Genomic DNA, 58,056 nt, shown 5'->3' with positions numbered 1-58,056 from the left:
ATTACTGTCAGTGTAACTGCTGAAGAGTGGATGTATATCTACTTTATGTATCAAATCAGCATTTGTATTACCACTATATTAATGTTTCAGTGTTATATCAGACTTGGTATTTTTCTTATTGTTCCAGAACTGCTAGTCCAGTTCTCCTGTTCTATTGCAAACATTTGAAATACATTTTTATATTTTCAAAATGTATCCTGTGTGATGTTTTTATAGTTTTGTCATGAGTATTGCCTTAAAATTCACAAATGTTTACATGTGGACATATTTTTAATATTTCTGGCAACATATTAAGCATGCATTACTGTACATTAGAATATTTTTAATTTCTGATCTTTTAAACTGAAGAAAATCTAAAAATATCCCATAAATCAGAATTTGTATTGAAAAATGTTTAAACCCATGTGCAAAAGTTTTTTTTAGTGCAATGATTACAGCCTCTGAGTGTTTTAGGTGATTCTGATGATTCAGCTTTCACATTTCTTTAGTGAAAGCTGACCAAAGAAAAGGGCTAACATTAACTCTTATTTTTGTTGCAAAATGTTTAGTTTGCAAAATAATTGGTCATCTCATTTGAGTCTAATATCAGTGTGTGACGCATGCTGAGGCCCAGTTCTCTGCAGAGAGGCCATACTCCCCCACAGTCTTCCAGAAATGCTGCCTCCCAGGATTGCCTCTCCATCTGGATTACATTTGCTTATATCAAAACTATTGAGCAAGTGCTCAACAGCTCTGACATACTGTACTAGGTTTATGATTAAGGCATGGGTGAGAATAAACGTATTAGTGGTTTAATCAATCCATATTTATCCCTGGGTTTAAGTATGGAATGGAACAGTTCTGACTGAATTGCTAAATGTATAGTTGATGTAAATGGCCATTTGGTCTGCTGTGGTCACAGAGAAGATCCTATGGGCTTGTGGAAGCCAGCTTGTATCATGCTGGTTGCTCTAGCAGGTCCTGCTGGACTCAGCACCATGACCTTTGATGTCTCTTCCAGCGGGATACTGATGGTGAAAGGTGAAGGGTGTAGGTTTTTAATAGAGAATGTAACGTCAAAACTGCCTCCGAAAAATCTGGAAAACATACAATGACTATTTGAATAAACCGTAGTAATAAACAGAAGTCAACTAACTTTTTGTTGTAGACTGTGTGACAAGTTTGTGAGGTAGAACTTGACAGACATGAACAGGGAGCACTCCACGAAAGCAGTGAACCCACTGTCAAAACACGAATCGTTCGTTTAGCGGTAGGCCAATCCAAAATGGCGACTGCCGTTCCAGCTGACACGGGATCGACTGCTCCAACAGGTATCTTTAACTACCAATTTGAGTAATCTAAATGAAAGATAACCTAGCTCCAACTGCTACAGTGACAATATCTTAAAATGGTTGTCTTTGTCCGACTCAATGCATCCACTCTTCTTAGCTACCGTCGCTAGCACGGATGGTTGTTTTGCCAGTTTCTAGTACAGTACACGACTAAATATCAACAATCCGACATAGCTTGCTAATAAGGCAACTACATTGCGCGCTAGCTAGCTAATAATGTTGCTGTGTACCTTTAATTGTGATATAGTGTAGTTGGTAACGTTGCCAACAATAATGAAAATGTAAAATTGAGTCCTGTCCTATGTTGTTGAAACTAAGGTTTTTTAAACAGGATATTTGCTCAGGCAAGAACCGGCTTCTGTTCATCATGTCTTATAAGACCGTCTATTCCTGAATGATTTCTCTAACATTAGGAATTCTAAATAGCTAGCTACTGTATGTAGTTAGGTAAAAACGTATTACTATACTATTGCCTTTAGCGGATGGTTATTCTATGCTGATACAAATCTAGTGTCATATTTGCCGCATGATCTAGTCCTCTTAAAATACACCGTGTGTTGCTACTAGCTAGCTACGTACTGTACCCGCTAGATATACTTAGCTAGCTAACCCAAGAAACTAAGACTCTCAAATATGCAATGTTAGTTTATTATGGTGTACTAGTCCTTGTGCCACCACAATTATTGTGGAATGTGATGGTCACGTCTAGGTTGTTGGCAGTTTCTTATCGTCTGCTTTTGTACTCATGATAGCAGACAGTCACTTATATCCATACTAGGCTGATTAGTTCAGTTTGGGAAAACCTTGGCTAGGGGCTACTGGTTTAGTGAATACAGATTTTGTTTACATGAAAGATTATTAGAAATATTCAGTCCTATGTGCCTTTCTGGTTAAGGAAGTGCCTCCTGTTCAATCATACTAAGTAAATGTACAGATTATCGCTTTGTAGGTCCCAGAGAGGACAATCCAAAATTCTCAATCTAAAAAGTCTAGAATAATACTGTTAACCAATTTCACTTGTGGTCACATTATTCAACTGTCCAGACTCAGTTGGTGTCAGAGGTTATGATGCGAAGGATAATGCTGTTAGGAGAGTCTATCAATCTACTACAGGCTCTCATCAGCTTCAACTAAACATTTGATTGTTCCATTTGGATTGTAATAGCTACTCAGTTTGAAATAAAGCCCTGAAAATAAGCAGCATTTGAAGACAGGGCTGTGAATGAGGCCAGTAAACGCAAACACGCTCACAAGTCAAATGATACACGGTGTCCTTGCTCTGCATAATTTGGGTCAATAACCACCACATGTACCATGCTCTGTCAGACCTAAATAGGGTAGAGCATGTGTCCTGTATTATTGGTCTACATGCAGGCTGTGGCACAACCTGCAAGTGAACTGGACTGGGGGGAGATATTAATCTGGGACAATAAACCAAAAACAATCTACTCTTACAGCTTAGCTGTTTGCCTATTGAATTAAAACCTAATTTGTTTGTATTCAATTCTTGTACATGTTAGCTTACAAGTGTCTGATCTGTATCTTACTCTACAGACATTAGGACTCAGTTCTGGAGGAGAGCCTTGCAGAGAGGTACCTGCATGGGGGGGGGGTAGGGGGAGGGAGCCATGTGGTCGCTTTTTTTAAGGCATGGCAGGACCTTAGTCGCTTTTGAGCAAGCTGAGAGCCAGCAAAGTGCGAGTAGACTGAATTAATGCACAGTTAACAAATAATTTCTATTAAGTCTGTGTGCTTAATGCATTGTGTAAATAAAGTAAAACAGCTGTAACATGGTTTACTGAGCCAAACTGCATCTTCACTTGCTGAATTAGCCTAAATAGGAGGATTCCTGTGTAGATTGCTGAAGCAATGTTTATTAATTTAATTATTGATTAGATTTGTTAATTTTAATCTGCCTTTGCAGGCCAAATATCTATTTTGCTATCTGTTTCCACCAGTCTGTCAGGATAATATTTCAAGCAACTCTCCTTTTGCCTCTATCTTCAACATAAATCTGACCTGCCAGCACTAGCAAAATAACAGCACACATGTTTTTCCAGACTTTAAGATATTGCTATATTATAACCCCCTAATAGCAGCTGTTATTGGTTACAGCCCCGTGAAGTAGAGAAGGGCAAAAAATATGCATGCAATTTTAGAAGACAAATCCAGTTTTTGGTGGTGCATTTTTCTAGCATCGTTATGACAATGTAAAAACATTAAGAACATTCCCGGGCATGGTTTGCTTCTGTTTTTCACACAGATGTTTGCTGTTTCTTTGTCGGCATGCATATTGCACAAATCTTAAATGTATTTGTATGTGCTTTTAGCATATCTCCTGATAAAGTTGGGCCTGGTGTCTATAGGGTAAAAACTAATCATGGATATGATTAATGGGAATGAGCACATCCCTACCGAAATAGAATATATCAGTGCTGTGAGTCACAGGGAAAACCATAACGTTTGGTTGGTGGACAATGTGTTTGCATTGCCTGTGGAAGAGGACCCAATTGTCTAGACATAAGCACACTCTGGTATGTCTGGCGGAGACAGAAGTCTGAAGTCAGGAGTTCTCTGGTGATTTTTCCTTGCTGGTGTTTTCTTTTCACGGTCTCTTTTTACCACTATATTTTATACCAGGCTATAGCCACTAAACATTCTGTTGGTTTGAGTAGTCTGTTTAGTTATTGGCTGCTCTGTCTGCTCTCTCACACCGTAAATCAGAAAACCGACCAGCGAGATGGTATGACGTTTGTCAGTCTTCTCGACCTCTGAGTTCTCTACCGCCCAACACGGGCTGCTGCTTCATGGGATCTAATGTACTGTAACTTTTATGTCAAAACTTGCTATTACGCCTCGATGTGATGCTGCGCACTTGTTCTAGAAAACGTTGCCAGATGACTCAAACTTAAAGTTGCTTGCTTCGCATTTCAGTCTGAGACTTTCATTATAAACGTTGAGGTCAGTGATTCTCAAACCTCTCGGGAGCTGTCACCCCTGAATAAACTTGTCTACTAATGACTGCTTCATTCAGTTGGGCTAGTTTAGGCTTACAACCAAATTGTGAGGCAAGTTGTGGTTTCACTTACTTTAGACAGACCAGCTCTGTTCAACTAATCATCAGATTTTTGAAGGCAGGCTTGCCCTATATATTCTAAACTACTTGGGGTGAGAATAGTTATGCAATCTACTGTAGGTAGGCTAAATCTAGAGCAGTGTATTGGGAAAGTGTAGCATCTGTTATCCTAAGCTTAACTAGTTGTCTATATCACTCTCTGTAAGAACTAACATCGCTGATGTGATTTGCTGTTTCAAAAACGAACCAAAAGTTGTTGGCATAGCAGAAAAATAAAGTTTCTCCTCAAGCCAAAGAATCATGCTGTTCATTAGGTGTTTGGTATTTGAGCACCTGCCCCTCTGAAAGATATGTGTAAATGAATCAAAATTGTCCCCGTGGATGTATAAAAATGTTCGACTAGGCTGTGCCTGCCAGTTTTATTTGATAGTTACTTTTGGTGGTTTGTATTATATTAAGACAATAGTTGTTTAAAGGGTTGGGCTCCAGACCACCCTATCACCCAGTCAGGTCTGTGTCCTGAGAATATCCTCATATTGCTCGCAATCGGACTTAGCATTTCAAGGGAAACTCAGAAGGTGGTCTAGAGTGGTCCAGTGTTCTAAGCCATTGCCTGCAGTGCTCGTGTACTGGGTTTGAATCCGACCCCCTGTTCTTTAAGCAAAAATACTTCTTCCTGTCCTGAAAACTGAATGCAATCTTAAAGTGTAATAAATGATCAATACATTTTGGGTTTTATTAAACAAAATAACATGCATAGTGATTTGAATTTTAACTACACAGACGGCATGGGGGCTTTAGTGCACTTTGTGATAAAAAGCCCTATAAAGGTTTAAAGAATTGTTCTCTTCCTTCCCAGTGTCCAGTGGGTCTCGGAAAATGGCGTCTCCAGAGGTAAGGCTAGAGCTAGGGTAATCGTCCCTATTAAGCCCACATACCATATATGCACACTTGCACCTTCTGAGTCAAGAAAAAAAACTAGATTATACTTTTCTGATGTGTCATGCTTCTTCTATTGAAGCTGCTTGTTGCATAAATTACACTTATTATTGTAAGCCAATCAGATTTGCCTGCATTGAGCTATCAAAGCATATGTGTGAGGTGCCTGCTGATCCCAGAAAGTTGCATATTTTTTGCATATTTCTACTCCTGGGTAAGAACCCATTTGTTATAAACATTTAAGTGATTAGTGTTTTGAATATTAGAATATTTGAAAATGTTAGAATATTACTTAAATTATAAATATTATGTATTTTGAAATCAACATATTTAGCATACTAGCAAACATGCTTCATCAATACAGTAGCTGCATAGTATGGTTCATTGCATTGACATAAAGCATGATAAGCAGGTATACAGTTGTGCTCAACAGTTTACATACCCTTGGTGAATTGGTAATATATTTACTAGAAAAAAATTTGCAGTCAAAACACATCTATTATTTCTTATGGGATTCACATTCAACTGTAGGTCATAACAGAATGGCACAATCATAAAACAAAAACATGGCAACAAAGAAAAAAATTAACTGACACCTGTTCAAAAGTCTGCATACCCTTAGTGCTTAATAGTGTGTATTGCCCCCTTTTGCATCAGTGACAGTGTGCAGTCTTTTGTAACAATTGTTTATGAAGCCCTGAATTCTTGGATGTGGTATTGCTGCTCTTTCGTCTCATCAAAATTCCTCCAGGTCATGCAAAGTCTTTGGTAGTCTTGCATGAACTGCATGTTTGAGATCTCCCCAGAGTGGCTCTATGATATTAAGGTCAGGAGACTGATGACCACTCCAGAACCTTCACCTTTTTCTGTATTTTCTGATAACTTATTGCATTTATTTTTCCATACATTTTCCCAAGATTCCCCATGCCTTTAGAGCTCACACACCCCTAAAACATCAGTGAGCCACCACCATGCTTCAGAGTGGGGATGGTATTCTGTTCACTATATCACACTGTCTGGGGTGGATGTAATTGTGTATAGCTAATTACTAGGGCTACATAATTTGAATAAAACATTTCTTTGACAAATATTGCAATTAGGGTTATGACTTGTGATTTTCCAACATAGTGTCAACAGTGTAGATAATCTCACTTTAAAAAGTTCAGTGTTTTTTATTTTACACTTATTACCAATTTGAAGGATTAGCCTGTGTCAAAACATTGAACTAGGCTATTCGTTTAACTACTAATTTAATGCAATGACATTTGCTATACTTGTGCCGTTGCCATAGCTAGTTAGTCAAACAAGTATGCTTGTAGGCACCGACATTGAAGCTGAATCTTTTAATAACCTTGCTGTTGTGTATGTGGGGCAATATCTTGGTATTTCAACAAAAAAATCCTCCAGGTATTTAAGTAATCTACAAAAGAAATACCTACAGCACCCACAAGAAAAAGTATTACGGACGTACAATACGTGCCCGTTTTCATATTTTTTTGGAGCTGAAAATTGAGGAAGTGGGTGATTTGGATATTACATATGTCAATATTGCAATTTCAATTGTAATTTGATTAATCGTGCAGCCCTACTTATTACTTCTCTGCATGGCTTTTCATGTTATGTTAGTGTACATATATAGATTTATTTCATAGTTTCTTTTATTTCATGTGCGTAGAATAAAATTGAGGCTATTGAGAGCTAAGAGATTACCAATTTGAATAGAACAGGTTTGTATTGTTACGTTTTTAATATATTTGTTTACTTATCAAAAAATCTGAAGTGGGCTTACTTGGAACACCCATTGGCCTAAATGGTACATTAGGTACCCCTTAAGCCCATGCCAGACTTTCAACAAATTAAACAATGTACATTAGAAATTGGTATGAATTAATTATTGACACTTCAAATGAGAGATTAGACTTTAATTTTAACTAAAATATTCTCCCTTAAAATGGGGCAGTATATATAAAAAATCTAAAAAGCATTTTTGGTGGGCTTAATAAGGGTGTTACCCTATCCATAGTGCTCTGATGTTGTAGTTCTGTGGGTGAAACTAGATTGAAGAAACAGTGTGCCTATATTTGCAACTGGTTTAGATTCTGTCTGTTATTTACATTTTTTTCAAGCTGTGTGTCATAAAAGGAAACAATGGAGAGAACAGGGTGACACCGAAACATGTTTTTCTTCATTTCTTTCAACCTGCTTCCCTTCCTTGTTTCGTGCTCTCTCTCTCTGTATGTCTCTCTCTCTGTATGTCTCTCTCTCTGTATGTCTCTCTCTCTGTATGTCTCTCTCTCTGCGTGTCTCTCTCTCTGTTTGTCTCTCTCTCTGTTTGTCTCTCTCTCTGTTTGTCTCTCTCTCTGTTTGTCTCTCTCTCTGTTTGTCTCTCTCTCTGTTTGTCTATCTCTGCGTGTCTCTCTCTGTGTGTCTCTCTGCGTGCATGTGCATCTGTGTCTGTCAACAAGAGATGCAAAGAGAGACAGAGAGAGAGACACACACAGGGAGAGAGCGTGCACAAAAGGGCCTGTCAGCCGGGCATTGTCACTGGTGGGCGGGGCTTGGGCACTGTGGGCTCAACTAAGTTAACATGTTTCAGACGCATTACATTATTAGCTAGCTTTGCTTTACAGTATTAGCTTTGGGAACCTGCAATAACATAAAATAAAACAGACAAAAGTATAAAGTACGTATTAATCAGAAGATCCTTGAATTATGTAAGGTAAATAATTACAATAGCGCGAATCATGTTATTGAATTAATAACTATGTTAGCTAAAGTAGACAGATGAAGTCAAATAGAAGAAAAGGCAGTGGTTTTATATGGTAGCCTATATAGCATAGCTAACAGGTTATTGGGCTGAGTCCATTCTACTTAAGACTGAGTTTGCTACAGAAAACACACTGTATTGTTCAAAGGTATGAATGTACTTGTACATTTATGGACAGACTGTGTGCAGAATAATTAATAAACAATGAATGGTTTATTTATATAAAGATTGCTTACTCTCTGATGTTGTTAAATAAAATGTGTATGTTTTTTAATGTTCTGTTTGAATATTGAATAAATCCATGTTGTTTCATTTTGAGCTGTAGATTTGTTCAAAAACACATTCTGTTCAAAAACACATTCTATTTGCACTCAGTAAATCTGGTTGTATTTATGTATACTGCCGTGAAGGATAGTAAAGAAATAAAGTTGCAGTTGACCGAAACACAGATGCTGTTGGACATGTACAATGAGAATCTTGTCACAGACCCATACAATGAGGATAAAGTAATTCAGGCATAAGATATTCAGGCATATGAATGTACTGAGTAAACATTGAGTGAAAGTGTAAAAATTGTCCCCTGAGACCGTTTATAACCAGGCCTTACAGTGCCCAACCAGGCTTCATAGAGCACATCCAGGCTTCATAGTGCCCAACCAGGCTTCATAGTGCCCAACCAGGCTTCATTGTGCCCAACCAGGCTTCATTGTGCCCAACCAGGCTTCATAGTGCCCAACCAGGCTTCATAGTGCCCAACCAGGCTTCATAGAGCACATCCAGGCTTCATAGTGCCCAACCAGGCTTCACAGTGTCATTGTCATTACAGGTTTGCAATCTCCAATTGATGAACAATCTATATACATTGATTTATAAACTAAGCTAGTCTATTGGATAAAGACTTGCAGCTAAATTCATAACGTAGGATTTAACTAATCCACAGAACACCAAAAAGCAGATGAAAGTATTTATGGATATTAAACTATTCTTTATTGTGCTTTATAAACACAAATGTATGTTATTTTGTCAAAGACCAAAAGTCTGTAATAACTTTTATATATACTGTTTGCTAAACAAAATATGCTTATTGTTCATAAAAGTAATAACTTCAAAACAGTGAATGAGTTAATTAAGTCAGTAGCCAATGACGTGTGATTCAACAGCAGTTGAAGTCCCGTTCTAAAGAAGTTGAAGCCCCGCCCACCAGCCCACCGTGCCCAAGACCCGCCCACCAGCCCACAGTGCCATTCTGCAGCCAGACTCTTCTCATGTTTTTCTCTCTCTGTGCGTGTGTCTGTACCCCAATATAAAGCAAATGGCTTTAGTGGGCATGGAATGTGTTACCACATTGCCAAAGCAAACATAAATATATATTAAATTCCGGTACAGGTATTCATTTTAATATCCTGATTGGTTGTTTAACTGGTTGTCCCTATGGGTGTGGCAGGAATCAACATATTTTGCTGCTAAATGGCACATTTAATCTCTTTGTGTCGGTCTCTCACTCAGATGCCAGGATCCAGTCATAGTATGAAGAAGACCATTGGACACAGAGGAGTTGAGACCAATACAGGAGAGACTACGTACAAGAAGGTCAGTAAAGGGTCAACACAAACTGTGTGCTAAAATTACCTGTAGTCAGAAGCTCTTTCTGATCCCTTCCCCACCCAGTCTGGACTTGCAGACATGGGTATATTATGTTATGATACCCCAGACACAGTGACTTTATTAATCTCTCTGACAACCATTAATTAGTCCTCTTCCATGCCCGACCCAGACCACGTCGTCAGCCCTGAAAGGAGCCATCCAGCTGGGCATCACTCACACTGTGGGCAGCCTTAGTCAGAAGGCTGAGAGGGATGTTCTCATGCAGGACTTTGTGGTGGTTGAGAGCATCTTCTTCCCCAGGTTAGGTGTGTGCGTGTGTGCGTGCGTGCGTGCGTCTATAGTTGTGAGTGTAAGGACTAGATGTCCTTACTGGTAATCTATGGGAAAATCATTACTACTGAGGACATTTTCCCAGTTCCCACAACAAATAGCTATTTTGAGGCTCTGGGTTAAGGTTAGGGTTATAATGGGGTCCATCCAATGTCTATGCTTAAAACAAGTATTTCAATGTTGAGCACTCTTTTACACAACTGTTTCTCTATTACTCTTGTGTCTCAGTGAGGGCAGTAACCTGACCCCTGCCCACCACTACAGTGACTTCAGGTTTAAGACATATGCCCCCATCGCCTTCCGCTACTTCAGAGAACTCTTTGGCATCCGGCCAGATGACTACCTGGTCAGTAGACTACTGAGATTAAATAAATGTAGTTGATTGGTTGTGCCTGGTTGTAGTTGCCTGTAATCAGGATGGTTGACTGGTCATGTTTAGTTGTAGTTCTCTACGGTCAGGAAGGATGCTAGCTCTGTAACTCCTCGCCCACAGTACTCTCTGTGCAACGAGGACCTGATAGAGCTGTCCAACTCTGGGGCGAGCGGCTCTGTCTTCTACGTGTCCAGTGATGACGAGTTCATCATCAAGACTGTGCAGCACAAAGAGGCCGAGTTTCTTCAGAAACTTCTACCGGGATACTTTATGGTGAGTTACGAAGGCATTTGTGGGCCAGGTTTTCCTGTTTATATCACACTAAACTGTCTTGTCTTCTCCGCTCTATTCGCCTCCTCGTCTCCCTCCGCCTACAGAACCTGAATCAGAACAAGCGGACCCTGCTGCCTAAGTTCTATGGTCTGTACTGCATCCAGGCGGGAGGGAAGAACATCCGCATCGTGGTGATGAACAACTTACTGCCCCGCGTGGTCAACATGCACCTCAAGTACGACTTGAAGGGCTCCACTTATAAGAGGCGAGCCTCTGCAAAGGAGAGGGAAAAGGCTGTGCCCACCTATAAAGACCTGGACTTCATCCAGGACCTGCCAGACGGGCTGCTGCTGGAGCCAGATAACTACAACGCCCTCAGCAAGACCATCCAGAGAGACTGCCTGGTGGGTGGGGCCCTGGTGGGTGGGGCCCTGGTGGGTGGGGTCCTGGTGGGTGGGGCCCTGGTGGGTGGGGCCCTGGTGGGTGGGGCCCTGGTGGGTGGGGTCCTGGCTTTGCTATGCTAGTAAAACCCGATGACTTGGTCCCCAAAAGGAACAAGCTGTTTGTGGCATTAAATGTTAGTGTTGTTTAGACACGGGTACGACATGGTTCCCTCGGGTTCTTGAAATCCTTAAGTTTGTGAATTTGGGGGGGGGGGAGATTATCTAGGCTTTGAACGTTATTGAAAATATACATGGTTTATTGAAAGTGCTTGAATTTATGTTTTGCGTAAGAATAGAGATTGAAGAGACTGCGTGATCTGCCGTCACTGTAACACATCACAATTGAGAAGTGTTCACATTCAAGCCCCTGTGAGCTTCTGTAAAGCCTGCTAGTTCTCATTATAAACATTCTCAGTGTTGTAACGTAATGAACCTTGATCCATGTCTCCAACTATGCCATGTTGGGTCCTTGAATAGGGCCTGGAATATCCTTGAAAAGTCCTACATTTTTATATTTATGAAGGTGTGGATACCATGGTTAGGATATTATTGTTTCAGGTTATAAAACTTATATGGAGTCTCCTAATATGTTAATTCAGAAAAAGATGGCTAATGGGGTCTTTTTTCCAGTCCCCATTTTGAAAAGTATGTTTTCTTTCTCTTGAAGATCCTGTCTGTGATTTATTTATTTTTTTAAAACACTACTTTTGGCCTGGATATGTAAATCTATTGTGTGTATGGACATAATCTATAAGTAGAACCACTATCATTCCTCATTTGGCAAATGAAATTCACTGAGGTCTGAAATCCACACGGTTTGGATGACACAGCACACAAATCGGCTCATCAAAAAAGGACTATTTTTGCCCCAACAACAGAACTTCTGCAACCATTGACCAAAAATTGCTGCTCGCAAAGCAGATTAAGGGTTAGGATTTCTATCAACTCTGACGTGCCTGTTTGTTGCTAAATTCGACGTGTTTATCCTGTTTTTATACTTGTGTGTGTTTGCGGGCGTACTACAGCTCCTTCAGAGCTTCAAGATCATGGACTACAGTCTACTAGTGGGCGTCCATAACCTGGACCAGGCCAGCAGGGAGAAAGAGAGAGGAGCAGGGCACGGGGGGGATAGCGGGGGGTCTGAGGGGGCCGTGACCCCGGACCAGCGGCGCCCCCAGGCCCAGAAGAGCCTCTACTGCACTGCCATGGAGTCCATCCAGGGGGAGGCTCGTGGGAAGGGAGCCCTGGAGTCTGAGGACCAGTGAGTCAGTCAGCACTTCACACCCACGTTAAAGAGCAAACCAACCCTGGATTGCTGTTGATTTGTTTGTTTTAAGCGAGTAGGGAACTGGGTGACAGGCAGGGGAATTGAACCCTGGTCTGTGGTGGGGAATGGAGCTGCGTCTGGCTGGCTGGGTTTGCCACCACCAGTTGACCTCAGGTTCTGGTTAATGGGAAATCTATTGATGGTAATTGGTTGATGAATGTGCTGTGATGTCATTTCAGTATGGGGGGGATCCCAGCAAGAAACACTAAAGGAGAGAGGTTGCTGGTCTTTATCGGCATCATCGACATTCTCCAGTCATACAGGTAGAGTCCTTGTCTTTTATTCTCCAGTCATACAGGGAAGATCCTTGTCTTTAATTCTCCAGTCATACAGGCAGGGTCCTTGTCTTTTATTCTCCAGTCATACAGGGAAGATCCTTGTCTTTAATTCTCCAGTCATACAGGGAGGGTCCTTGTCTTTAATTCTCCAGTCATACAGGGAGGGTCCTTGTCTTTTATTCTCCAGTCATACAGGGAGGGTCCTTGTCTTTAATTCTCCAGTCATACAGGGAGGATCCTTGTCTTTTATTCTCCAGTCATACAGGGAGGGTACTTGTCTTTATTTCTCCAGTCATACAGGGAGGGTCCTTGTCTTTATTTCTCCAGTCATACAGGGAGGGTCCTTGTCTTTAATTCTCCAGTCATACAGGGAGGGTCCTTGTCTTTATTTCTCCAGTCATACAGGGAGGGTCCTTGTCTTTAATTCTCCAGTCATACAGGGAGGGTCCTTGTCTTTAATTCTCCAGTCATACAGGGAGGGTCCTTGTCTTTAATTCTCCAGTCATACAGGCAGTGTACTTGTCTTTAATTCTCCAGTCATACAGGCAGTGTATTTGTATTTAATTCTCCAGTCATACAGGCAGTGTATTTGTCTTTACATTGCATTATGACTGTTTCAGATTCATCAAGAAGTTAGAACACTCATGGAAGGCCCTTGTCCACGATGGGGTAAGATCCTACACACACAACACTTGTAACATCATAAAACATGCCACAGGTGTAGGTGTGCTTGTGTCATGTCTGTTTCAGATTAAACTGGTCAATTCCTGTTGTTCTGTAGGACACAGTGTCAGTGCACAGACCAGGCTTCTACGCTGAGCGCTTCCAGCAATTCATGTGTAACACAGTGTTCAAGAAGATCCCACGTAAGGCAGCTCCGTGTGCGTTTGTGTGTCTTTTAGTATTTCCACTGTTTGCTTCTGTGATATAATGTTTGCTGTTACGTGTTCATATTTTCACACACCTCCACGCTCAGTGAGGCCCTCCCCGTCTAAGAAGTCTCGTGGTGGAGGTCCAGGGGGTCTGAGGAGAGCCCCCACTCTGGGAGGCCCCGCACCCCTCTCCCATGCTGCTGGGCAGTCTGCGATGGACCCCCGACTCGTATACCACCCACACTTCAACAGAGCAGACACTGAGGCAGACAGCGGTGAGTGAACACCTCGACAAATGGATTGAACGTTAGATTGGAGGTTTATGTAGGACCACATGAAGGGCTGATGGGCAAGCTGTGAGAGGTTGGAAGTAGGTTATTAGTTTGGTGCATGCTTAGGTTTTCTCTTCCTCTTCAGGCATGCAGTCAGGCAGGCCAGACCTACTGCCGAGGACTCCTCCCTTGGCCGCAGGGTCGGGGGATGCAGAGGCCAACCTCTCCACCTCTTCGTTAGGAAGCACAGGACTCACCTCCTCCTCTCCAGCTCTACGGTAATGCCTCCCTGCGTCACCTCCCTCTGCTCCTTTCCTCCACAAGTGAAGTTCTCCTCCAGTTCTCATGTGTTTCTCTCTCTAGGTCCGTGGGGGTTGAGGTGCATAGATCAGTGACATGCACAGACCAAGACCACAGTGCCTCTCACAGGTACAAAGAGGAATTGCAGTCCTGACTCACATCTCACACACACTATGGCCAGTTTTTCATCCAGTCTGTCTCACATCCTGGGGTTTATGGTGTTTTCTGGAGGATTCTAATGATGTTCATGTAGATGCCATTAGCTAATAATGATAACAAAGCAACAAACCAATGGCAAGGAGAGACAATTTAGCCTGTTACACAAGCATCAGAATCAGCAACCGAATTTAGTCACCAACTTTCATTTTTGGCATACTTGGACATCTACAAGAGAAAGTGGGAGACATTGTTTGAATGTGTCTGAGGATAAAACCAGTGTAGCTGTAGTGTTAGATGTCTTGGTCTGAGCAGAAGGCAGGAGCAGAGTCAGACATGTGAAACCGGATAGACGTGCTCTGCATAGAACCTATCCAAACAGTTACAAAAGTTATGTAAAGAAATAGTTATACTAATGGTATTACTCATATCCAAAACCACCTTGTGCTGATTGGGGGGTCTCTTACGAGACCATGTGGTATGCTGCCCAAGCTGAACACACTTCCCTCGTTTTCTCTGTTAGTATGGAGGCTGGGGTTGAAGTATCGTGTGATCAGTCAGCTCATGAAGACGCCATCTCATTATCAGACATCGTTCCTGAGACAAACATCTGCTTTGTAAGTCTGGATCAGTTGTCCTCCTTCAGCTAAATCCCTATGATGTTTCCCATGTCTCACGGTGTTCTTCCCGGTCTTCCACAGTAAGAACTGATATGGAGTCATCTGAGGAAACGGTGGTTCTGGAACCAAGGAGGTGGGTGGAAGAGAGAAATATTGAATGTGGACAAGCATCCCCCATCCTCACTCCTCTGTAGATCCATCCCTCTTTGGAAGGGGAGTATTGAAAGCACTCACAGCTGGATCCATGAGATGGGGGCATTTGAGTATGTGTGTGTGTCTGTGTCTCTGTGTCTCTGTGTGTCTGTGTCTCTGTGTGTCTCTGTGTGTGTGTGTCTCTCTGTGTGTGTGTCTCTCTGTGTGTGTCTCTCTGTGTGTGTGTCTCTGTGTGTGTGTGTGTGTGTGTCTCTGTGTGTCTGTGTCTCTGTGTGTCTGTGTGTGTGTGTCTCTGTGTGTGTATGTGTGTCTCTGTGTGTGTATGTGTGTCTCTGTGTGTGTATGTGTGTCTCTGTGTGTGTATGTGTCTCTCTGTGTGTGTGTTTCTGTGTGTCTGTGTCTCTGTGTGTCTGTGTCTCTGTGTGTCTGTGTCTGTGTGTGTGTGTCTCTCTGTGTGTGTGTCTCTGTGTGTCTGTGTGTGTGTGTGTCTCTGTGTGTCTGTGTCTCTGTGTCTCTGTGTGTGTGTGTGTGTGTATGTGTGTCTCTGTGTGTGTGTGTGTCTCTGTGTGTGTCTCTGTGTGTGTATATGTGTCTCTGTGTGTGTATGTGTGTCTCTGTGTGTGTATGTGTGTCTCTGTGTGTGTATGTGTGTCTCTGTGTGTGTGTGTGTGTGTCTCTGTGTGTGTATGTGTCTGTGTTGGTAATCAGACATGGGTATGCTGCTAGAAACCCAACTCTAATTCGTTACATGACTCTGTCACTCAGCTCACATACACTGTCCCACCCTTCTCAAAGCCTGAAGGTCAGAGAGATGAGAGAGTGTGGAGGAGGAACACATGCTCTCTGTCAGACTCGCCAGTCTGGAGGACTGTTTGTGAGGTTCAGTTGTCAGTGACTCAGACTGTACCTTCTATTATTTTAGATTATGGATGTACACAGCAGCTGACTGGGTTTGGAGACAGGAGTGTACAGACCAGATACTTAGACTTATCACTGGGTTGTATGTGTTTCTGTGGATCTCGTATTAGATGTCTGTCTCCATGATTGTCTTGGAATCTCCCTCTCTGATGAGAGCACATGTGCTGTATTAGTCAACATCAAAGCCAGAATACAGCATGGCCACCAGACCAGAGAAGAACCATAAGCAGGAGTTAAAGACGGTCCTGTCAGTGACCTGTCCACACATGCACCAGTTGTCTTCCACTCGCGGCCATCCTTTCTTTCCGTCTCTTGGCTTTGCTGTCTGGCTAGTGCTATTCTTGCTGAGCTTTTAAAACGTTCCTGTAGATTTTTTTTATATAAACGTAGACTTATTAAATGTCCTGTTCTACCCACATGCACACAGCACCAAACTCTTATTTGCGTATCGCTGCCCATCTTACTGATGAAAACTGACCAGTCAACCAGCAGGGTTGAGAACAATTAGCCGAACAAAGAGTGTTTTTAATGCACACACTACGACACTCATGCCTTTTCTGTGTCCACGTATGGTGGTTCACGTTTTAATCAGTCATTTACGTCCATAATTTTAGACCTTCGTATCCATTAAGATTATATCAAGTGTTGTTGTACTACTGGAATGGCACCACTCCATTCTTCCACAAGAAATTCCTAATTTGGTGTTTTGTTGTTGATCCTTCTGGGCCACACCAGCTGGGTATTATCCATGACCTTAATGATGTCAATTACGCATCTGTGTGGAAGCACCTGCTTTCAGTATACTTATTCCTGGTGTATTTTGGTAGTGTATTTATGGTTTAAAGGGCTGTCATGGCCTGATTCTAATGTTTCTAGTTACACAGGAGGTACTGCACATGTGGTCTGTAAAGCAGAAATGGAGACGAGGGATGGATGACACACAGGGATGTATGTCAGCCTGTGGGGGAAATGGTTTTATCTTCATTGATGCACCATGAGACAATACGGAATGTTGAGGTGGGAGCAGGGTGGCATTCTGTCTTTGTGGTCCGCATAGCCAAGAATATGGCACCAAAGACCACAAGAAAACCTTTTAAGATACTGAAGGCTAAATGTGGAGCTGTCTAATCAACTGTTTGCACACAACTTGGAAAAGCAATCAAGATGCTATGAACTTCAACATGTGGATGGACACGCTGTATAGAGAACTACATGGAAGAGACCTATATTTCTGAACTTGATTCTTTATTAACTGGATGACTCTAATGTAGGATTGACCCTGTAAACAATTGCAGTGTTCATGGTAATGGAGTCCTGCTGCAGCATAACTAGACATTTTTTAAGCACATAGGAAGGAATGGTATGGTATTATTCTCAATTCTTTTAATACAAAAAATATTTATTTCTTTGTTCCCAAATGTGTTCTTTCTTCCCTGGCGCACTGTGTTTATAAAGGGCACAGTATATTCCTGGGTCTCATTATTTCCATGAATGGTCCTTAATTAAAAGTACTCTTCAAGATTTGAATCTTTGACCTTGGTATACCAACCCAGATTACAAATAATTGAAATTAGTTCAGTTCAAAATGTTTTTCTGTTTGTAAAACACTCTATGACCTACTTCCAAGTTTTGAATCACATATTTATAGTATTTTATGGTAAAGGGTCTGGCTTTGAATCCTTGACCACTGATTAAGACTTAGTGTAAGATTAACTTTACGTACTAATGTAGACCTCAGAACAGTTGTTTTGATGCCTATGTACTTCATTGTAGATGCTGGATTTTAACCTGTTTCAGTGTCTAGGGACAACTTTACAGTCAGACCACCTGTTACTGCTCAAGTGGTGATACACTTGCAACACACACTACATAATATGAACTAATGCAACAATAACAGATCTGACATCTTGAAATAACTGCCTGGTTAGAATTTCACGACTTTCTCTCTTAACTCACCCATATGTTTACGTTTTCTATTTGTGGCCTTTACGGCAGACACATTTCAAGAACCTCACCTCAAACTGAGCTGGTGAATCACTGCTGTTGAGAAGAATGAGCTGTTCAATGACCCTTCTGTTCCAACATAGAAAATCAGCTATTAATCATTCTTCATTGACATGTTTTGGAGAAATACATTTTAGTTCATGTTTTGGTAACACTGGGGCAGTTACTTTATAGTTTAAGAATAAAGTGTTATTATTACTATGACTTTGTACCTAGTTGATTGTACCAATTTTAATGTATTCAGGCAGGAAATCATGTCTAGTGTTTTGCATATGGGAGGGAAGTGTTACATGTTATGTCTGATTGTGATATGACCGACTTATACTCTTTGTGATCCTGGGGAAATTATTTCCCATGCTTTTCTACATTGAATGTTTCACACGGCCTTCAGTGCCTATGTTGCTGTTTGCCGTCTATGCTTCAATTACAATAGTTATTTTGCCTGTAAAGAATGTGTATATGTATATAGGAGTCACATAAATGCCTTGTCATGCTGTGTGTGTGTGCTGCCTGTTCCTCCTGCCATCTTTCAGTGATGTGGTGTTTTTCATATGGTCTTTAAAGAATTAAAAATATTTTCAAAAAGCTCTTACTCCTTGTAACTTATCCATGCCTCTAAAGTCTGGGGTTGTAGGGATGGGTCTCTGGAATAGATCGGCCAATCACGGCCAATCTGCATTCATGATTCAAACCGACCGGTTGATAAATATTCATGCATACAGATGCACATACAGCTCGGGAAGAAATTAAGAGACCACTGCACCTTTTTCTTTCCTTTCCAAATAAGTTGAAAAGGAAGTTTTTGAGTGAGGAACAGAAGGGTTAAAATTAAGAGACCACTGCAAACTGAATGCTTTTGTTCCTCACTCAAAACTTTCCTTTTCAACTTTTTTGGAAAGGAAAGAAAAAGGTGCAGTGGTCTCTAACTTTTTTCCGGAGCTGTATATACACTTGTTTTTAAAACATGTATGTATGGATATATATATTTTATATTTCTATTAACTACGCAACTCAAAAAAATAGGTACCTTCTACTTTGTGCGAGGAGGAGCACTGCCAGAGCCTTAGAAAATGACCTCCAGTGGGCTACTGCTATGCATGTTTCTGAACAAACTGTCAGAAACAGACTCCATGAGGGTGGCATGAGGCCCCAACATCCTCTAGTGGGACCTGTGCTCATTGCCCAGCACCGTGCAGCTTGATTGGCAATCACCAGAGAACAACAGAACTACATTTCCCATTGACCTTCAGTTCTGGTGACGTAGTTTGACAGAATCAGAAAACGCTTTCAAGATGGTGCTCGAAAGTACTATGGTCTGGTAAGGGAAGCAAAAGTATAAATTGACACGATATGTCACATTATTTATGTGAATTATGAGGAAATGTTTGTTTGGTGTAATGTGGACATGCGTCTGTGTGATATTTCTAATCCTTAAATTGCCGGTAACCTGAATTATTATATGTAAACAGTCGTAGCGCTAGCATTCCTATTCCTACAATCCTACTGTTAGCTATTTTCCTGAGTCATTTTTGGCTTGCTAGCAAAATGCTAAATACTAATTAACTATAATATGAATGGTAACGGTTGTGCTTGCAATTAAGAGTTCAGACCATCTTGAGCCCTGTAATAGCATGGTGTTCCTGTATAACACTTTTTCAACATGTTTTATAATGACGATTTTGTCAAAATAGCATAAAATGCTATCCATGTCTCGCAATATTTCCTTGTATCCCGTTCAATGGGGCACTGTATGTACTACTAAACCTACCGTATCTGTACGTGGTTGTGTATGTCTTCCGTAAGAAAGATCAGTGACACGGCAAGCTAACGATGTGTGGATACCCCAAATGTGTACAGGATTGTAACATTTTCTGTAATTTTTTCTCGTTAATATGGAACATACAAAAGCTCTTAACTAGTTTAACTTAACTAGTTAAAACCGTAGCACAAACTATACGTTTGACGTTCAGACCGACTTCAACTCCCCACAGAAGTGCATACTAACGTAAAGAGGCTATAAAGGATTTATATCGTCTACCAGTGGGATATCCAAAATCCACCTGAGAACGATACAATTAGTTGGCTAACATTCTTGATGTTAAAATGCCATGGCAGTGCCAGCAGCAGCGGTTTAGCAAACTTGACTGCATGTTCCTTGAACGGTCAGTTTCAGTATGGTACCAAATCTTGATATCATGATACATTCATAAACAAACCGCTGCAAACCATTTTACTTTAATTACAACGCAAAAAGTCTTAATAGTTGACCCCAACATTTTTATCACCTGGCAGATATGCGCAAGATAGAACGTGCCTCGACGCTAGTTAGACCTTAGTTAGTATCTATGTTTGTGGATGGAATTGCGCAATGTACACCTAAGCTTTAGGTATTTACATTTGCAGCTCCCAGTTTTGAGTGCTGCATGGTTAAAGCGCTTGGAGGAGGACTGTTATGCGTTTATGATTCATAGGTTCTGGGTTTGTGACAGGGCCGTGCTGAAGATGTGGATAAACTGCAGCACTCTGTGTACTGTCACTGCTTTAGTAGGCCTGTACTATGTTTGTGATGCTGTGTTCCTGATGTACCTACTGTGTTGTCTGTTTACCACAGTGTGGATAACAGTGAATACATGAGGAATGGAGACTTCCTCCCCACCAGACTACAGGCACAGCAAGACGCTGTCAACATCGTGTGTCACTCCAAGACACGCAGCAACCCTGAGAACAATGTTGGCCTCATCACCATGGCCAAGTATGTGCCTGTGTGTTTCCATGTGTGGATTTGTCTCATGGTCAGAACATGACTGCTTTTCATATTACAGGATGCCTGGATACGTGTTATTCTTTTGAATGTTTGTGTGTCAGTAACTGTGTTGCTCTTTGTCTAGTAACTGTGAGGTGCTGACCACACTGACTCCAGATGCAGGGAGGATCCTGTCTAAACTGCACGCTGTCCAGCCTCGGGGAAACATCAGCTTCTGCACAGGCATAAGAGTGGCACATGTACATACACCACATCATTTTGCAACACACTTTATTGCACTTTGGTTTTTGTCACTATCCTGAACCATGTGTCCTCTTCTCTCCAAGTTGGCTCTGAAGCACAGACAGGGGAAGAACCACAAGATGCGCATCATTGCTTTTGTGGGGAGCCCAGTAGAGGACAATGAGAAAGATGTGAGTGTTTTGTCAGTGCTGTGTACATAATGGAGACGGGATTAGTGATAGAAAATGAAGACTTTCTGTGTATGTTCAGTGACACTGTGTGCATAGATCGTATCTGATGTCATTTTCTGTAACATTCTGTCTAGCTGGTCAAAATGGCCAAACGTCTAAAGAAAGAGAAAGTCAGCGTGGACATCATCAACTTTGGAGAGGAGGTACCAAATGTCCCAAAAATGTATATAGAATTATCTGACCAGTCCTCCTGTCTCAGTGATTATAATTGCCATCCCTCCCTCTCCAGGAGATTAACACAGAGAAGCTGACAGTCTTCATCAACACTCTGAATGGGAAGGAGGGTGCAGGCTCCCACCTAGTGACGGTGCCCCCTGGCCCCAGTCTGGCTGACGCCCTGCTGTCCTCTCCCATCCTGGCTGGGGAGGGGGGAGCCATGCTGGGCCTTGGCTCCAGTGACTTTGAGTTCGGAGTGGACCCCAGTGCCGACCCAGAGCTTGCGCTGGTGAGAGGGGGTGTACTAGACGGGTTCATTATTTTCTCTCACTATGGTCATTTCACACATTCCATCTCACTTTCCAGCTTGGTCCTGAATTCAAGCCACTGTCTTCCTATTTTGAACTCTCGGTGTGCTCCCTGCCTTGTCCAGGCTCTAAGGGTATCCATGGAGGAACAGAGACAACGGCAGGAGGACGAGGCTCGCCGGGCAGCAGTGGTGTCGGCTGCTGAGGCAGGGGTTCCCTCACCCACCGTTGACGGTGAGACCGACGCACCACTCGTCTACACCCTGCTGTGCACAAACTCTCCGTGCACACTGATCCTCAACTGCAAACGACAAGGGATCAGTTACCATACACCGCTGTCTCCCTGTTCCTCATCTTGCCTGCTCTAGGAGAGAGAACCTGCCTGTATGACGCCAGTTGTTAACCCCTTTTCCCTTCCCATGGCAGAGTCAGATGATGCTCTGCTGAAGATGTCAGTCCCCCAGGCTGACATGGCAACGCCTGCCATGCCCGACTTCAGCCGCATGACGGAGGACGAGCAGATTGCCTACGCCCTGCAGATGTCCATGCAGGGAGGAGGTCAGTCACATGCGTACCTTTTAATAACCTGATTCATAATATGACCCAGTTGATCTGTAATATATCTGGTCTGTCATCCCCAGCAGAGTTCAGTGCAGAGTCGATGGACATGGACACAGGAGCCCCCCTGGACTCGACGGAGGTTGCTAAGGTATGACTAACCTTAAAATACAGAACTGCGCAACAACACGATGACGCATTCACCAAAGAACTGTGAAAACACTAAACTGTCATTCATGTTTGAGGGCTGGTTGTGGCTGGTCAAATAGGGGGTGGTGGTATTTTTCATGTTTTGCACATACACAATTGACCCCTGTGGAAATGTGAATGAATTTTCCACATGCCCTGAAAGAGCCTCATTCTTACTGTAGGGTCACAGCAAGGGATCAGACATTATTTACGGTGATTTAGTTAAAGTTCCTTGCTCATGGGCATATTGACTATTTGAATTGATTAGATTCAACTTTATTGTCATTGAACAAGCACAGTACAACGAAATGCAGTTAGCATCCAACCAGAAGTGCAAATAGGAGAGGGCGGATAATATACAAGTATTAAGTGTATGTATATTAAAAGTGGAATGTATAAATGTACTTTCTTCTCCAATACTACTCTGAAGATTCTTGTGGATATGTAATCTTGTTCTTAGATGCACCTAAATGTGTGCTTTGGTTCTCTACATATTTGCCCTCAGGACCCAGAACTCAACCTTAGTCAATACTTCCATTTTGTTTATATATCTGGAACAATGTTGGAACGTTATTTTGTTGGAGGCCATAAAATGATGTAAACGGTACAGCTTATACATGTTTCTCTGTATTGAACACATTTTCTATGTAATTTTAAGAATATCATGTATTTTAGTTTTTCACCCATTCAAAACCTTCCACAACCCAAATCAAGGGGACCAACTAGTTTAAATAATTGGTCTTGTGGACCAACACTTCAAACTGTTCATTTGTTTGCAAATTTAAAAAAACTGGGAGAAACTCACTAATAAAAATAATGTGGTCAGAATCATACTTAACTAGTAAAATTAGGGTTCTGTGTTTTCACATGCCGAAGGTACCGCTTTTGAAAATGCATTATCTGCCTTCCCAATAACAACTAGTTTAGAGATGTTTTTGAACAAAACACAGTGCTGTAATGGGGAAAGGCAATAGTCACACATTTGGTCATAACAAATTCAAGAGGGGAAAAAACTGGGTTAAAAATGTTAATAATTATAGATACTGACTAATGCAAGTCCCAAAACGTTATCGTCACACCCACTAGGAAACCCTGACATGTATTGTGCACAGCGGGTTGAGGTTTGTGCAGGTACAATTATTATTTCATTTTATATTGCTTCGATTTCTCTGCCCTGTCTCTTTTTCTCATTAGGATGAAGAGGATTATGATGTGATGCAGGACCCAGAGTTCCTCCAGAGTGTCCTGGAGAACCTCCCAGGTGTTGACCCCAACAACGAGGCTATCCGAAACGCCATGGGCTCTCTGGCCTCACAGACAGGATCCAAACCCGAAGGCAAAAAAGACGACGAGAAGAAGAAATGAACATGCAAACACTCCAAAATAGATGCCCTGACTTTGACTTCTTTATTATAGTTTGGCAAACTAACCTCAATTCAGAAATGACCTTTATATTTTTCTGGTGTTGCCATACTCACATGGCTGATGGGCTTTTTTTTTGCTATGTTAAAGTGGGACCGTATATCAACCTAGAGACATTCTGCAACATCCATTGTGTACTGGTTATAATAAATATATTTGCATCATTCAAGAGGACAGCTCGGCTGGTTGTGTACCAATTTTAACATGCATCCACAGCTTTATATAAATGCAACGATGCATATATGAATGCAGCATGTAAAAAAAAAAAAAAAAGACCTGCTGAATCACTGCCTGGTGAGGATGACAAGCTTGCAGGTGAGCTTTCCTAAGATGGTTTTTGACATATTTTTGTTATGTAAACCCAGTTTCATCAGCTTTTTCCGGTGACTGGTCGAACAATCCCATAGGTGAGACAGATACAGTATGGATGTCCTGGGTTGGTGTGTTTACTTGGACTGTGGTTGAAAGGTTGTTTTGAATTACTGCCAAGTTCTCTAAGATGATGTTGGGTGTGATTTATGATGACAAAATGGTTATAGTAGAGAAATTAACATTAAATTCTATGGCAACCGCTCTGATGGACATTCCTGCTGTCAGTATGATAAATATAGTCTTCTTGGGTTGGCTCCAGCGGTGTCTTGTGTGGCTGACTTCACATTTTAGTGTGGCCTTTTATTTTCCCCAGAACAATGTTTACCTGTATAATGCTCATGCTGATAAATCAGCTTCTTTATGTCCCGTGTCAGTTGGATGGATTATCCTGGCAAAGGGATAATCACACAAACAGGGATGTAAACACATTTTTACACAGAATTTTAGAAAATCATTTAGTGTGAGATAAGCTGTAATTTTTTTTAATGAGGCATAGGACCAACGCAACATATAGGGTGGTTTGTGGACTTTTGTTATGAAAATGTCAGAAAACACAGATTTCTCAGTTTAATGTATGTTTAAAAGTCATGAATTGTGAAACAGTAGATAAAATAAACATTGTTAATATTTATTGAAGGTCCACGAAATACCGTTTTCTTTAAAAAGCATGCCATTAGCGTTGCATAACTACGGGTATTTGATTGAACCACTGTCAAATGACATATGAACGCATATTAGAACAAGTCATTTCAATGTTGTTGCTAGCGATATGTGCATCATATTACAGTTTGGGAAAAAAGCTGCGAGTATACATACATGCCAACCTTCAAAGTTGTTCTACTTGTTATGGACCTGGCAGGACCTCTGTCCGCTGTCGTCTCTCTGGTGACGATCAACTCGTGCGTCAAAGAAAAAAAAAAAAAGAAACGTCGGGGTCGTGAAACCAAGAGCCAGGTAAACAAACCAAACGTCTCCACTGATGTACAAATCCATTAAAACACGATATATATTTCCGTCCGGCATCGATACCCTCATGAAAACCTACTCCATATCACTGTCTATGAATAATTGACAAATGTAAGGTTTAAATACCTGATAAGCACGCGTTAAACGCTTCCTCGCGGACGACGACGTTGAACATGGCAAACTACAATTCAAATTCTAGCTAGCTTATCTAATACACGAAGTATTTATATAATTGTTTTAGTAATCTGTGGCAACGTGTCCTTAGTTGATCCCTGCAATGTTAGAAATGTAAGATGTGTATTTGTCTATTAGGTTTGTCGACAGTTTACTCTGTGCTAACGACGTTCTTGTGGAACTAGCTAGCTGCGTTTGCTAACGAGCTACGCTAACGATGTTACCTAGCTAACTAGATAGCTCGGCTAGCTAAATAAACGTTGTCAGACTAACTAACTAATGAAAAATATCACAGTTTAATCTCCTCTTAAACTCAGAGTAACTACCTAACAGTAACGGTTTCCCTGCAATCATCATTATGTGAAAAATTAAATAATTATTTCCGAAATCTACTTCTGTACTGTATCAAACTAGGCCTAACTTGCTAGCTTTCTTTGCTGCAAGGTATTTACGTTAGCCAACGTTAGTAAAGTTAGCTATTGTAGGCTAGCTCAGTAACGTTAGTGTAGTGGTTCAAACTTCGAACTTATTTAACACGTTTGCTACGTTTATGTGATTATGTATCTTTAGACAGTGGTTCTAGTAATACCATTTAAAGTTATCTGAAATATGGACTATTTAACATCTTGTAAAGACGCATGTTCAAAACAGGAAGTCACATCTAGCTTATCTGAGTTTATCATGAATCATAGTTCCTAAGATTCTGTCCCACCTCAAGGTTTTCGATTGTATTGGGGGAGCATAGTGTTTGTTTATCAATTGTGTACATTTTGCAGGTTACGTAATCCGGGAATGGGGGACATGAAGACCCCAGATTTCGATGACTTGTTGGCAGCTTTTGACATTCCGGACATTGATGCCAAAGAGGCCATCCAGTCTGCGCCGGAGGATGGGGGTGAAGGTTCAGGGAAGGCTGTGTCTGGCCCTGGGGTTCCCTCACTAAGACCTTCCAACCCTACTGACTCCCCTCCCCACCACCAGAGTGAACCTCCGGTTGTCAGTGTGATTGTTAAGAACAGGGTGAGGCCTGATTCCTATGAGTCTGAGGGGTCCGATGAGGAGGAAGGGGATGGGGACAGTCATGGGGACAGTGGAACAGGCCCAGACCCTGAAGTGGAGACTGGGGTGGGCCTTCTTAGTTCACGACGGGCTCCTCGAATGCCTGATCTGATCTCCTCAGAACCTCTCCTGCACAATGGGTTTGAGGGGCCCACAGCAACATTGGAGCCCAGTGTGAGAGGCAAGGGGCCGGGCCAGGCAAATGGGGAACTGTGGTCGCCCTGCTCTCCTTCCACTGCCAGCGAAGGAGGTGTCAGTTGTGGGGTCCCTGGGGGGTCAGTCAGCACAACCAAACATACAGCTAATATTCTCAACAGACTGAAGCCTCTCCTCTCCCCTCACACCTCTGCTGATGCCGTGCTCCCTATACCCTCCACATCGCCTTCTCTCTCCATCAGTCGACACCTTTCTTCTCCCTCGAGCGTAAGCGAGGAGACTCCGCGCCCTCCCGGGTCGCTCTCCTCACCCTCTGTCTCCAACGGAAGCCTGAGAGTGGGATTGAGGCGCATCATGGACTCCGATGAGGACGACTCTGAACCGGATCTAGGAAGTCCGCTGGTGATCCAAGAGAGCCCAGATTCGCCCATGTGCTCCCCTCCCAAATTTCCCCGCAGACAACGTCAAGTGTCCTCTTCAGAGGGCTTCAACTCCCCAACTCCTTCCTCCCCTCCTCTGCTGTCTTGTCCACCTCCTCTCTCTTCCAAACCTCCTCATTCCATGTCTCAGACATCATTCAACTCTAAATCCCCACCCCCAGAAGTACCCTCCACCCCCAGGTCTCCCTCCCCTCCACCTGCCCAAACTCGTCAGTCCTGGCTGGCGGCTGCCCTCAGTAACCCCAGACCCATTGCCAGCCCTGTGATGGAGGAAAGAAACCCTGAACATGTAATTGAGGATAGGGACTCACCAGAGAGCCCTCCGCCTGACCAAACTGGGGTTGCCCTGTCCAGTATGACCAAGAGAAGCTCCAGCCCCGCAGCAGCCCCGGCTTTAACCACACAGGGGGCAAGAGAGGGAGAGGAGCCAATGGAGAGTGAGCCCAGCCTGGGTAGCCAGTCAGAGGAGCGTGTGAAGATGGAGCTTCTGGCTGGAAAGCAGACAGACATGGAGACTGTTCCGGCCAACACGGCGACAACATCAGCAGCCCCCGTTCGCCCACTGAAAGTCAGAATCAAAACGGTTAAGACCCCTACAGGCAGCATCACCAGGACTGTGACTAGAGTAGCACCCAAAGGAACAGGAGGAAGCCCTTCAAAGGGCACCGACAGCTCCAAACCGTCCCCGGGGGGCCGTAAAGCTCTCAGCCGGCCCAAGAGGGTGGTATCCCAGCAGCCTCCGCAGCAGAGGTCAAAAGGTGGTGACCTCCTTCCGGTGTCAACACTTCAGGACGCCAGCACAGCCATGTTGGTGGCTGCAAGCAAAGCCCAAAACAAGATGTCCGCCAACGGGAACAAGCCCAAGGTGTCCGCTACAGCTGTCAGCATAACCAAATCAGCCGCCCTCCCTTCGGTCTCCTCTGCCTCCTCCTCCCCCAGATTCAGCCCAGGAGGGGTCAGTGTGCGCAACCTGGGCCAGAAGACCCTGAACGGCGCCGTGTCCGTATCCCCTTCCCCACTCCTCACCCCTCAGGGGGGCAGTCGACCTGCATCCATAGTGAACAGTACAGGAGCCATCATCTCCAGGAGCCAGTCCAGTCTGGTGGAGGCCTTCAACAAGATCCTCAATAGCAAGAACCTGCTGCCCTGCTACAGGCCAGACCTCTCCACACCACTACCACCAGAGTGGGGCCTGCCTCTTCCAGCCCAGGTACCGGACCTCTGGGCCTAATTTAGCAGGGAGTCAGTATGACCCTAATCTCAATGCTGTAGCAGTGTCATAGTACTTATTCATCTCCAGGAGAATATTGATCTCACCAACCAGCGTTAATAATCTTCGATAATATGTCATTACAAGTCTTTGACATGTTGTACTGATGTTGTTCCTTTTGCCTCTGCATGGCAGGGTTACCGCTGTCTGGAGTGCGGCGATGCTTTTGCCCTGGAGCGCAGCCTGGCCCGCCACTATGACCGACGCTCCCTGAGGATCGAGGTGACCTGTAACCACTGTGCCAAGCGGCTGGCCTTCTTCAACAAGTGCAGCCTGCTGCTCCACGCCCGGGAACACAAGGAGAGAGGGCTGGTCATGCAGTGTTCCCACCTGGTCATGAGACCCGTCAACATGGAGCAGATGATCGGACAGCAGGACACCACGCAAGTCGGTGAGAGAACAGGGCTGTGTGCAGTCAGCTTAATATCCGAGCATCACTGTTCATACGCCTGAATAACGCTCACGGTTATTTACCTCTTTCCCTTACCCTCTCTGTTTGTGTCTACTCCTCCCTTAGGCATGCTCTCTCCCTCTCCTTCTACATCCTCAGTGCCGGCTGTGACATCAACGGTGACTCCCCTGACCCTGAGCCCCTCCCCCCAGCTGCAGCAGCCAATCGCTAATAAGAAGGCGCCTGAGCCGGTGCAGTACCCAAATAACAAGTGTCCGGAGTGTAAGGTTCAGTTCCGCAGCAAGGCAGAGGTGGCTGCCCACTTCCAGGAAGTCAAACCGGCCCTTAATGCTGTGAGTAAGCCGTGTGGGTCTCTCATCCCTTGCCATTCTGTTTCCTGTCTCACTACTGTCTCGTCCCGCTGGAATGTGGGTCTTGTTCTCTCTCCACCCCGTCGAATGACCCGTGCTTCCTTTACTCCTTCAGTCTTGTACGGAGTGCTCTCCTCCCATGCTTCTTCCTAATGGCTGCAGTGCCTCTGCTCACGCCCGCATCCACAACCCCCGACCCCCCTACGTCTGCCCAGAGTGTGGCGGTGTGGCCAAGCAGCCCTCCTTTCAGTCCCACCTGGAGGAAGCCTGTCTGCACTTCACACGGCGCATTGGATACAGGTGACCTTTCCCCTCTGTTGCCCTGCGGTGGAAACATTTGGAGCTGCCCCCTGGACGTGTGTTGATACCGAGCCTCCCTCCTCTCCCCCTGTCTGCAGGTGTTCTAGTTGCCAGGTGGTGTTTGGGGGGTTGAACTCTGTCAAGTCCCACATCCAGACAGCCCACTGTGAGGTGTTTCATAAGTGTCCCACGTGCCCGATGGCCTTCAAGTCCTCCCCCAGTGCCCAGAGCCACATCAGCACCCAGCACCCCACACTCACTGGAGGACAGGCCAAGTACGTCCACACACGCCATCTCATTCTGGAGTCACTAAAAATCTGCTCTTTTCCTCTAACAAGTTAATCTCTCTCTCTCCCTCTCTCGCTCGCTTTTTCACAGGATGATCTACAAGTGTGTGATGTGTGACACAGTCTTCACCCAGAAGCCCCTGCTGTATGTTCACTTTGACACCCACCTGGTCAAGCAGAAGGTGCATGTGTTTAAGTGTCCAGAGTGCACCAAGCTCTATGCTCAGAGAAGTTCCATGCTGGAGCACATCAAGGTATTAGTATCACTAACACACGTTGCAATACTTGGTTTAATTTTCTCACTTCAACTGTCATCAAAGATTCTGTTGACTTGATTTGAATATTAACCCTCCACTCCACCCCCACCCCCCTGTCTCCGCCTCTTCCCCCCTGTCTCCGCCTCTTCCCCCCTGTCTCCGCCTCTTCCCTCCTGTCTCCGCCTCTTCCCCCCTGTCTCCGCCTCTTCCCCCCTGTCTCCGCCTCTTACCCATCTCTTTTTTTTCATCCTCTTACCCATCTCCTCTTTTTCATCCTTCCTCTTCCTTTCGCCTACCTCTTCTCTCCTATCGCTGTGTTTCTCCCCGTTCTCACACTTAGACTACTCACAGAGGCCCTGCTGTCAAACAGGAAGCCCCAGTTGTCATGGCACCCTCCCCAGTTCCTCCTCCTCCTCGGGCACGGAGCTCATTAAAGACAGAGAGCTCTGATGGGGAGGAATGGGGGAGGGAGCAGGAGGAAGAGGAGGAAGAAGAAGAGGAAGAGATGGATGGGGACAATACAAAGACAACCCCAGGGTGGAGCTGTGCTCCCTGCCATGCCCGCTACGCCAACAGAGAGGACTACATTACCCATATGGCCGAGCAGCACGGCAAGGTCAGGAACACAGGCTAGAAACACACACACACACACACACACACACACACACACACACACAGTAGTAATATACGTTTTGATGTTCAGTGCAGTAGATTTCTTCTGAATCGGTTTCAATTGATCGGTGATCCATTGTATCTTTTGACCCTCTAGGTCAGGCCTACTCTACTGCCGGCCCACAGGCCCAGTCCTGCCCGCAATTAACTGGCCCTTAAACCAATCACCTAATCACCACGGGCCCAATCCTCACTTGATAAAAGTTCAGACTCGTCACTTTTTCCACCTATTTCATTTCAGAGTTAATTTGCGCTCCACCTTGAGCTCACCAGGCGTTTCTCAAATTAGGATTGGGCCTGATCATATAGGTCTTAAAGTTGTATATCATGTCTCTAAAGTTCTGGATGCACAGTCACCTCTCACATGAAGGGGAGGGACCCAGGAAAGTTTTTCTTCTTTTTTTTCTTTGAAGAACAGATTTCAGCCGTTCTTCTCAGTAAGCATCATTGCCTTTAGTAGCTTTCCTGTTTTGAAGTTAGGGGAGCTGAAGAACTGTTGACTGTAAGGTGCATGTGTTTTGTGTAGAGCCTGAAGAAGTTCCCGTGTAGTCTGTGTGAGAGCTCCTTCTCCTCCACCTCCAGCCTCAGACGCCACATCAGAGTCAAACACAAGGGCATCAAACGAGTCTTCCACTGTCAGTGAGTATTCACACTAAACACTAACCCCTACACCCTGTCAATGAGTATCCACACTAAACACTTACCCCTACACCCTGTCAATGAGTATCCATGCTAAACACTTACCCCTACACCCTGTCAGTGAGTATCCACACTAATCCCTACATCCTGTCAGTGAGTATCCACACTAAACACTATCCCCTACACCCTGTCGATGATTATCCACGCTAAACACTACACCCTGTCAGTGAGTATCTACACTAAACACTAACCCCTACACCCTGTCAGTGAGTATCCACACTAAACACTAACCCCTGCACCCTGTCAATGAGTATCCACACTAACCCCTGCACCCTGTCAATGAGTATCCACACTAACCCCTGCACCCTATCAATGAGTATCCACACTAACCCCTACACCCTGTCAGTGAATATCCACACTAACCCCTACACCAAGTCAGCGAGTATCCACACTAAACACTAACCCCTACACCCTGTCAATGAGTATCCACACTAACCCCTGCACCCTGTCAATGAGTATCCACACTAACCCCTGCACCCTATCAATGAGTATCCACACTAACCCCTACACCCTGTCAGTGAATATCCACACTAACCCCTACACCCTGTCAGCGAGTATCCACACTAAACACTAACCCCTACACCCTGTCAATGAGTATCCACACTAAACACTAACCCCTACACCCTGTCAATGAGTATCCACACTAAACACTAACCCCTACACCCTGTCAATGAGTATCCACACTAAACACTAACCCCTACACCCTGTCAGTGAGTATTCACACTAAACACTAACCCCTACACCCTGTCAGTGATTATCCACGCTAAACACTAACCCCTACACCCTGTCAATGAGTATCCACACTAACCCCTACACCCTGTAAGTGAATATCCACACTAATCCCTACATCCTGTCAGTGAGTATCCACACTAAACACTAACCCCTACACCCTGACAGTGATTATTTCACGCTACACACTACACCCTGTCAATGAGTATCCACACTAACCCCTACACCCTGTCAGTGAGTATCCACACTAACCCCTACACCCTGTCAGTGAGTATCCACACTAACCCCTACACCCTGTCAGTGAGTATCCACACTAACCCCTACACCCTGTCAGTGAGTATCCACACTAACCCCTACACCCTGTCAGTGAGTATCCACAGTACACACTAACCCGTTTAACCCCTCTAAACCCTAATGTGTGTGTGTGTGTGTGTGTGTGTGTGTGTAGGTTCTGTATGGAGAGTAAGAAGACATTCAGCAGTAGAGTGGTGTTGGAAAGACACATTCAGCTGACACACGGCAGGTCTGCTCTGGACTCACAGGTACAGCTTTCTCTAATGAGTCCTACCTGCAGGAATTAAGACCACGGTCATGTATGTCTCAATTTCACTGACTGTAACCTCACGTCCTGCCTGTCTGACTGTCAGAAGCGAAGGAGGGGTGCTGAGGCGGCAGACAGCCCCTCAGAACAGGATAGAGGCTCCAACCAGTTCACCATTTCAGCAGAGGAAGATGAGGGCGGAAGAGGAATGAAGACAGAGGAGGAGGAGGAGGAGGAGGAGGACTTTCTCTCTGCTAAGAGACCCCGCGTCACCACCTCCGCTCCCCCACCCCAACCAGAGTCTGGATTCCGTTGTGCTCCGTGTGGCTTCACCACTGAGGACCGCGTAGTCTTCCTGGAACACATCCCTCTGCACCGCTCCGACGCCCAGGGGGGAGGAGTCAGCCTGCAGTGCCTGCAGTGCGGAGCCTGCTTTGCCTCCGCCTCCTCGCTCTCCCGCCACCGCTTCATCAGCCACCGGGTCCGAGACACGCACCCCGACAACCATGCCCACATTGACCGCTCTCTGACTACGTCGCCTGGCAACGGCGGTAATCACGGCGAGGGTAGCCCCAGAGGAGGGGGGTCCCAGCCCGGATCTCCCTCCTCGTCTCAACCCTCTACGCCGCTGGGGGAAGACGGCGAGGGCAGAGTTGGGTGCAAGGTGTGTGGGAAACGCTTTGACAAGGCGTCAGACTTGAACACACACTTCAGGACTCACGGCATGGCTTTCATCACAGCACGCAAGACGGACAGGCCAGCCTGAGATGGAGCTATGGAAGAATAGTAGAAGGGAAAGGGAAGGGGGGCGCATGAGGGTATTCTAAGAAATGCGAATGTTCTGGCCGGAAAGAGAAGTAAGTTAAAGCATTCTTAAGCGTTGTGTGTAATAGTTTTTCTGGCACTCGAGCACATCACATGACTGCAGTCTACTGCGATAAGTTGGTTTGTTTTCATTGAATTAGTTTTCTCCTTTTAATTTAAGGCACATCTATCACATGGCAGCCCTAGCCTTTGCGTCTGACCGACTCTATCTAGTTTCTTGTGTGCTGTACCTGTTATTTCGGTCGCCGAAACCTGTTGTTACTGAATTATGAATGCGTTCTGTTACCAAATACTACCACCATTCACAAATATTGTTTTCAAAGTGGAGGCGTAAGTGACCCACCAGGCTTGAGTTCTGTTAGGTGTCTGTCACCCCTCATCAACAGAGAATGTGACTGGTGTTTAGACTAATCAAGATGTGGATGTGATCGGCGTATTGATTTTAGTGTTAGCTATGGCTCCTGGCACCGAATGAAACCGTGGTAACACTGACCACTGGCCTTTTCTGTGTAGAGATCCATTTCACATTCTATTACTTAAATTGTGTAGTTTTGTCCGTATGCTTTGATTTGTGTTTATGTATACGCTGATATCGATTTTAACTGTAAGCTCTGGCTCAGATTTGTCCCTTGCTGTCCTTTCTCATTCCTGGCCATGTGATCATTAAGGTAATGAGAAGTTGTGATTGGCTCAACAGATTTTAGGAGTGTTGCTACAGTTACAGCCTTGGGACATCAGGAATTGCAGATAAATCAGGAAACATCCCATCTCACGACAATCTGCTTGTCTTGAGGGGTTGGGTTAGACCCAATGTCTGTAAACTGAAACATAAACTTGTACATATTTACACGATATAAAGACTATAAAGATGTTGTCTCTGATTTATTTCAGGGAAGCCAGGGAGAGAGTGAGGAGGAGTGAGTAATACTGGAGTTTATGTTGTAGGTGGGAGGGTTTGATGATGGTGATTGTATTCTGAAAAAAAATATTTTACAGCTTGTTGAGTTGCTGTAAAAAAAAAAATGGGCTTAGTTTTTTATCCTAAATATAAGTCATCCATTCAGCTGTGTAGACAACTGTCTTCTGCTATTTTGATAAACTGTGTGTCCTGTTAGCGTAGCATCATTCTTCACAGAGAACACTGTACTAATGTAACCCGCCTTTTGTTCATTCTTGCCTAGAACATTTCTAGTTCCATACCCAGAGATAAAGTGATTATTATATTGAGTCTAATTGGACTTATTTAAATAAAACAGCAACCCACAATATCAGAGACAGTAAATGTGTCTTTATTGAGTGACAGTCTTGCCAACATTCATGGTCTTCTTATCCCAATTCTCAGAACACCGCCCTTAACACACACTGACATACAAACAACATGTTCCAATGCTACGCTGAAGAGATCCACTATCAGAATAAGAATATAGACAGATAAGTGTCAAATATTTCACAAATAGAACAAAATATCTTATGTGCTTCTACATTTTCTTTCATGTATCAAATGCCTAATGTCTACCACATTACCCATTTTGTTTAATGTTACATCCTACAAAATATATACAATTAATTCCTGCAACTGGTGTACCATGTTGGGACTTGCAAGATCCTATTCAGTGTCTTTTAGCACACAGTTCTCATCTCTACTGTTATTCAACAGAGTATAGGCATGCGTACTGCGTCTCTATGAACACAACTGCTAGTAATACACCAATGTCAATACATTTAGAGTTCTAATCATGCATTTCTATGTTATGTTTATTAGCTCCCCACTACAGGACACATCCTAGGAGCAGGAACAGGAAAGGCTGCAAAAAGACTCCGACTCCTAGAGTTCCCATTACAGATGCTCCTGAATTAGGAAAAAGGGAACCATTTAATTGTGTACAACGTTCCTCGGTCCATCCAATCCTCATTTTGGTTTATTTCTCTAAGCACTCTCCTTCTCTCTCAGGGTTGGGCATTACTCTCCCCATCTCATTCTCAGTCTTCCCTTTATTGCTCTTTCCCATATTTTTTAAAAATAATTTAGTACTGTCAATTTAGTACATTTTGGACTCGATCAATACATGCCTCTCACTCCAACACCTCTACCCACACATTTCCTCTCACCTGAGCTTTGGGGCAGGTTGCTGGATGGCTTCTGAGCGGTTTCAGCTCGGTTCAGACCCATAGCGTAGCCAAGAGCGGCTCGTTGCACCTCCCCCAGACTTGCCTTCTGCTCATCTGTTACCATGACAGCATTTTCAAGACCCAGGCCCTCCAGCTGCTTGGCTGAGAGTGCCTGATCAGAAGAAGGCTAGTTTCACACCTAGTCATCTGAAAACTTCAGTGGGTGAAAGTGAGAGATGGGAAAGTACTCACTGCAAGGCGGTTTGGGGGAATGAGTGGGATGCTCGTTGGACTGAGGAACGACAGGGCAGAGGGACTGAGCGTACGAAACTCTGACAAACTCAGACCCGCTGGAGGAGACCGGGGGGAGAGAAGTAGGTTTATTGATCATACTCATTTGGTCCTCCATCACAAAACAGAAGAGAGAAAGGACCATAAGAGTAGGTCTGACCCATTATGTTGCCCAGGCTGTTGACCTGAGCCTCAGACCAGCCCTGTGGTTCTCCAAACACAGACACAGCCAGCTGCTTCAGATGCTCCGTCACTGCCAGAGGGCACTGCACCTGGCCGATTGACTGCACCGCCTCTCTATGGACATAATACATGCTTTAAGCAGCCGCTAACACGCCACGCGGATGGGTTAGTATTGTGTGGAACACCATGTCTAACCTGAAAATGGCAGTGTGGAGCTGGCCAATCTCCTCAGTGTCCAGGCCACAGATGAACTGGTCAAGTCCCACCAACTCCACAGCTCCCAGGTCTCCTGCTGTCATATTAGTATGCTCCACAAAACACCTCCACACAGCCTCCCTCTGTCAAGGAAAACACCATCATTAGAGTGTAATGTGTGCATGGATGCATGCGTGCATTGGAAGGGGCTCTATTTTAAATAGGCGGTTGGGGCTCCGGAGTGAATTTGCACTGCCACCAGGCGGATTGTTAGTCGAGCCTCCTTCCTGGACTGACTGAGGCGGAAGACCGATAGAAAGAAATGTACCCTTGTGCTGCAGGAGTCTGGTCAGATTGTCCAGACCTCGATCTGTGTAACCCGTGGAGACGAAGGCAAGGTGGTTGTCTAGGTACTGCTTCCAGTAGGTGTGGGCAGCTCGCAGAGGCGGAGGTGCTGCCCATGGGAGTGTATACATACCCAGGGGCTTTGACATAATTCTAGCCTGAGATTTTATTTGTTAATCTGAAAAACTGTGGTAGCGTGCATGTATACCTGTGTTTGTGTCCATGAGCAGCGGGCAAGTGTCTCCAGAGTGTCGATGGAGGACAAGGGAAGGCTTGGCAGCTCAGTGCGGTTGAACCCTTGAGACACGCAGCCCAGGCGTATCACCTGGCTCTCATTCAGACCTGACACAGGACCCCAGGCCTACAGTACAATGTAGCACAGCACGCTCAGGAAGAAAACAGGCAGCACAACAAAGAAGATGCTCTCCGTTACTTCACCCAGTGGATCTGCCCAAAATACAGACGATTATGTAAGGTGAGTGACTCGGACTGATCTGAGCCCAGACAACTACCTCAAGTGCTTTTTCTCTGAGCACGCCCAGTTGCTCAGTACTGTAGTCACGGACCTCCCCCAACGTTTCTACGGCAGATGTGAATGTGGCCACGTCCATCATGGAGAACTGGGCGGGGCTCCAGTGGACATTGGCTCCTCCCAGCTCCTCAATTAGAGATGCAGAAGGGGCCACCACCCATTGATGGACAACTAGGGAGAGGAACGTTGTGGTAAATGTGATGTACTGTAGGTCTTTGGAGGCCCAATACTTTGGAACTCTACAGCCATTGTTTGTGGGCAAAGAAAAGCCTTCCTGGAATTTCAATCTCCCCAAAATTGTATCCAGTGAAAGCAATACATTACTGTGACATGGAGATACTTTGAAACATTGAAAATGGATGTTGGCAAAAATGGACCTGCTCTTTTTTTGCGTGCAGGCACTTCAGCTGACAGTGGCACAGAATCAGATGTAGAGAGAGAGAAAATTTTCCATCGCAGGGCGGAGAGGTCCAGACAGCTACTGAACTCTGAAGGAGGTGGAGGGGATGAAGGGCAGGTCCGGCTGTTCATCAAGTCTGTCAGAGCTTTCTTCAGCCATGACTGGGAGTTGGGGGGGGGGGTATATTAGAGATTAAAGAACACTGGCTATCTTCATTTTATTAACAGAAACATGAACAGAGTGTAGAGAAAACCAAGAGCCACAATATGTGGTTTTTGGAGTGGTCTTGTGGTAAAGAGTCACTGACCTTATAGCGCAATGAGCGGACAGCAGAGTCATTCATTAGGAGGAGAGGACCCAGAGATTCCATCATGTTAGCTGTCCAATCAGATGGTTCTCTTTCAGGGGAGAAAAAGCATTTTCAATAATTATCCTCTGCCAACTGCAGTAGAATCAGGAAAGGTGACGGCATGTGCTTGCTTGTACCCATATGTATCATTCAGGAGCTGGAACAGCAGTCTCCAGTGGCGCTGAGGTATCTGTGTGCAGGAGGCTAGGGCATGCATGGTGCTGTTGAGGATCTTAGGGGCCAGGAGGGACAACTGAGAGGGGGGCAGCTCACACAGAAGTGGTCCCAGACTCAACACCTCTTCACTGGATAACTGAGACATGTTCCTGCCCTGGGGGAACAGGTCTTATTGAAAGTATAGTATATTTGTAGTGTTTTTTATTATTATTATTGTGTAGGGGTGCTTGTGCTTGGTTTCTCCTGCATAAATTGCGATATACAGTGAGGCAAAAACATATTTGATCCCCTGCTGATTTTGTACATTTGCCCACTGACAAAGAAATTAGCAGTCTATAATTTTAATGGTAGGTTTATCTGAACAGTGAGAGACAGAATAACAACAAAGAAATCCAGAAAAAAACATGTCAAAAATGTTATAAATTGATTTGCATTTTAATGAGTGAAATAAATATTTGACCCCTCTGCAAAACATGACTTTGTACTTGGTGGCAAAACCCTTGTTGGCAATGACAGAGGTCTGGCGTTTCTTGTAGTAGGCCACCAGGTTTGCACACATCTCAGGAGGGATTTTGTTCCACTCCTCTTTGCAGATCTTCTCAAAGTCATTAAGGTTTCGAGGCTGACATTTGGCAACTCGACCCTTCAGCTCCCTCCACAGATTTTATAATGGTTACAGTCTAGTGGCTAGGCCACTCCTGGACCTTAATGTGCTTCTTCTTGAGCCACTCCTTTGTTGCCTTGACCGTGTGTTTTGGGTCATTGTCATGCTGGAATACCCATCCACGATCAATTTTCAATGCCCTGGCTGAGGGAAGGAGGTTCTCACCCAAGATTTGACAGTACATGGCCCTGTCCATCCTCCCTTTGATGCGGTGAGGTTGTCCTGTCCCCTTAGCAGAAAAACACCCCCAAAGCATAATGTTTCCACCTCCATGTTTGACGGTGGGGATGGTGTTCTTGGGGTCATAGGCAGCATTCCTCCTCCTCCAAACACGGTGAGTTGAGTTGATGCCAAAGAGCTCCATTTTGGTCTCATCTGACCACAACACTTTCACCCAGCTCTCCTCTGAATCATTCAGATGTTCATTGGCAAACTTTAGACAGGCCTGTACATTTGCTTTCTTGAGCAGGGGGACCTTGCAGGTGCTGCAGGATTTCAGTCCTTCACGGCATAGTGTTACCAATTGTTTGCTTTGTGACTATGGTCCCAGCTGCCTTGAGAACATTGATAAGATCCTCCCGTGTAGTTCTGGGCTGATTCCTCACCGTTCTCATGATCATTGCAACTCCATGAGGTGAGATCTTGCATGGAGCCCCAGACCGAGGGAGATTGACACCAACTGTTGTCAGCTCACCAAGCTGCTTGGCAATGGTCTTGTAGCCCATTCCAGTCTTGTATAGGTCTACAATCTTGTCCCTGACATCTTTGGACAGCTCTTTGGTTTTGGCCATGGTGGAGAGATTGAAATCTGATTGATTGATTGCTTCTGTGGACTGGTGTCTTTTATACAGCTAATAAACTGAGATTAGGAGCACTTCCTTTAAGAATGTGCTGCTAATCTCAGCTCATTACCTGTATAAAAGACACCTGGGATCCAGAAATCTCTGATTGCAGAGGGGTCGAATACTTATTTCACTCATTAAAGTGCAAATCAATTTATTTTTTGTTGTTGTTCTGTCTCACTGTTCAAATAAACCTACCATTAAAATTATAGACTGAATTTCTTTGTCAATGGGCAAACGTACAAAATCAGCAAGGGATCAAATAATTTTCCCCTTCCCCAGAATACAATGATGTGCAAATTATTTATCCCTGTATTTCATTGAATATAGTACAAATAGTACATATGAAAAGTTGAAACTGAGAAATTTGAGTGTTTTTGGAAAAATACATGCCCATTTTGAATTTGATGCCAGCAACAGTTTAAAAAAAGTTGGGACAGGCATTCACCACTGTGTTGAATCACCTCTTCTTTTAACAATGCTCTGTGTTGGGAACCGAGGAGACCAATTGCTGTAGTTTTGAATTTGAAATGTATTCCCATTCTTGCTTTATAGAATTGCAGCTGCTTAACAGCTCAGGGTCTCCTTTGTCATATTTTTCATTACATAATGCGGCAAATGTTTTCAATAAGGGAAGGGCCGACACTCTCCAATTGTGCAAAAATGAATGGGCATGCATTGTACATTGACGCCATACGCACCCAAAAAAAAAAGCTGCCTGTTTTGACGGCAGGAGGCTAGTTTTACTAACTTCCCGTACAGGCCTCCTGCCAAACTGCAGTTCATGAAAAATCCACTAGATGCTCTGACGCTCCACCGATCTCAAATTGGAGGAAAATCAGGTTTTCTAGAGTTGGGCAGCTGAGGTGACCGTGGTTTACATTGCCCGCGGACAGTTGTAACGCCCAATTGTACGCCTAATGGGTCCGCCCATACTATTCGGTCCGAGACCCCCGATGTCACAATTTTTGACATTTACTGGGCAAATGTACATGTTATACCGCCCAATTGTACATCTTATGAGAACACCCATAGGCTTCGGTCAGAGAACCCCGGAGTCAAAATTTTGACATTTACTAGGCAAATGTACATGTTATACCGCCCAATTGTACAACATATCAGACCACCCATATGCTTCGGTCCAAGAACCCTGAAGTCCAAATTTTGACATTTTCTAGGCAAATGTACATGTTATACCGCCCAATTGTACAACATATCAGAACACCCATATGCTTCGGTCCGAGAACCCCGAAGTCAAAATTTTGACATTTTCTAGGCAAATGTACATGTTATACTGCCCAATTGTGCAACTTATGAGACTACCCATACGCTTTGGTCCGAGACCCCCGGAGTCAACATTTTGACATTTACTGGGCAAATGTACTTATAATACTTCCCAATTGTACGCCCAATGGGATCACCCATAATACACTTCACTCCATACTCCCCCGGTCCAAATATGGACATTTACTCGGCAAATGTACTTAGAATACTTCCCAATTGTAACCCAATGAAATTACCCCATAATACACCTCACTCCATATTCCCCAAGTCCAATTTTGACATTTACTGGGCAAATGTACTCATAGTACGTACCAATTGTATACCCAATTGAATTACCCCATAATACACTTCACTCCATACTCCCCCATTCCAAATTTTGACATTTACTGGACAAATGTACATATAAAAAGCCTCAGGTAGGCTGACTCCTGTACATTTGCAATGTATATGAATGGGAAGGAAATACTGCCCAATTGTACATGTGAAGGAGACATCTTAAAGACATGGGAGTTGGATTTTCCAAGTATACATCAAGAAGCAACTGTATTACACATAATGAAGCATTTTAAGCCTTTTTTTCATTGTACAATTGGGCAGTATTTCCTACCCATTCATATACATTGCAAATGTACAGGACTTATCTTAACTGACTCTTGTACATTTGCAATGTATATGAATATGTAGGAAATACTGCCCGATTGTACATTGTAGAAAATGATTAAAATGCTTAATAATAATGTGTAATACATTTGTTTCTTGATGTATACTTGGAAAATCCAACTCCCATGTCTTTAAGTTGTCTCCTTCATATGTACAATTGGGCAGTATTTCCTACCCATTCATTTACATTGCAAATGTACAGGACTTATCCTAACTGACTCCTGTACATTTGCAATGTATATGAATAGGTAGGAAATACTGCCCAATTGTACAATGAAGAAAAGGCTTAAAATGCTTAATTATAATGTGTAATACAGTTGCTTCTTCATGTATACTTGTAAAATCCAACTCCCATGTCTTGAAGATGTCTCCTTCACATGTACAATTGGGCAGTATTTCCTACCCATTTATATACATTGCAAATGTACAGGAGTCAGCCTACTTGAGGCTTTTTATATGTAAATCTGTCCAGTTAGTGTCAAAAAATGGACTGGGGAAGTATGTACAAATGTGTTCTATGGGGTAATCCCATTAGGTGTACAATTGGGAAGTATTCTAAGTACATTTGCCCAGTAAATGTCAAAATTTGGACTGGGGGAGTATGGAGTGAAGTGTATTATGGGTAATTCCATTAGGCGTACAATTGGCAAGTATTCTAAGTACATTTGCCCAGTAAATGTCAACATTTGGACTGGGGGAGTATGGAGTGAAGTGTATTATGGGTAATTCCATTAGGCGTACAATTGGCAAGTATGGCATGTACATTTGCCCACTATTATTCAAAATTTGGACTGGGGGAGTATGTTCCCATGTGTTCTATTGGTAATCCCATGCAATGTATTACACTGCCGCCAGCAATGTAATACACTGGATATGGACAGTAGTCATACCATGTAACCAGTTATCTATTTCACTGTTTCTGGATGTACCCCTGTACTGAGAAACATCCTGTGTAGCAGTGATTGTAGTGTAAATGTCCAAATCTGCACTTGGGGGAGTTTGGACCAAAGTGTATGGGTAATCCCATTGGGTGTACAATTGGGAAGTATAGCATGTACATTTGCCCAGTAAATGTCAAAATTTGGACTGGGGGAGTATGGAATGAAGTGTATTATGGGTAATTCCATTGGGCGTACAATTGGCAAGTATACCATGTACATTTGCACAGTATTGTTCAATATTTGGACTGGGGGAGTATGTTCCCATGTGTTCTATTGATAATCCCATTGGGCGTACATTTGCAATGTATTACACTGTCGCCGGCAATGTAATACACTGGATATGGACAGTTGTCATACCATGTAACTGGTTATTTCACTGTTTCTGGATGTACACCTGTACTGAGAAACATCCTGTGTAGCAGTGATTGTAGTGTAAACGTCCAAATTTGCACTTGGGGGAGTTTGGACCGAAGTGTATGGGTAATCCCATTGGGTGTACAATTGGGAAGTATAGCATGTACATTTGCCCAGTATTGTTCAAAATTTGGACTGGGGGAGTATGTTCCCATGTGTTCTATTGATAATCTCATTGGGCGTACAATTGGGAAGTATTGCATGTACATTTGCCCAGTAAATTACAAATTTGGACCGGGGGAGTGCGTACCGACGTGCATCATGGGGAATCCCATTGGGCGTACGATTGCAACATATCACATTGCCGCCGGCAATGCTTTGCGCAGCTCAAGTCGGCGTACATTTGCCATGCAATCCGCCGGGAGGCTAGTATGGTCGCCTGCCACCTGGTGGAATTTTCCGGTAGCGCGGTTTTCGGCACGTTTCGGGGAAAAAATCGTATCTCGGGCCCCGGGGGCCCCGAAAACGCGCCGTTTCGACTTTGGCGGACGGGAAGGCCGTACGGCCTATTTTTAGCGCGCGAAAAAGGGGGGGGTACAGCAAGTACGGGAGGCTAGTTTTTTCCCGGGCCTCTTGCGCGGCTCGTGCCGAAGCCTTCCCTTCATGTAGGGACAGGTCTGGAGTGCAGGCAGGCCAGTTTAGCAACCGGGCTCTTTTAAAATGGAGCCATGCTGTTGTAATGCGTGCAGAATGTGGTTTGGCATTGTCTTGCTGAAATAAGCAAAGGCCTTCTCTGAAAAAGAGATTGTCTGGGTGGCAGCATATGTTGCTCCAAAACCTGTTAAATATTGTTCAGCATAAATGGTCCACCCATGCCATGTGCACTAATGCACCCCCATACAATCCCAGATGCTGGCTTTTGAACTGTGCCTTGAAAACAAGCTGCATGGTCTCTCTCCTCTGTAGTCTGGAGGATGCGGTGTCCATGATTCCTAAAAATAATTTCAAATGTTTATTCGTCAGACCACTTTGCCTCAGTCCATCTTAAATGAGCTCAGGTGACGGCGGTACTGGATCTTGTTTATATATGGTTTCTTCTTTGCATGGTAGAGTTTTAAGTTGCATTTGTGGATGCAGCAACGTACTGTGTTCACAGACAATGGTTTTCTGAAGTGTTCCTGAGCCCATGCAGTGATTTCCACTACAGAATTGTATATTTTTAATGCAGTGTCGCCTGAGGGCCCAAAGATCATGGCCATCCAATATTGGTTTTCGTTCCTGTCCCTTGCCTGCAGAGATTTCTCTGGATTTTCAGAATTTTTAATGATATTATGTACTGTAAATGATGAGATCCCAAACTCTTTGCAATTTTATGTTGAGAAACGTTACGAATCATGTTACTGAGCTGTTGCTAATTGACCTAATTAGTTGTGTGATGTTCCACCAGGTTTAGTTTATAGGCATTACACAACTTTTTCAGCCCTGTCCCAACATTTTTAAAACGTTTTGCTGGCATCAAATATATTTTTAAGGAAACAATAAAATGTCTGTTTCAACATTTGATACCTTGTCTTTGTACAATGTGTAATATTGAATATAAGGTTTAAATGATTTGCACATCATTGCATTCTGTTTTTATTTACATTTTTTGGAAACAGGGTTGTATATCCAATTGAACATTTCATTTTCTGAAGATAAGACTGCAGGGAAAAAGACAAAACCAACAACTGAAGATTACTGTACTAAAGGTCTGGCAGAGAATCACCAGAGGAGATAGCTATGGTCTGGTTGGGTCATGAGGTCACAGATCGCCAGCAGATATTGCATACATAGGATATGGAACCAAATAGTAAGCATAAGCGTTTAATATATAAATCAATCCCAAAATACTTTTGATATACACTGAACAAAATTATAAACACAACACTTATTTTTGCCCCTATTTATCATGAGCTGAACTCAAAGATCTAAGCCTTTCTCTATGTACACAAAAGGCATATTTCTCTCAAATTCATTTCAGAGAATTTGGCAGTACATCCAACTCGCCTCACACACAACCGCAGACCATGTGTAACCCCACCAGCCCAGGACCTCCACATCCAGCATCTTCACCTACAAGATCGGTGTATAAGACTGCAAGTTCCAGGTCCTGACAATATCCAGCAACTTCGCACAGCCATTGAAGAGGAATGGACCAACATTTCACAGGTTACAATCAACAACCTGATCAACTCTATGCGAAGGTAATGTGTTCCACCCCCCCCCCCCCAATACAGTAAAACAGCACATTTTAGAGTGGCCTTCTATTGTGGCCAGCCTAAGGCACACCTGTGCAATAAACATGCTGCTAATCAGCATCTTGATATGCCTCACCTGTGAGGTGGATGGATTATCTCGGCAAAGGAGAAGTGCTCACTAACACAGATTTAGACAGATTTGTGAACAATATTGGAGAGAAATGGGGCTTTTGTGTACACAGAAAGTCTTAGATCTTTGAGTTCAGCTCATGATAAATAGAGGCAAAAACAAAAGTGTTGTGTTTATAATTTTGTTCGGTGTAGGAGAAATCTGAGGACTGTATAAAAGTGATGTAATTTCAAAAGTCCCCATAACTACGAAGGCCACTGTAGGTTTACCAGGCACCGCAGGGCTCTGTCGGTCAGGGCTGCACGAGAGCTTGAGCTCAGAGGCAGCGAACTCAGGTCGGCCTCCATCATCCTCTCCAGGAACACAGGACATACTGAGACAGGTAGACTGGCTATCTTGTCGTCCCTGATAATGCCAGAGAGAGAATGAGTGTGTGTCTGATTGGGTGACTGCGTGCACATGGGGGAGGTGTTTAGTGGACCAAAACATGGAGCAGAATTTTGCTGACAAGGTCTTAAAATACAAAATATCCTTTGTTTGGAGCTTGCAGACTGGCCATATATGTGCTTCAGATTGCAGGGTTGTCTAAAGCCCAGTGCTAAGTACATCATTAAATATCCATAGGCTATACAGCTTGTAGTGAGCAGCTGGGGCCCATTCAAGTTAGCCCTTTAGGCACAGCACGTTGCATCTGTGTGTGTACTCACGGCAGGTGAACCAACAGCTGGGTGGGAATCCCCTCCAGCTCTGTTATCGTGATGTTTTTGAAGTAGCCTACCCTCACTTTCTCCAAACCAGAAAACAGGCTCTGTGCTGTACAGCACGCCTGACAGGCCAACAGAGACAGTGAGAGGAAGTGGGGGGAAGAATCAAAGTGAGTGTCCAAAAAGCCCATTGTTTTAGAGAAGACTTGATGTGGGTGTGCTCGTGCGTGTGTTTACCTGTGTCTTGGAGAGCCAGCTTGAAGCCTCTGTTACAGTTTGTGCCAACACCCTGACACCACTTCCTGCCAACTTTTCAATCATCTGGCAGCTGATGCCCTGCATCGCTGAGCCTAGTTTACTGTTAAATCCATCATTATCATCATCAAACACCATCATCATCAAACATTGTGTGTGTGTATGTGTATGTGTGTGTGTGTATGTGTGTGTGTGTGTGTGTGTGTGTGTGTGTGTGTTTCTACCGCATGTCTGTAAGCGTCATCATCTTGCCCAGGATCTTATTGACCAGGAAGGCAGCCTGGAAAACAGCATAATGTCTCAGATGGTTATCAGAATCCTAGTTTAAAAGACATATTCACATGTGCACATGCTAAGCCACACACATAAAGACACACGTTAACTTATTTAAATGGGGAAACCTAAGTCGACTGTCCTAAAATTTGAATTTTTACTAAAACTTTACAAATACTTACCTTTCCCTTTACCCCAACCTGAACCTAACCTTAACCCCAATAACCTAATATTCAAGCATGAACCGAACATTTAAGCTAGAACCTTGTCTTAGGGTTCATTAATGCCACATCCTAAGGTGAAATAAAGGCCTTTTTCAAAATGCCTGCCGATAAGGATGTCACTGGGCCTATTTTAAGGGGGCTTTAGTGCCCCTAAAATTTGTCTGAAGTTACGTATTCTGTTCAGCGGAAGGGAGATCTGGTTAATAAATGTTTATTTTTTAAATTATGCAATCTTTTTTATTACTTTAGTTCCCGAGATTAATGAACTAATGACAAAATCTGTTTTGAAATGATTCAGAATGATTCAGAGAAATCTCATTTAGAAACAGAATATGTACTGTATCATGTTCATTGACTATGAACTACAGATGACAACCTGTTTTTGTGCCTTTTGTTGGTGTTGGATGAGGACAGAGTGGACTTTAATTTCTTCATTTGGATAGAATTTAGGTCCTATTAGATCAGTGTCTAACACAAACTATGAGACGGGTATATTTTTACCCAACCTTGACCAAAAATAACCTTATTTTGATAGATTTTACACGCGTTGATGAATAAATGACGAATATAGGTTTTGGGTGGTATGCCCAGACCCCCCTAAACGAGGCTTAGCTCCCCCAAAATCATGAATAGAAACACACCCACACATACTTGTGCACGTGTCCACTGCTTTCCTTCCAACTGATCGAAAGAAGTGAGATCAGCCTCGTCCAAGGTGCTCAGGGATAGGCTGGGCAGCATGGAGGCAGGCACTTTCTGGACGAGCTCGGAGGCATTCACATCTCCATGCAACTGCACATACACACATGCCCACATAAACACAACCGCACAAGCACGCACGCACACATGCGTGTGCACAAATCTGTTGGTGAATAATTCTCACACGAGCCTTGGTCTGATTGGAACCCCCTTGCCTCCCACCCTACTCTCAACCCATCTAGCCGCGCTTGCCTCCCACCCTACTCTCACCCCATCTAGCCGTGCTTGCCTCCCACCCTACTCTCACCCCATCTAGCCGTGCTTGCCTCCCACCCTACTCTCACCCCATCTAGCCGTGCTTGCCTCCCACCCTACTCTCACCCCATCTAGCAGTGCTTGCCTCCCACCCTACTCTCACCCCATCTAGCAGTGCTTGCCTCCCACCCTACTCTCACCCCATCTAGCAGTGCTTGCCTCCCACCCTACTCTCACCCCATCTAGCCGTGCTTGCCTCCCACCCTACTCTCACCCCATCTAGCCGTGCCTGCCTCCCACCCTACTCTCACCCCATCTAGCCGTGCTTGCCTCCCACCCTACTCTCACCCCATCTAGCAGTGCTTTCCGCTGCATGATAGACATCCGTTGACTCATCCAGTTCAGTCGCTCATCATCCAGAAGCCCTTTGGGTTTTACATTCTTCAGAAGAGAGGAGGCCACGCCCCTCACAGCAGAACCCAGAGACATTAATTCATCACCAGAGAGCTCCTTAGGAGGGAGGGAGAGGAGGAGGAAAGTGTGAGGTGAGTTGAGGGATTTGTTCAGCGGCATCGCCACCAAATGCAATGGAATGTTTCTTGTAGACGTACCAGTTGAGAAACCTGTTTAATAACACTGAGAGAAAGATATTGATCAATATGTAGAGCACATACAGCGCTCTCACCTGCTTCCCCTGCAGTACTTTCACAACCAGTGTTTTGGCTTGGGTCAGACTCCACTTCACCTCTGACCCCAGTGAAATCAGGATGTCCTTGAGGGCATTAGGGGAGAACTGGGAGAGGTGGAAGGGCGACAGCACCGTGACACCAGAACCCAGAAGGCGCAACAGCTCAGGACTGGAATTCTCTTCTGATGATGACATCACAGTTTTGGCAAGCTCCTTCTTAAGCTGGAGGAAGGGAGAGAAAGAGCAGGGCATGAACAAATACAATGGATTATCAACATAACTGGTTCTTTTCAAAATCCTGACTACTATTCTTCCTGAGTTATGGATGCTAGCTAGGACCACTGTGTCACAACACGTTTGCTGTTGGGGGCAGTCAAGGACCAAAGTGGGAAACCATAGAACTAGATGACTTGGGGGAAATGTAACGACAGTGTAAATGTTGAAATGAACACACCGTCCATTCACCCTTGTATTTTTACTCAAACCTGTAATTTTGTACCTTGCGCAATTTCAGAGAAAATAATGGAAAAGCATAACTGAGTCAATTATATGACCTTTTGATGTGTCAGTTACAATAAAAGTATTTGAGTGAGTTATATGACTCACATTCTTCAGTCACAATTCTTTTCCCCCAATTTGATGGGTTGATTACAGTTTTTTCCAGTATCTTATAAACTGAAAGTGAATGCTCCGAACAAATGCACCAAAAGTACATGAATACTTTCTGCTTTGCACCCTATTTGCAATTATTCAATACATTTTGCAAAACACTACACACTGTTTCTTACGTTAGACACTTAATTCAAGAATGAAATCTCTTACAACCATTGGGAAAACATTTCTATCCAAAATACAAAACATACCTGAAATTGGCAAATAAAAACACACACATACGAAAACACTTATACAGTAATTGAACAACAACTAGTCGGAGCCCAAGTACTACACATAAACCTCAGGTAAGCTCTCCCGTTGTGTGAGAACGAGGATGAGGACAAGAACAAAGAACGGGACCAGGCAATAGACGGAGGCATATTTCCAACGGGTTTAATTTTGACATTTCATTTGTGTGTAGTTTGGAAACATTGTTAGCAATCGGCAAAAAGCTGAGTTACATCATGCAAATTATTAGAAGGCGCTGACAGGAGAGAGACACACAGGGGAAATACCTTGTCATTTCTCGGGTTGCTACAGTTGCTGAGCTGAGAGAGGAGGAGCGAACTCATGGAGGAGTTTAGGGTCGGGACGTCGTTATAGAAACATGCCAGTGAGCCCAGTCTTGACAGTAAGGGTCAAATGACATGGGACAGAGTTGAAGTGGAACAAAAACTCATTTAGAAAAAATATCACCAAAGAAATGTGTGGTAGAGCTTCCGTGCACGTTTCATAACAGGGTGATCCCTCCCTCCACAGTCACAGCAGTGATCCACTTGAAGTTGAATAAAACATTTGTGTGTTATAATGATTTTACCTAAGACCTCTGCCAAGCAACAGGGCAAATAGTTTCCTATGCTATAAATCGCTAGTGTGCACACCTGCAGAATATATCTGACATCACCTAACATATCTCTGTGCGTGGTAAACATCTATTTAATTGCATTTTAGCAATTTTACATCAGATCTTTCTCAGTAGCCCAAACCAAAGTAAGTCCCCTGAACGGGACAGTAAAGTTGAGGAGCTTTTAAGAACAAATGAAATATATGGATGTTCATACACTCACCTGTCCAGGTTCTGGACAAAGTCTTCTTTCTTCTGAGAACACTCTATGATCTTCTGGAGTATCTTATTGGCCTGTAGTGGAGGGAGCACCCCTCTGAATGAGGAAGGGAACTGGTTCGAATGGAAGAATTGACACAGCTAGGAAGTGAAAGTGGGGAATTGACATACAGTATGTTAGATACTGACGCAATTGATCCAGGGCCAACTGACCTACCTTGTGACCTGTGACCTCCCCCAATGCTCTAACCAGCTGGAAAATGAAGAATGTAGGCTGTACCTTTTCCCTTTTGTAAGTAAGTATAGAATGCTGTCTGTAGTGGCACAATCAGGGCTTTGTTCTCACATTGCATAGGGGAAAAAATACTATTTTTTTTTAACACATGTACATTTGAAATCATGTAGCTGTTCTAGTTATGCTGCTAAATCTAGCCTGAGTTGTTGAAACAGAAAATGTTAACTGCTTGTCTGCCTCCTGCCAATGTTAATATCAAATCAATATTTGCTCGTCTGTCTCTTGTTTGTGTTTGACACATTGTCTGATCAGCTTCCCTACCTAGCTGCTGCGACTCAGACAGACCTGGTCTTTGGGGATTGTGTTAATGTAATCTACGGGCAGCCCGGCGAAGAAGGGCCCCATCATCTTCATCACATCCAAATTCAGCCACAGCAGACTGGGAGGGCAGGTCATCACTGGAAAGAGAGGATGACGTTTCAAAAGGCACAGGTATTTAAACACCCAAGTTGAAGAGTGGATGTGGAATGGGGAGGAACATTGGCTATCCTGTTGTTCATTGATATGCCAGTTCGTTTTTTTGCTGTGTTCGTTTATGATGTCATACACGCTGAAGGAGAATGCATTCTCAAGCCAACAACCACAATGGCGTCAAGGCACCTGCACCACAAATATTTGCTAGAATGCGTGGGTCCACCCAGGACAGCATTAATGGAATATGTGGGTTCAATAGTCACAGGATTTTGACGCTCCTTGCAGCATGTCTCATTCTATTATAGATTTTGTTGACCCAATAAAGTGACAAAGAATTTACTGTTTTGTGTTACTGAGACGGATTGTAAGCACCTAACATTTGGGTTAATGGTGTATTACAATTACATATATTTCGGTCAGTTTTTCATTTAATATGAATGATGTAATCATGTTAAACATTCTAACTCTGCAGAGGTGGTTCTCACCTGTCATGTTAGACTGTAGTACTGAAGAAAGTGAGATCAGTCCTTCTAGTTGAGGTGTCTGTATTGGTTTCTGTTGAGGTGTGGGTTTGGCCAGGTTTGGCTTGGTCTGGTTTAGTTCTGGTTTCGGTTGTGTAGGTTTGGGTGTGGGTTGCCAGGCTGCAGCACTATGACTGCAGTTGTAATTGTTCTGGGTCACTTGCTCCTTGACCCAGTCTCTGATCTGAACACGTTGCTCCTCAGAAAGAGACTCAAACACCTCTCCCAACATCTTCATCCTTGAAACAGACCATACTGTTAAGCAGAAACACACACAGAAACTAAATTGTCTAAAACTCAAACACTAAGACGGAAATTGCCTCCTTCCTGTTATTGACCTGTGACGATATTTTAGTTAAGTTACAGTTGTGCTCGCAAGTTTGCATACCCTTGGAGAATTGATTATATTCAGGTGCTGGTCATATAATTAGAATATCATCAAAAAGTTGATTTATTTCAGTAATTCCATTCAAAAAGTGAAACTTGTATAATGTATACATTCATTCCACACAGACTGATATATTTCAAGTTTTTATTTCTTTTAATTTTGATGATTATAAGTGACAACTAATGAAAACCCCAAATTCAGTATCTCAGAAAATGTGAATATTGTGAAAAGGTTCAATATTGAAGACACCTGGTGCCACACTCTAATCAGCTAATTAACTCAAAACACCTGCAAAGGCCTTTAAATGGTCTCTCAGTCTAGTTCTATAGGCTACACAATCATGGGGAAGACTGCTGACTTGACAGCTGTCCAAAAGACGACTGTTGACACCTTGCACAAGGAGGGCAAGACACAAAAGGTCATTGCTAAAGAGGCTGGCTGTTCACAGAGCTCTGTGTCCAAGCACATTAACAGAGAGGCGAAGGGAAGGAAAAGTGTACAAGCAATAGGGATAACCGCACCCTGGAGAGGATTGTGAAGCAAAACCCATTGAAAAATGTGGGGGAGATTCACAAAGAGTGGACTGCAGCTGGAGTCAGTGCTTCAAGAACCACCACGCACAGAGATATGCAAGACATAGGTTTCAGCTGTTGCATTCCTTGTGTCAAGCCACTCTTGAACAAGACACAGTGTCAGAAGCGTCTGGGGTAAACACAAAAAGGACTGGACTGCTGCTGAGTGGTCCAAAGTTATGTTCTCTGATGAAAGTAAATGTTGCATTTCCTTTGGAAATCAAGGTCCCAGAGTCTGGAGGAAGAGAGGAGAGGCACATAATTCACGTTGCTTGAAGTCCAGTGTAAAGTTTCCACAGTCAGTGATGGTTTGGGGTGCCATGTCATCTGCTGGTGTTGGTCCACTGTGTTTTCTGAGGTCCAAGGTCAACGCCGCCGTCTACCAGGAAGTTTTAGAGCACTTCATGCTTCCTGCTGCTGACCAACTTTATGGAGATGCACATTTCATTTTCCAACAGGACTTGGCACCTGCACACAGTGCCAAAGCTATCAGTACCTGGTTTAAGGACCATGGTATCCCTGTTCTTAATTGGCCAGCAAACTCGCCTGACCTTAACCCATTAGAAAGTCTATGGGGTATTGTGAAGAGGAAGATGCGATACGCCAGACCCAACAATGCAGAAGAGCTGAAGGCCACTATCAGAGCAACCTGGGCTCTCATAACACCTGAGCAGTGCCACAGACTGATCGACTCCATGCCACGCCGCATTGCTGCAGTAATTCAGGCAAAAGGGGCCCCAACTAAGTATTGAGTGCTGTACATGCTCATACTTTTCATGTTCATACTTTTCAGTTGGCCAACATTTCTAAAAATATTTTTTTTGTATTGGTTTTAAGTAATATTCAAATTTTCAGAGATACTGAATATGGGATTTTGATTAATTGTCAGTTATAATCATCACAATTAAAATAAATAAACATTTGAAATATATCAGTCTGTGTGTAATGAATGAATATAATATACAAGTTTCACTTTTTGAATGGAATTACTGAAATAAATCAACTTTTTGATGATATTCTAATTATATGGCCAGCACCTGTATGTACCATTTGTAAAGAAAACATGAGTGAGCAGGCAAAACACATGTTTTATTTCTAATGGGATTCCCATTTAACAGAATTCTGCATTTTGCATGAACCACATTTTGCATGAACCACAGGTCTGAGATCTCCCCAGAGTAACTTGATGATATTAAGGTCAGGAGACTGTGATGACCACTCCAGTACCTTCACCTTTTTCTGCTGTAACCACTGGAGGCTCAGCTTGGCCTTGTGTTTAGGGTCATAGTCATGCTGGAAATACCAAGAGCGTCCAATGCGCAGCTTTCATGCAGAAGAATGCAAATTGTCTGCCAGTATTTTCTGATAATATGCTGCTTTCTTTCTTTCTGGCAACTTGAACATGCATCTCATTTTTGTTCAAGTATTGTCGTATTGTGCTCCTTGAAACAACCACACCGTCTTTTTCCAGAGCAGCCTGTCTTTCTCCAGAGGTTACCTGTGGGTTTTTCTCTGTATCCTGAACAATTCTTCTGGGAGTTTTGGCTGAAATCTTTTTAGGTCTACCTGACCTTGGCTTGGTATCCAGAGATCCCCGAATATTCCACTTCTTAATAAGTGACTGAACAGTACTGACAGGCATTTGCAAGGCTTTGGATATCCTTTTCCATCTTTATAAAGTTCCATTACCTTGTTATGCAGGTCTTTTGACAGTTATTTTCTGCTCCCCATGGCTCAGTATCTAGCCTGCTCAGTACAGCCACGTGAGAACTAACAAACTCATTTACTATTCATACACAGACACTAATTGCAATTTAAAAAGCCACAGGTGTGGGAAATTCACCTTTAATTGCCATTTTCACTTGTGTGTGTTTTTCACATTGTGTGTCTGTTACAAGGCCAAACATTCAAGGGTATGTAAACTTTTGATCAGGGCCATTTGGGTGATTTTCTGTTATCATTATGATTTAAAAAGGAGCCAAACTACTATGTGATAATAAATGGCTTTATATGATCACTGTCCTTAAATAAAAGGATAGTGATCATATGTTTTGCATGATCAGTCATATTTTCATAATCAATGCCAAAATATCACAATTTCTGCCAGGGTATGCAAACTTATGAGCACCAATTCAGCCTTACATGACACACACATAGATAGACTTCAGTCTTACACCCACTTACATCTCTTCTAGGTGGGTGTTTTGTATCCTGGCAGGCATATTTATCTGAGGTGGCGGCATGTTCAGTAGGAAGGGCTTCACGGCCCACAACAGACTCTCAAAATCCTCTTGGGAAATGTTATTCCCAGCTGTCATTGTCAGGGAAACCCAGGACAACGGGGCAAGGAATGCTCTCAAGAAACACCTGGGAGCAGCCTAAGAAAAAACAGTAAAATAAAACATCATGCTAGGGCTAAAACCATGACTGGTGGGTGGACTGACTGGGCCTTATTATTATAAAAAGATGGTAATTGGCGGCGAGGGCTTGTATGACACTGACAGATAAGTTCCTTGTGAGCTTTATGAAGTGCGGTAGACTGGAACAGTTCCACATCCACTCAGTCAGGTTCTTGAAGGAGAGAGAATGAGTGAAAGGAAAAGAAGGATATTTAGTAAAAAAACAATTTACTAAATGTAATATTATGAAAACAAGTCATAAGCACCACTGCAAACTTAGTTAAAAAACAAGACCACAGGTCTGCCCATACCACTAGAAATTGAAACTATCCCAAAGAATGTTGTAAACAATAAAATAATTGTTAAACTTGTTCTTTACTATCTGACTATTTTACCGATAATGTCTTATGCATGATTTGAATACATCTAGCTATGTGAAGGAAGCTGAATGTTGAGGTACCCATTCACTGTCAGACTCAAGGTATTTCATGGTGTCGTTGGAATAGAAGTGGGGAGCACTGGCCATGTCCATGTCTGTGGCTGGGTGGACTGTTGTATCCTCAGTAGAGAGAGAGGTGAGGAGGGAGTGGAATATATAGAGAGGGTTGGAACTAGACATCCGGTCTTCCACTTGCATCCAACTGACAGAGAGAGAGCAAGAGAAAGAAAAGAAAGACAGAGAAAACACAGAGTGAGACAGATAAACAGACAGTATGAGAGAGAGAGAGAAGTAGAGAGATAAACAAGCAGAAAGCAAGAAAGTTTGATACATAAATAGGCAGAAGGCAAGAGAGTGTGAGACAGATAAACAGACAGAAAGCGAGTGAGAGTGAGAGAGACCGATAAAGATGTAGAAGGACACAAGCCACCTTACCTGCAATTGAAGTGATTGTTCATTTCTGTGGAGACTCTGTGTCCTGTGTCATGACAACAATGCAATAAGTGACTTGAAAACTTGTTAATGTAATATGTCAATGGTTTTCAGTTTCCCAAATTAGGGGTGAGGTGTGGTGAATTTAACATGTTGGTGATTGGTGTATGTTACACATGGTGAGGTGTGGTGAATTTAACATGTTGGTGAGTGGTGTATGTTACACATGGTGAGGTGTGGTGAATTTAACATGTTGGTGTGGTGTATGTTACACATGGTGAGGTGTGGTGAATTTAACATGTTGGTGAGTGGTGTATGCTACACATGGTGAGGTATGGTGAATTTAACATGTTGGTGAGTGGTGTATGTTACACATGGTGAGGTGTGGTGAATTTAACATGTTGGTGAGTGGTGTATGTTACACATGGTGAGGTGTGGTGAATTTAACATGTTGGTGAGTGGTGTATGTTACACATGGTGAGGTGTGGTGAATTTAACATGTTGGTGAGTGGTGTATGTTACACATGGTGAGGTGTGGTGAATTTAACATGTTGGTGAGTGGTGTATGTTACACATGGTGAGGTGTGGTGAATTTAACATGTTGGTGAGTGGTGTATGTTACACAGGTAGAGGTGTGGTGAATTTAACATGTTGGTGAGTGGTGTATGTTACACATGGTGAGGTGTGGTGAATTTAACATGTTGGTGAGTGGTGTATGTTACACATGGTGGGGTGTGTTGAATTTAACATGTTGGTGAGTGGTGTATGTTACACAGGTAGAGGTGTGGTGAATTTAACATGTTGGTGAGTGGTGTATGTTACACATGATGAGGTGTGGTGAATTTAACATGTTGGTGAGTGGTGTATGTTACACATGGTGAGGTGTGGTGAATTTAACATGTTGGTGAGTGGTGTATGTTACACATGGTGAGGTGTGGTGAATTTAACATGTTGGTGAGTGGTGTATGCTACACATGGTGAGGTGTGGTGAATGCTACATGTTGATGTGTGGTGTATTTTGTTGTGATGAGTGGTGTATTTATCATGTTGTTGGTGATGAGGGGTGTATGTTACTTGTTGATGGTGATGTGTGGTGTATGTATCATTTTTGTTGTGATGAGTGGTGTGTATTGTATGTAAAATGTTGTTGTGATAAGGGGTGTATGAAACATGTTGCTGTTATGAGTGGTGTATGTTACTTGTTGATGGTGATGTGTGGTGTATCTATGTTTTTGGTTGTGATGAGTGGTGTGTATTGTATGTAAAATGTTGTTGTGATAAGGGGTGTATGAAACATGTTGCTGTTATGAGTTGTGTTGTCTTACCAAGACGCAGGCATCTCATCATCTGTTGGTGTAAAGACACACCAGAATGAACTATGAAAATGATACCTTATTTTATTGTTTTTTGATATAGCTTCTTCAACTATTGCAACATGAACATAACCTTGTGATAAACAATGCAACACAACTTTACAATGAAGTGTGACATTCCTTCCAGGCCCTGGGGTACCCAACCTTTTTTCACCAGAGACACCTACAGTATTTTACAGTCAAAACATATATATATATATATACATACAGTATCTCACAAAAGTGAGTACACCCCTCACATTCTTTAAATATTTGATGATATATTTTCATGTGACAACACTGAAGAAATGACACTTTGCTACAATGTAAAGTAGTGAGTGTACAGCTTGTATAACAGTGTAAATTTGCTGTCCCCTCAAAATAACACAATACACAGGCATTAATGTCTAAACCGCTGGCAACAAAATTGAGTACACCTCTTAGTGAAAATGTTAAAATTGGTCCCAAAGTGTGAATATTTTGTGTGGCCACCATTATTTTCCAGCACTGCCTTAACCTTCTTGGGCATGGAGTTCACCAGAGCTTCACAGGTTGCCACTGGAGTACTCTTCCACTCCTTCATGACGACATCACGGAGCTAGTGGATGTTAGAGACTTTGCGCTCCTCCAACTTCCGTTTGAGGATGCCCCACAGATGCTCAATAGGAATTAGGTCTGGAGACATGCTTGGCCAGTCCATCACCTTTACCCTCAGCTTCTTTAGCAAGGCAGTGGTCATCTTGGAGGTGTGTTTGGGGTCGTTATCATGTTGGAATACTGCCCTGCAGCCCAGTCTCCGAAGGGAGGGGATCATGCTCTACTTCAGTATGTCACAGTACATGTTGGCATTCATGGTTACCTCAATGAACTGTAGCTCCCCAGTGCTGGCAGCACTCATGCAGCCCCAGACCATGACCCTCATCCATGCTTGACTGTAGGCAAGACACACTTATCTTTGTACTCCTCACCTGGTTGCCCCCACACACGCTTGACAACATCTGAACCAAATAGGGTTATCTTGGTCTCATCAGACCACAGGACAAGGTTCCAGTAATCCATGTCCTTAGTCTGCTTGTCTTCAGCAAACTGTTTGCGGTCTTTCTTGTGCATCATCTTTAGAAGAGACCAATTTGATGCAGTGTGTGGCGTATGGTCTGAGTACTGACAGGCTGACCCCTGACCCCTTCAACATCTGCAGCAATGCTGGCAGCACTCATACTTCTATTTCCCAAAGACAACCTCTGGATATGACGCTGAGCACGTGCACTCAACTTCTTTGTTCGACCATGGCGAAGCCTGTTCTGAGTGGAACCTGTCCTG

The 58,056-nt window shown here is 43.6% G+C and overlaps 4 protein-coding genes across 9 annotated transcripts; 3 read left to right on the top strand and 1 right to left on the bottom strand.

Moving 5' to 3' along the window:
- Positions 1-1,181: 1,181 nt before the first annotated feature.
- LOC105029228 (phosphatidylinositol 4-phosphate 5-kinase type-1 alpha) lies at positions 1,182-18,622 on the top strand. 3 transcript variants are annotated; one of them, XM_020041244.3, is made up of 18 exons: positions 1,188-1,310; positions 2,886-2,924; positions 5,267-5,301; positions 9,620-9,703; positions 9,888-10,018; positions 10,277-10,394; positions 10,542-10,694; positions 10,799-11,098; positions 12,163-12,398; positions 12,644-12,727; positions 13,363-13,411; positions 13,524-13,608; positions 13,719-13,889; positions 14,032-14,164; positions 14,250-14,315; positions 14,866-14,959; positions 15,044-15,095; positions 16,910-18,622. In XM_020041244.3, exons 1-17 carry the CDS (start codon positions 1,265-1,267, stop codon positions 15,044-15,046), a joined length of 1,827 nt encoding a protein of 608 aa, XP_019896803.1. In that variant the 5' UTR covers positions 1,188-1,264; the 3' UTR covers positions 15,047-15,095; positions 16,910-18,622. The 3 variants fall into 3 exon arrangements, with proteins under 3 accessions (XP_019896804.1, XP_019896803.1, XP_012994913.1); XM_020041245.3 differs by lacking the exons at positions 2,886-2,924; positions 16,910-18,622 and having other exon boundaries at positions 1,182-1,310; positions 15,044-15,297; XM_013139459.4 differs by lacking the exons at positions 1,188-1,310; positions 2,886-2,924; positions 5,267-5,301; positions 16,910-18,622 and having other exon boundaries at positions 9,618-9,703; positions 9,866-10,018; positions 15,044-15,297.
- Positions 18,623-19,247: 625 nt separating this feature from the next.
- LOC105029227 (26S proteasome non-ATPase regulatory subunit 4) lies at positions 19,248-24,537 on the top strand. 2 transcript variants are annotated; one of them, XM_010902473.4, is made up of 10 exons: positions 19,248-19,355; positions 20,649-20,789; positions 20,926-21,040; positions 21,128-21,214; positions 21,349-21,417; positions 21,504-21,719; positions 21,864-21,972; positions 22,165-22,296; positions 22,383-22,447; positions 23,680-24,537. In XM_010902473.4, the coding sequence occupies exons 1-10, from the start codon at positions 19,330-19,332 to the stop codon at positions 23,848-23,850; spliced, it is 1,131 nt and encodes a 376-aa protein (XP_010900775.1). In that variant the 5' UTR covers positions 19,248-19,329; the 3' UTR covers positions 23,851-24,537. The 2 variants fall into 2 exon arrangements, with proteins under 2 accessions (XP_010900775.1, XP_010900774.1); XM_010902472.4 differs by having other exon boundaries at positions 22,380-22,447.
- A 549-nt stretch (positions 24,538-25,086) lies between these two features.
- On the top strand, positions 25,087-34,684 carry znf687a (zinc finger protein 687a). Of its 3 annotated transcripts, none has more exons than XM_010902471.5 (11): positions 25,087-25,233; positions 26,196-28,284; positions 28,480-28,735; positions 28,862-29,088; positions 29,222-29,406; positions 29,505-29,681; positions 29,785-29,947; positions 30,291-30,566; positions 31,149-31,261; positions 32,499-32,592; positions 32,698-34,684. In XM_010902471.5, exons 2-11 carry the CDS (start codon positions 26,212-26,214, stop codon positions 33,355-33,357), a joined length of 4,224 nt encoding a protein of 1,407 aa, XP_010900773.2. In that variant the 5' UTR covers positions 25,087-25,233; positions 26,196-26,211; the 3' UTR covers positions 33,358-34,684. The 3 variants fall into 3 exon arrangements, 2 of the variants coding, with proteins under 2 accessions (XP_010900773.2, XP_010900772.2); XM_010902470.5 differs by lacking the exon at positions 25,087-25,233 and adding an exon at positions 25,288-25,533; XR_829465.4 differs by lacking the exons at positions 25,087-25,233; positions 32,499-32,592; positions 32,698-34,684 and adding exons at positions 25,286-25,533; positions 30,720-31,059 and having other exon boundaries at positions 31,149-31,254.
- A 5-nt stretch (positions 34,685-34,689) lies between these two features.
- otoa (otoancorin) lies at positions 34,690-50,588 on the bottom strand. Its single transcript, XM_034288855.1, has 19 exons — positions 50,505-50,588; positions 49,377-50,065; positions 48,205-48,429; positions 47,868-48,029; positions 47,217-47,357; positions 46,293-46,348; positions 46,051-46,171; positions 45,817-45,935; positions 45,379-45,514; positions 37,958-38,151; positions 37,779-37,869; positions 37,449-37,632; positions 37,052-37,242; positions 36,748-36,900; positions 36,195-36,337; positions 35,977-36,113; positions 35,778-35,875; positions 35,526-35,697; positions 34,690-35,265 (listed from the first exon to the last, which is right to left on the bottom strand). The coding sequence occupies exons 2-19, from the start codon at positions 49,431-49,433 to the stop codon at positions 35,186-35,188; spliced, it is 2,460 nt and encodes an 819-aa protein (XP_034144746.1). The 5' UTR covers positions 49,434-50,065; positions 50,505-50,588; the 3' UTR covers positions 34,690-35,185.
- Between the last annotated feature and the right edge of the window lie 7,468 nt (positions 50,589-58,056).

This window comes from Esox lucius, chromosome 20 (assembly GCF_011004845.1).
Source record: "Esox lucius isolate fEsoLuc1 chromosome 20, fEsoLuc1.pri, whole genome shotgun sequence".
Lineage (NCBI taxonomy): Eukaryota > Metazoa > Chordata > Actinopteri > Esociformes > Esocidae > Esox > Esox lucius.
Note: the sequence above shows the minus strand (reverse complement) of the source record. Positions and strands in the feature narration are given on the sequence as shown.

Excerpts from the sequence above, each read along its gene's own strand:
- LOC105029228 (XM_020041244.3), top strand. The coding sequence starts at position 1,265 with ATGGCGACTGCCGTTCCAGCTGACACGGGATCGACTGCTCCAACAG. Across the intron at positions 10,695-10,798 it reads TTCTACCGGGATACTTTATG|AACCTGAATCAGAACAAGCG; the intron begins GTGAGTTACGAA and ends CTCCGCCTACAG. Across the intron at positions 14,165-14,249 it reads TCCTCCTCTCCAGCTCTACG|GTCCGTGGGGGTTGAGGTGC; the intron begins GTAATGCCTCCC and ends TTCTCTCTCTAG.
- LOC105029227 (XM_010902472.4), top strand. The coding sequence starts at position 19,330 with ATGGTGCTCGAAAGTACTATGGTCTG. Across the intron at positions 21,215-21,348 it reads TAGAGGACAATGAGAAAGAT|CTGGTCAAAATGGCCAAACG; the intron begins GTGAGTGTTTTG and ends CATTCTGTCTAG. Across the intron at positions 22,448-23,679 it reads ACTCGACGGAGGTTGCTAAG|GATGAAGAGGATTATGATGT; the intron begins GTATGACTAACC and ends TTTTCTCATTAG.
- znf687a (XM_010902470.5), top strand. Across the intron at positions 28,736-28,861 it reads GCAGGACACCACGCAAGTCG|GCATGCTCTCTCCCTCTCCT; the intron begins GTGAGAGAACAG and ends CTCCTCCCTTAG. Across the intron at positions 31,262-32,498 it reads AAACGAGTCTTCCACTGTCA|GTTCTGTATGGAGAGTAAGA; the intron begins GTGAGTATTCAC and ends GTGTGTGTGTAG.
- otoa (XM_034288855.1), bottom strand. The coding sequence starts at position 49,433 with ATGAGTTCGCTCCTCCTCTCTCAGCTCAGCAACTGTAGCAACCCGAGA. Across the intron at positions 37,870-37,957 it reads CTCCTGAATGATACATATGG|AGAACCATCTGATTGGACAG; the intron begins GTACAAGCAAGC and ends CTCCCCTGAAAG. Across the intron at positions 35,876-35,976 it reads CAGCCTGGGCAACATAATGG|CGGGTCTGAGTTTGTCAGAG; the intron begins GTCAGACCTACT and ends GGTCTCCTCCAG.